Source organism: Humulus lupulus, chromosome 4 (genome assembly GCF_963169125.1).
Source record: "Humulus lupulus chromosome 4, drHumLupu1.1, whole genome shotgun sequence".
Classification (NCBI taxonomy): Eukaryota; Viridiplantae; Streptophyta; class Magnoliopsida; order Rosales; family Cannabaceae; genus Humulus; species Humulus lupulus.
Window position 1 is genome coordinate 186,556,088 of NC_084796.1, and position 72,089 is coordinate 186,628,176.

Below are 72,089 nucleotides of genomic sequence, written 5' to 3' on the forward strand. Positions count from 1 at the left end.
TCAAATCCTGTGACTGGCAGTGCTAATGTGGCTATAACAAGGCCTGCTGGTTTCTCAGGAGGAAGAGGCAATCAAACCAGTTAATATGGTGGTGGAAATCGTGGAGGAAGCTCAGGACAGTTCAGAGGAGGAAGAGGCTCAAATGGATCCGGTAGATCTCGAGGTCGAGGTGGTGGAAAACATGGCAACAATTCGAAACCAACATGCCAAGTTTGTGGCCGTTATGGACACTCAGCAGCTTATTACTATAATCGCTATGATGAAGCCTACATGGGAAAAGATCCAAATGGGACTAACAGCTCCAACAAAGGTGGTCAAGGAGGTCAAGGTGCTGCTGCTTTCATAACTACTCCTGAAATGGTGGATGACACAACTTGGTATGCTGATAGTGGAGCAAATAATCACATCACTGCTGATGCAAACCAGATGACACAAAAGAATGAATACAATGGTAAGGAAACTCTCACAGTGGGTAATGGTTCTAAACTCCATATTAATCACGTTGGCTCTCTCTTTTTGCCTTCCTATACCTCAAACCCCTTATTGCTCAAAGATATTCTCCATGTTCAAGAAATTACCGAAAACTTGATTAGTATATCTAAACTCACTTGTGATAATAATGTTTCTGTGGAATTCTTTCCTTATTCTTTTGTTGTAAAGGACATGGTAACAAAGAAGGTGCTCCTCCAAGGGAAGCTTAAAGAGGGCTTGTATCAGTTTGTGGAGCTACAAAGAAGTTCAAGTCTACCACCTACAAGAGCTTCTCCAGAAAAGAAAATATCATCTTTTACGAATTCTGCCTTAATTTCCACTGTCAAGTCTGTTTCAATTAAGGATAAGTGGCATAAGAGACTTGGCCACCCATCCAATCATGTCTTAAATGTTGTTTTAAACCATGTTAATGTTAAATCTGCCATTAATGAAAAGCATAGCTTCTGTGAAGCATGCCAATTTGGCAAATATCATGCTATCCCTTTTACTGTTAACAATGATCGAGCAAAGTTTCCCTTATATTTGATACACATAGATCTTTGGGGACCCGCACCAGTTTTATCCAATACAAATTTTTAGTTCTATATACACTTTGTAGATGATAATAACAGATTTACTTGGATCTACCCACTCAAGCATAAATCTGAAGCTGTTTCAGCCTTCATTCAATTTAAGGCACTAGTTGAAAATCAGTTTGAAAGAAGAATTAAAGCTTTAAAAACTGATTGGGGAAGGGAATTCCAAGCTTTCACTCAAATTGTCACTGAAAATGGAATTGAATTCCAACATTCATGCCCACACACCTCAGCTCAAAATGGAGGAGTTGAGAGAAAACATAGGCATATTGTAGAAATGGGGTTGACACTCTTAGCTCAAGCACACATGCCACTCAAATATTGGTGGGATGCTTTCCAAACAGCTGTATATCTCATCAATAGATTGCCAACACCTATTCCAAATGACCAGTCCCCTTTCCAAGTTGTCTACTCCAAACAACCTGATTATAAATTTCTCAAGGTTTTTGGAACAGCCTGCTACCCTTGCATTAGACCTTACCAAACCCACAAATTTCAGTTTCACTCAATTAAGTGTGTGAATCTTGGTTATAGTGATGCACACAAAGGGTACAAATGTTTGAGCACCACTAGAAGATTATATATCTCTCGAAATGTAATCTTTAATGAAAATGAATTTCCATTCAAAGGTGGCTTCTTAAACACACACCAACAAGAACAGCAGGTACATGTTCATGTTCCCTCATGGTCAGCTTCCTTCAACTTTGCTGCAGTTACACCAGATACTTCAGAGCTTGCTCAAACTGATACAAGACCAGCAAAAGGCTCTCTTGGAGATGCATCAAGTCCTTTGTCCACCTCTCATAGTGAAAGCCAGGTAAGAGAACCATCTTCATCCTCTCTCTTAAACCTTGAATCACCTATTATTCAACCTGTCCCAAACACCAATACAGATTCCATAGAAGAGATGGTTTCATCACCCCCTAACATTAATAAAATAACTTCTTTGGCTCCAACTCATACCATGATTACACAGGCGAAGGCAGGAATTTTTAAGCCAAAAACTTATATTGGACAGTCGGCTTGGTCTGAGGGAGATGAAGAACCTGCCACAGTAGAAGAAGCTCTCCAACACCCTAGTTGGAATAATGTAATGAGTGAAGAAATGGCTGCTCTAAGGAAAAAAAAAACCTTGGATTCTTGTGTGTAGAATTCAAGGAATGAATGTGGTTGGTAACAAGTGGGTCTACAGAGTCAAAAGAAATCCTGATGGTACAATTCAAAGGCTTTAAGCCAGACTAGTGGCAAAGGGGTTCCACCAAAGCCCAGGAATTGACTTTGGGGAAACATTTAGTCTAGTTGTGAAGGCATCCACCATTCGAATTGTCTTAGCCATTGCAGTTGCAAAATCATGGGATATTAGGCAACTAGACATTAATAATGCCTTTTTGAATGGAAAACTTGAAGAGGATGTGTACATGGAGCAACCACAGGGGTTTATTGATCAAGACAAAGCTGATTTTGTGTGCAAACTTTCTAAGTCTTTGTATGGCCTGAAACAGGCCCCTAGGGCCTGGTTTGACAGCTTAAAAACTACTCTTCTAAGGTGGAAATTCCAAAATTCCAAGGCAGACTCCTCATTATTATTCTACAAAACATCTCAAGTCATACTTCTGGTGCTTATCTACGTGGATGACCTTATTGTCACAGGAAACAATGATGCTGAACTTAAGATGTTTATTACTAAATTAAATGATAACTTTGCTCTAAAAGACCTTGGATCTCTCAACTTTTTCTTGGGCATTAAGGTTCACAGAGATGAGACTGGAATCTATCTTAATCAAGCTAAATACATAAAGGAGCTACTGCACAAGATAGGTATGCAACACCTCAAGCCATGTTCAACCCCTATGACAGTTGGTAAAACTTTGTCAAAGTCAGATAGAGAGCCACTTGATAATCCAACTACTTACCGAAGTATAATCGGGGGCCTGCAGTACCTGACACATACTCGGCCTGACTTGTCTTTTGCCATAAACAAGCTCAGTCAATTCTTTCAAGCCCCCACTACAACTCACTAGAGTGCAGTGAAACGTGTGCTTAGATATCTAAAGGGAACTGTCCATCACGGATTACACATCAAGTACTCTAAACAACTTCTCTTAACAGGTTACTCAGATGTGGATTGGGCATGTTGTCTCGATGATAGAAGAAGTGTTGCAGGGTATTGTGTATACTTAGGAGATACTCTGGTGTCTTGGTCATCAAAGAAATAGACAGTCGTATCTCGCTCAAGTATAGAATAAGAATACAGAGCCTTGGCACATGTGGCTGCAGAAATCTCATGGATCCAAGGTCTGCTGAATGAATTCGGGTTTCCTCTTTCTCAAACTCCTGTGACTTGGTGTGATAACATAGGAGCCAGTGCTCTTGCAGCAAACCCCGTTTATCATGCCAGGACAAAGCACATCGAATTAGATGTCCATTTTGTAAGAGATAAAGTGTTGAACAAGAGTCTTGACATCAGGTACATACCTTCACATGATCAAACCGCAGACTGCCTAACAAAGAGCCTCACTCATCATCAATTTCATTTTCTGATTGACAAGCTTGGTGTGGTTGAAACCCCTTCCAACTTAAGAGGGGTTGTTAGAAAATGAAAATGAGTCGCCAATGCTTATCCACACCAACGGTTTCAGTGCCTTGTCAGCAAATGATTGCTGTGTGATTTTGTGGTCCCCAAATCATAACAAATTGTCTGTTTTGTATCGTTAGAATATTCTTGGAATTACCAATTGTAAATGATTTGTATGAGCTATCCTTATCTAGAATATTCCTTTGTAATTGACACTCTATAAATACAAAGTTAGCCAACCTCAAAAACTTGACCTGGGCATTTTTCTTTATTGAGCATTCTTTCTTGATCATTTTTTTTTTGTTTTTTAAACTTGGTATATTACAAAAATGAGCTTTTACTATTATTTATTGACATTGTTCTTTCTTTTGTGGTATTTTGTAGATAAAGGACCAAGAATTAGTCTGAGATTTGAGAAGAAATGAGAGAGAATGAGTGGAGGTGAAGATGAGAGAGATGGAGAGATGCAAATTTTTCTAGGTAAGGGCAAGAAAGACCAGGAGAGGGAAGAGAATAGAGAGGAGAGAGAAAGAAAAGAAAAAGAAAATTAAATAAATGTTTTTTATCATTTTTCATTTTAATATCTATTTTTAATTATTTAATGAATTCATTAATTCAAAAATCTGAGGCATTTTGGTCATATTTGAAAATAGTTTGACCAAAATCGGGCGCAATGTATTAAATTGTCCCATTTTGCAAAATACAGGGTATGTTTTGTCATTTAACAAAACATAGGGGTTGATCGAGCATTCAAGCAAAACACAGGAGCCAAATTTGTATTTTTCCTATTATTAATATTATTATTTATAGTGTTATCATGACTATTTTTGGATTTATTTCTTTGCATGAAGCTTGAGTGTGTGTAAAATAAGGGAAGATAAGCTGATGGGCCATTATTTTGATCCAAAATGATCAGAAATTACAATCCCTAGGCGCAGCCAATCAAGAGGCACCACGCAGGCAGCCTTGCAGGCTGCTGAAAGCAAGCCAAGTGGGCTGGTGGAGTGGGCTAGACGGAGTGGGCCAGGTGGAGTGGGCTAGGGGAACCAAGCGGGCTGGGCAGCTAGGCACGCTGGTCTGGGGCACCTGCGTAGATCGGGTTGCGGGTCGAGGCGGGTCAAGCACAGGTCGGATTGGGTGGCTTGGGGTGATGTGTGACGTGTGGCATGTGGTGGCTTCGCCACGTGGCAGCGCTGGAGAGAGGAAGAGGAAGCGGGCTGGACTTCTTCTCTGGGCTTTTCTACTTCAAAAGTACCAAATTTTTTTATTCTTTTTTCAGCTTTACATAATTCTTTCTCCGTTCTTTTTTTATTGATGCCCAAATGCAATTTATTTCAGAAATTTAAACACACAATGATTTAAAATTAATGTTTTTAATAATAAAATAAATCATATTTAAAAGAAAAAAAAAGAACCTTTCATTTTTTTAGTTAAATTATTTATAGAAAAGAAAGTTAGAGGGCACAATATTAATTGATTACTTAGCTTCTTGAAAAATCATAATTAATTAAGGGTAAATACTCATTTGGTACCCTGTGTTTTATCAAAATACATACTTGGTACCAATGTTTTCAATAATGTTCTTCTAGTACCCTGTAATATGAAATCGTACGTACATATTTGGTACCTTGAATTCAAATTTTAACAATAAAATTTTATCAATATTTCCAAACTACACTCAATTATATGTAATTAAATAATTAAATTTGAATTTAAAACTCATATAATTGAGGGTAGTTTGATCATATTGATAATATTTTATTGTTCAAATTTGAGTCACCAAATATATACGATTTCAAATTATAGGGTACGAGATGAGAATTATTGAAAGCATAGGTTATCAAGTCTGTATTTCGATAAAACACAGATTATTAAATGATTATTATGTACTCATTAATTAATGGGAATATACCATTTTGGTCCCTTGAGTTTGTACAAAATACCAGATATGCCTCCTAGTCTTCATAAATACCAAAATGACACTCTCTGTTTTGTTGTTCCAACTAAAATGTTACCTTGAACCTATTTTTGGTCAATTTTTTTTTCAAAGACTCTTTTAAACCTACTTATATATTTTGTCTATAATTAAAATTATTTTGATAAATTAATAATACTTAAATTGTATTTTTCAAATATATAAACTTAAAAGAAATAATAAAAAATGAGAATAAAATAAATAAATAATAGGAAATAATTTATTATTATTTAATATTTAATTTTAACTTAAATAAATTTAAAGCTATAACTTTAAGTTTATTTAAGTTAAAATCAAATAATAAATTACTTCTCATTATTTATTTTATTTTATTCTCATTTTTCATTTGATTATTATTTCTTTTAAGTTTATAGGTTTTTTTAAATAATTTTAATTTTAGACTAAATATATAAGTAGGGGTAAAATTCTCATTGAACAAATAATTTTGACCAAAAATAGGTTTAGGGTAACATTTTGGTAGGAACAACATAATAGAGAGTTGTTAGAATATTTATTTATATGGTATACAAAATCAATTATGTTACAACTAATAAATTTAAATTCATTTAATATATCAAATTTAATATTTATTTATTGGAAAATATTTTAATTAATGGTCAACATTATTTGTTACCCAATTTTATTTGTTACCCGATTTTGTATATCCCAACTGATTGAGATAATATATAAATATGTGGCAGAGATTCTGATGGAATGTCTCACTCTATAAATATAGAGTACCAGTCCCCAATCTCACTACTCATTTTGACTTTCAGTAATTCCATCTAAAGAGTTAGTGAGAGCTTGGAAGCTCATGTACTCATTCTAATTTCTCTTCTTTTCTTTTGTAGATCTAAAGCTTATAGATCGAGATTATCAATAGCAATGACTGGAGGTACATATATTCGATCCTATTAATTTATATATAACAATATGTTTATTCTGCATTAGGATTGTTATGCATCTAGATTAACAATTAATCTAACATTTGGTATCAAGAGCCATGTTTATCTCTGCCTTGTTATTTTTGTATGCATATATACATATATATATTTATGATTTATATATGCATATGTCTTTATATATATATATATATGATTTTTAGATTTTATATTGACCGTATATCTCAAAATTTTCTTTGTAATTTGGTTGTGTTTGTATTGCTTTTGTGTTTAAGTATATGTTACTTTGTTCATGTTATCCCTCAAAATTCAAGAGATGACGTGGCGAATGAGAAAACGGCACATGACATCACAAGTCATGGAAAAAACGACAAAGTATTGAAAAACACCGATGAACAAAGATGGATAGGTCAAGGAACTAAAGGGAAGTCGACCAGGCCTAAACTCCCTTGGGGTGGTCGGCCTAGCATGCTTAAGAACTACATGGGGTGGTCGACCCACCCTATTCTTCATAGGGTAGTTGGCCTAATACTCCCAAATACACTTCATTGTATAAAATTATCGCTTATTCAAGCTGAAATCAATAGGCCTAGCACCCAGAAGATCAACAGGCCTAGCACCCAAGCTCTAAAGGGTCATCAGGCCTAGCACCTAAGTCTCATAGACCAACCAAGACTTAGCGTTTTCCCGAAGGTTTCAATCGTGCATCGTCAACCATGATCCAGAGAAATGACGAGAAGACCCACGATCTCATAATCATGGGGAGGTGGACACGTATCTCCACTCCCAATGATCGTGTACCAAACCACAATTCCCAATCTTGCTAATCATGTAATAGCCCCTGAGTACTATAAATAAAGGACCCAGGGCTTCATTTAAGGAGGATGGTTTTTAAAGGGAAAAATGAGAGACTTTGGGATCGATCATTTGATTAACTTTTGGGAAAATATGTGGTGAGTGAACTCTTCAGTTCATCTTTGTAATTGTCAATTGAGTGATTCAATACTAAATACTAAGTGAATTAGGTTATTACTCTTCATCAGAACAGGGATGAACCACTATAAATTTCTGTGGGTTTTTGTTTAGATATTTGTAAATTATCGTATATTTACATTTATATCGTTCAAAGGGTATCGTATATCGTACATACAACCATTGACCAATTTCATAGGTCAACATTTTGGTGCTTTCATTGAGAGTACAAAATCAAAAAACACACTTTAATCAATTTTACGATTCCTCCAAAACCCAGCTAGATGAAGAAGACGACACCCAGGGATTCCACCACTCAGGATCCTGTCGATCCCGTTAACAAACCTCAGGTAGAAATTGGAGATCAATCTGATGCGGATGATCCACATGACGCTCACCACGAGGAGATGGCACAATTTCTGGCGAGGCAGGAGGCCTTTGCTGCAGAAATCGCCCTCCAGAGGGCGACTATGGAATGAAACCGGTGGGAGATAGATGAGCAGGTCCAGAGGATGATCCAGAGGGAGCAAGAAGCTGACCAGAGGAACCAGGAGGCTACATTGGCCTTGGAGGTGGCTACCCAGTTAGCCCGAACTAACACTGAAGCTACTGCTCAGGCAATGAGGGAGGCTTAGGACAAAGCAGCAGGTATGCATGACAACAGTAACAGGGAGTCCCAAGGGAGGAGTCGAACCCCAAGGATGCTCTCAGAGCCAATTTCCCAGAGATAGGATGAAGAGGTGCAGTCCAAGACTGTATCCTCCATGACTAAGAAGAATAACACTTTCTCTCACAGTAAGAGTGTTACCAACCTGAAGGCCCTCTCCCAGGAGGACTGGCGAAATGACATAGGAGAGGAAGGTTAGACATCTGAGAGGTGTGACATGAATGAAAATGGTCGCTCAAAGTCTTAGTCATGTAGGAGGAAAGGCTCGAGGGGCAGGATCGCACCGGCAAGAGCAAGGCGGACTTACCACCCCTACACCCTTAGTCTCACAAGGGAAAGGAACCGATAAACAACACCAATACCATGTTCGATAGGCTTGGGAAAGATGCAAAACCTCAGGATTTGAGGGAAGTCATCAAGAGGAGAACTAGTGCTCATGAGGGGGTATTGGGGACGTCAACCCCACCGGAGCAGCGATCCCACCAGCAGTGCAGGCTCAAATTGATGCACTCACCACGGTTGTTCATGGCCTGACAAAGAAACCTTCTGATATCGAGCTGACTGATAGAAATAGGAGTCCCTTCAGTGCCAAGATCCAATCTGCTCAACCACCACTGAAGTATAAGACCCCAAAACTTCCAACATACACTAGGAAGGAGGACCCAGTGCGACACATTGGAAAGTTCGAGGATCAGATAGAGTTACTCGGTGTGGAGCATGATTATAGGTGCAGGGGATTCCCTACCACTCTCTCTGAATCAGCTCAGGAATGGTATTGGAAATTCAAACCTGGATCCATCAATTCCTGGGAACAATTCAGGATGGAATTTTGCAAGGTCTTTAATGCCGGACGGATTCAACCAGTTTATGCCAATCAACTAGCTGACATCAAGCAAGGGAAGGATGAATCCCTGAAGGACTACATCCAAGATTCATGAGAGAAGCAAACCGAGCATCCATGGTAGTAGATGAAGGGAAGTTCATTGCCATCTCAGTAGGAATCATTTATCGTAGTCCCTTGTGGGATAGCATCCATAGGAACCCCATCAACACCTTGCAGGAGTTCCTGTACCGATCAGACAAATACATGAAACTAGATGACGCTATCATGAAGGAAGGAAAAGGCATAAACCATCCAATCAGTATCAAGGCAAGCAAGAATGCAAACCCTCAGGGCAACAATGGGGGCAACAGTAAGAAGAGGAGTACCTCAGGGGCCGAGTAGAGTGGAGAAACGAAGGCTAAGTCATCACAAACTGACAAACAACCTAAGCATCATCCCTACTAGTCCAAGTTCACCAACTATACTATCCTAACTGCAACAAGGGATAAGATTTTCTTGGCAACATACCAGGAGGTACCATATCGAAAGTCACCACCCTTGCGCTTAGAAGGAAAAAGGAACAAGAACAAGTTTTGTCGATTCCATAATGATTATGGGCACGACACAAACTAGTGCAAATAGCTGAATGATAAGATAGAGTTTCTCCTCCGATCAAGAAAACTCTTGAGGTACCGAGTCAAGACGAAAACCCCAAGCAGGAATCCAGAGTTCTGAAGGCAAATGAGTCCACCACTGGAGCCAACTGTCGTGGACTTCACATTGGACACCATATGTGGGGGCCCCACATAGCAGGCAATAGTAACGACACTCGTGAGCGATATGCAAGGATCCTAAGGCATGAGGTAGGGGAATCTTCCCAGTGCATGGCAGTCGAGGAGCGATCTCCAAAAAATCTGAAGTATGAAAGTGAAATTCTCACTTTTACGGAGGATGACACCAGGCACATGAGGTACCCCCACAATGAACCTCTTGTCTTTTCCATTCAAATCGCCAATACCTGAGTGAAGTTATGCTTGGTGGATATGAGAAGCTCAGTAGATATCATCTACAAATCATCCCTCGAGAAGATGAAGCTCACGGTCAAGGATCTGACACCTTGTTCCCAAGTGATATATGGGTTCAAAGGTGAATGCCTAGCTCCAGTAGGAACTATCAAACTACCGGTCATGGTGGTGGATGCCCATATGCACGAGACTATGATGACAGAGTTCTTGGTGGTAGATTGCTCATCGGCTTATAGCATAGTGCTCGAGAGACCCCTCCTGATGGAATTACACGTAGCAGTGTCTATCTGGCATCTGTCTTTGAAGTTCCCCACAAGCGCAGGTCAAGGATGTGTATATGGTAATCAAAGGGAGGAACGGGAATGCTATAACGTTTTGTTGGTCAAAGCAAAGAGAGGACCATGCATAAAAAACATGGTGGTGACCTATTGCGAAGGGAATGAAGGAACCGATGAGGTTGTTAACATGGAAGTTGACGTTGAAGGAAACACTCTATTGGAGCTGGGTGCTCCTTTTAACGAAGATTTGTTATTGTAACAGGATTTCCAAAGCAAGGGAAATGACATCGATCCTTGCTTTGGGGATGACATCATGGGGGTAGGACCAGTTGAAGATCTTGAAAAAGTCCTTCTAGATGAGGAGGACCCGAATAGAGTAATCAAAGTCGGGAATGAACTAAAGGTGGAAATTAAGGCATGGTTGGTAGAATTTTTGAAGAAGAACCAGGACGTCTTAGCCTGGTCACATAAGGACATGGTTGGAATTTCTCCGTTTGTGATAAGCCATGTCCTCAATATGGACAAAATCTACCCACCAATGCAACAAAAAAGAAGACTGCTTGACAAAGACCGATCTTAAGCCTTGAAAAAGGAGGTCGAGCAGCACAAGGAAAACAATTTTATAAGGGAGGCTTACTGTCCAGTCTGGGTATCAAACCTCGTGTTTGTCCCAAAAAAAAACGGGAATTGGAGGACATGCGTGGACTTCACAGACCTGAACAAGGCCTGCCTCAAAGATTGCTTCCCACTACCCAGAATAGACCAACTGGTTGATGGCAACTGTAGGTCACAAAAAACTCTAATTCATGGATGCATATTCTGGATATAATCAGATAAGTATGCACCCTCCCGACGAGGAACATACCAGCTTCTGGACAGACAAGGGATTGTACTGTTATAAGGTAATGCCATTCGGATTGAAGAATGCAGGAGCCACCTACCAGCGTTTAGTGAATGGCATGTTCCGAGACTTGATGGGCAAAAATATGGAGGTATATGTCGATGACATGTTAGTCAAGTCCAAATAAGCTAGAGGGCATGTTCAAGACTTAGAGAAATGATTTGTAATACTTAGAAAGTATCGCATGATGTTAAATCCTCTCAAGTGCTCATTTGGAGTTGGTTTTGGTAAGTTTTTCGGATACATAGTCAATTCATGTGGAATCGAGGCTAACCCCGAGAAGATTAAAGCATTGATCGACATGAAGTCACTTTCCACAATCAAAGAAGTGCAAAGCTTAATAGGGAGAGTAGCTGCCCTCAGTAGGTTCATATCAAAGTCTACAGACAAGTGTGTCCCCTTCTTTAACTTACTAAGGGGTGGCAAGAAGATCCAATAGACCGAGGAATGCAAGAAAGCTTTCTAAGCTGTTGACCCTTGATTTTCCCAACGACATGGAGTCAAAATAACAACAGGAAATGAGATGAAAACAAAAAGAAAATCAAATGAAAAGTAAATAACACAAACGATATATAGTGGTTCGGCCCCAATAAGATGGTAATGACCTATGTCCACTTAGTGTTCTTATTGATATTGAATCCCAATAATGTGATCAAAGAACTAGGGTTCTTGAGTTTCACAAGCCTTGGGAGAATTACAATTTTGGTGGATAATCACACTATGCTTTTCTCTCTGAATACAAAGATCAAAAGTTCTCCCATCCAAAGTCCCTTCCTTGAGCCCTCTTCTTCTTATTTAATGGCCCAGGAGGGTTACATGGGCCGATGGGCCTTAATTACAATTAAGATCAGCATATCAAGATAATAAAAGGAAACTTTATAAATGTAATTATTACAAGATTGCGTATCCCAAAGAAAGTGAATGAGAGTATGCGACCAGACTGGTCGCACCTAATCAAGAGACTTGACGAATCAATAATTATCTGGTCGATGGTCGAACATGATCCCTTCACTCGAAACTGCCACGTGCCAATCACGTGTAAGAAATCTTGCCACGTCATCGAGAGCCATTTTTGGGTAAACATTTGATTAGTGGTGAAAAATGCATATTTATTGATTTTTAATGGCCAAAATAAATTAAGTTTAATTAATATTTTCATTGAATTAATATAATTTATTTTATAAATGAAAATGTTTGATTATGATTTAATTCATTATAATTTTGTAAGAATTAAAGATGCATTTTGTCATAAATAAAAGAAAGAAGAAATAAATAAATAAAGTTGAAGAAAGGAGGAAAAGTTGGCATTTTTGCAAAAATTGAAGCCCAAAAATTCAGCCCAAACCACCCTAGGTCCGCAGCTTTCCTTTCTCTCCAGCACGCCACTTGTCGCGCTCCTCGCCTGCCACGCGTCCCAGCAGCTCACGCCAATCGTTTCTTCAAGTATCCAACGAAGGCCCAACCAGCCATTCAAGGCCCAGCCTGAGTCAACCTCTCTTCCCTCCAGCCAAACTCTTACCCAGAGCCCAACATAATCTCCAGCCTTGCCTCTGCTCCCTTCACCATAGCAGCAGCCCAATCCAAATGACCCAGCCTTCTCCATCCCACGCAAGCCCAGCAACCTCACTCCCTCTCTTCCCTTCAGCCGAGCTCACCATCTACGGGGCACCTCCCCATTGGCTGCAGATTGGGTCAATGGACCAGGGGCACCAGCCACCTTCTAGCCTAACTTTTGATGCACTTTGGGCCATGGACCTTCTATTTTGAGCTTTAAAGCTCATCTTTTTGGTATTTTTGAAAAAGATCATTTTGACCATGCACCAAAATAACTAGGTTAATATTTATAATAAGATTTGATTTTTCAAAATTATATTTTATTATTAATATTTCAGATTTATTTTGTAAACCCCAAATTGTTGTTTAATTTCTTTTTAGTCCTTTTCTCCCTCTATAAATAGGGACTCTTCTTTCACATTTACCATGTAATTTTTAGGTAGCAAAACTCTACCAAATTTTAGTCTCATTTCTCATATTTTCTCTCTAGAATTTCATGAGAATGTCTAGCATAATAGGCTAACCTTCTTAGGAAGGTTAGGATGATCCTATATGCACTATGACTTTGTTTGGTATTTTTGATTCACCATGTGCTTAAAGTTTATATATTTTAGTGATTTATTTTCTTTCATCTCTACTTCTTCATCTTGTTATCTATATTTATGTTTGCTAATAGTATATAGATTTTTTTATGCACTTTCTATGTATTATTAAATTAGTGAAAATAATATAGATAATATATTTATCATTTTCTCCATCTCATTCATATATATTTACTTTTGCTAAATCTATATAGAATTAGTCATGCTCTTTCTATGTATTTTATAAATAGTAAAGGTAATATTTGTGTTAGGTTTTATGTCCAATCTCTTATTGCATTATTGCCAATGGTATAATTTCATTTTTAGATTTATCATAAGATTTATCTAATCTTTCCATGGTAAAGAATAATAATCACTTGAATACATTTGTGTAAAACATATTTGTGCTTCAATGTTAAATCTTCCAAATGAATAGTTAGGATGTGGACTTCTCATTTGTGTAACTTTTGTGAATCAAAGATCCAAATAAATAAGTATGCATATTGGTGACTCTTGATCCTTCCTACTTGTTACCTATTGTTACTTCACACTTTATTCTATCTTTATTTCTAATATTTAAATTTCAAAAACAACAAAAATATCACTTGTTCTATTTTCCTCACATTATTTATCTCTAACATTTATTTATTGATTAACTTGTTTCTTTACCTCCTTGTGGAATCGACCGCCCATCTATACTACAACCACCACTTAGTGGATGCACGTTTTGGGCGTTAAACAACATTTGCCCCCCCCCCCCAAGTTTATTTTACTGCGACCAGCATAAAGTAAACTTAGGTGACCGCCCTTTCACATGCCCTATCAAATCTGTCAGAGCCGTCCATGCCTTCTCGAAAAAGGCAAATAATCATGTCTTTTCGGTTTCCCAAAAGTGGTCTGACATTAATTGCACTTACCCATGCCTCGGAAAATTACCATTTATGATTGCCTAGGTAACTGCCCCTTGCTCAATATAAGTATCCCCTCAAAATTACTTTTTACCTTTTACTCTTTCCTCAAGAACTTTGAAGAACAAGACACGATAGTTCAGGAATTCGGACAATCCTTCATGATCTGTGGAACTTTTAGTGGAGACTTGCCTTAACGTTTTCAGACATTCATTTCTACATTTGTCCAAGTAAGTTCCCCAAACCTTTCATTCTTTAAGATGACGTGCAATATTTGTCTTCCCTTCATTTTAGATTATGAGTTCTTGAAAAAAATTCTTTGGGTTAATTGGGTATGTTGATTTGCGTTTAATATGGTAGGAAAATAACACTTTGCTGGGGTTAGGAATCAATTTAGTAGTCAGGATTATTAATTTAGGGCGTAAAATCAAAGTAAAAATTCGATTTTTAAGCCTGTAGAAAAACTGGGTTTTTCCCTCCCTTCCAGAGTCGAAAAGTTTTTCTAGAAAAACTTTTCACTTCTGCTTTCTTAATTCATTTTCCACACTGTTCACATAGGATTTAATGTTTTTGTCAGAATGCTGCTGGTCGTATAAAAGCTTAACTTTTATACAAAAGCAACGTTATTCTAACTTTATACACCTCTTGGTATTTTGGCCGTAAATTCTCATCTCCCCTTCTCTGTTCACAGATTTTCATGCACGATCCGTGGGGAGGTGAGAGGCCAATCGATGACGACCTGCTCGCTCAGCTGCTTGAAGATGAAGAACAACCATCATTGCTACTCCAAGAAATTCCTTTCTCTTGCAACCCTTCAAATAATCCCTCGACCATACCGAAAAATATGGGCTGAGTAAAATCGACTGCCTAGAAAAAGAAATCAACCAACCCTTTCGCAAATCAGCCTGCTCTTCAGGCTGAAATTCCTTCGACCAGCGGTCGAGCCGAAAACACCCCTGAGTCAGGAATCCAAACACAAGCTCAACCCCGGGACGTCCTTCGACCAGACATCGAACGGTATGTTGCTCCTCCTAGCCAAATCACTGCTAGACTGCTAACCAATTACCTCAGGAAGTACGGACTTCCTAGGGTAACTTTATTCAAACCCATCAATGACCAACGGGCAAACCTGCGTGGTGGCGCCTTCAGTGCCTGGTCAAGATACCATATTGAGGTAGGAGCAATCTTGCCTCTTCATCCTTTTTTCCAAGGAGTGGCCAATTATTTCGGGGTCACTCCCTTCCAAATAACTCCAAATGGGTATAGAATGCTCTCTGGTCTCTATATCCTTTATAGCCATAAAAAGTGGCCTGTTCCTACGCCACATGAGATCAACTACTTGTTCAATCTCAAATCCAACCTTAACCAAGACAACATGGGGTTTTTTCATTTCTATCACTAGGAATCGACTCGCCTCTTCCTGAGTGAGACTACCTATAAGTCCAATGTAGGAAAGTACTTCCAGGAGTACTTTTTAACCACTGATCTGGTTGGCAACAACCTAGCCTTCGCCGAAGGAGGTAATTTCTTTATTCTCTGGTCGTTTATTTCTTTTTATTTTATCTGCATCCTCCTTAGAAAATTAGAACTCTATAAGTCCATGGCAATGACCAGCTCCTACTCCAGAAATGGAGATTCGAGCAACATCCCTGGCCAGCATGACCGACGAAGAGAAAAGTGTCAAAGAGCTGGTCACTGTGGCCAACCTAAGGCTGGTCGGTCTTCTGGCACCTCACCAGGATGTAAGGGAATCAACGGCGGGGAGTGCTACTGGTGGAGAAGTTCCCAAGCAGCACCAAGACGTGTCACAACCTCTGAGGAGGAGGACAATTGGGGTGACAATCAGGGAACCCTCAAGCACCCTGCGAGCAGACGCTCCCCCTGCTCCATTGGGAAAGGGAAAAAAAAAAGGTTTCGAACACCATGCGCCCATTAATGAATCTTCAGATGAGAACGGTACTGACCTCTCACTCCTATACAGTTTGCCCATTCCCTGTCATCTATTTGACGGGGACGGTAACTTTAGATACATACCCCATTTAAATTCAGATTTCTTCCAGGCAGTGAGTGAGTGTAGCGGTAGTTCAGTAAGTAATGTAGCGACCAATAGTTATAGCTCGGGTATTTTACTTACAATTTCATTATTCTCATTTCAAATCCATCTATACTTATTGTCTAGCTGCTCGTAATGTTTCCATACTTGCAGATATGTCATCTGGAGATGTGTTTGACCTTTACAATGCACATGCTGCTCCTTCGAGAAAGAAGAAGTAGAGCAAGCGACACCGTTGAGAGAGCAGCAAGGCTCCTTCAACTAAAAAGGCCCCTCAAGAGAAACAACGCCCCCTCCGTCTCCACTCGATCAGATGTCTCCCCCCGCACCAGCCGACCAGAATCCTACTCCACCAGCACCCGCCGACCAGACACATCACGATCAACCTGGAGATTTCTTGACAAGCGCTGTGGTCAGCTCGACCAAAGAGAGAATATACAAACTCTCATAGCACAAACGCAGCCGAGAGTCCATCGTCGGCATAGACTCCATGGAGGCTGATCAGATAATAAACCAAGCACTGAACGAGATAGCCAGTGTAAGCTACTTTCTATTGCTGAGCTTTATTTATTTTACCTTGTCATTTTCTTTTTATTAACAGCTTTATCTTTTCTGATCGCAGGGAATGCTGACTATGACTGTCGGCTGGCACCGCATGGGGGCTTTGATTACTCAGTCCAAAGAATCTGACACCAAGCATGCTGAGGAGGTCAAGGTGCTCAAGGGGAAAAACCCAGAACCGCTCGAGCAGAACTCCAAGCTAGCCTAAGAGCTTCAACAGTTTCAGACTGCCCTGGCCAAAGCCAATGAAGACAAAGAGAAGTTTAGGGAGTGTGCTAAACTTAACTTTCAGGAGGCCAAACAGCTTGAGGCTGAGCTGATCGCAAGCAAAAAGGAGACTGAGGAGCTGGAGGGGCGTGTCAAGGAGCTTGAGGAGACCAATGCCAGCAACTTGGAGGGGTATATGGGAGCCACCCTCCAATGCATTTATGAGTTTTGGAAGCACAACTGTGAGGCCAACTTCAATTATCTTTACAAGCGCTTGAGGAGAACTGAAATAGCCCGGTGCACTGCTCACCTAGAGAAAGAGGAGAGAGCCAACATCCTACCTCCCCAGAAATCTCCCTAGCCACAGGAATTGAAGGCGCGAAAAATGAAGTTGGAACCACCGTCGACCAGGAAAATCCTCAAGATCCTCCTGCTTCGTAGTTATTTTTGTTTTTCTTTAATTTTATCATGTAGTCAAGACAATATATATTTTTATTACTCCACGGGCAGCTTTCCTTTTAATAGACAATTACATCCAAGTAGTAACTGCTCGCGGTGTAAAGGAATTCAATTTTGATATTATAATATTTGCATTTTATTATAACATCTGTTCACATGATCGAACTTAGCATAGTACTTTGGTTTGATTTCACAAAATAACAAAATTTTGAAAAATACTCTAAGTACCGTAGCATGTTTTCACTTATTTTGCTCGTGTGTTTACATACCTTTTGATATGCTTTGCTTACCAAATACCTTATATGTCCCCCAAGTGATTGAAGAGCTTTAGGTCCTCGGTCACTTGCCTTGACTAGGACCTGTTCGAACATTTCTGCTCGTAATAGAAACTCGTAAAAATGATAATATAGCAAAACAACACACGTAATGAGCAAATACTTGTAATAAATACAATAGTTGGCAACATTGACTGGCTGCGCACAGTCCCTTTTATTTCTCGTAATAAATGGACAAATTGTGTCTGTACGAGTGATCAATAAATGATCTTACACTTATAAGCTATCAATCACAAAAAATGACTAACCCTTGTTCATAAACTTGTAAAAAGTAAAATTAATACAAGCCAATTATTTAAGAAGAATTTTTTATTGATAGTACTTGCGCAGGTGTTCTCCATTCCAATAATGAGGAATGAGATCTCCATTTAAGCGAACAAGTTTGTAAGTGCCTGGATAGAGGACTTCTTCGATTTGGTAGGGTCCTTGCCAGTTAGGTCCGAGTACTCTAGCAGCTTGGTCGTGGGTGTTAAGGAAAAATCTTCTAAGTACCAGATCTCCCACATTAAATTTCCTTTCACGTACTTTAGATTTGAAATATCGGGCAACCTTTTGCTGGTAAGCTGCTACTCGGAGTTGGGCTTATTCACCCTTCTCATCGATCGAGTCCAGCAATTCGATCAATAACCAACTATTAGCGTCTTGATCGTACACTATCGGTCGATGTGATGGCGAATCTAATTCAACAGGCAACATATCCTCATATCCATAAGCTAAGGAAAATGGAGTATGGCCTGTTGCTGTTCGATGGGATGTTCTGTACGACCAGAGGACTTTAGGCAACTGCTCTAGCCATGCCTCTTTTGCTTCCTCAAGCCTTTTCTTCAAAGTATCCTTCAGTGTTTTATTGACAGCCTTGACTTTCCCGTTTGCCTGTAGGTGAGCAACTAAAGAAAAGCTTTTGATAATTCCATGTCTCTCACAAAAATTCGTGAACAGATCACTATCAAACTGCGTGCCATTGTCTGAGAGAATTTTTCTTGGTAATCCATAGAGACACATTATGTTTTTGACAACAAAGTCCAGTACTTTCTTGGTCATTATGGTTGCAAGTGGCTCAGCTTCGGCCCACTTTGTGAAATAATCGACAGCCACTACGGCGTATTTGACGCCGCCTTTTCCTGTAGGAAAAGATCCAATTAGGTCTATACCCCATATTGTGAATGGCCATGGACTTTACATCTGCTTTAGCTCATTAGGGGCTGCTCGCGAAATCTTGGAGAATCTCTAGCACTTGTCGCATTTTCGAACAAATTCCATCGAGTCTTCATTCATTGTTGGCCAGAAGTATCCTTGCCTTAGGATCTTTTTTTATAGACTCTGCCCCCCAGCGTGATCTTTGCAGAAACCCTCATGGACCTCTCTCATTAATTCTTTGGCCTTTTCTTTTGAAATACACTTGAGGAGTGGCATAGAGTATCCTCTTCGGTACAGAATTTCGTCGACTAGGATGAACCTAGCAGCCTGCCACCGAATAGTCCTGGCTTTGTTTCTGTCCGTCGGTAACACACCATGCATCAAGTACTCAATGAAACGTGCCATCCATGTATCCGTGCCTGAATCACCAGAGAGGTTTCTTCTACTTGGATGCTTGGTGCAGACAGTCATTCAATAGGTACTATATTCACTGTGTCAGCATCCTTGGCACTTGTTAACTTGGCCAAAGCATCAACGTTCGAGTTTTGATCGCGAGGTACTTACTGGATAGTATACTTTTCAAATTGTGCCAACATATCTTTTGCTTTATTCAAGTAGGCAACCATCTTTAGACCTCGAGCCTGATATTCTCCAATGATCTGATTAACCACCAATTGAGAGTCACTGTGGATTTCAAGTGATTTTATGTTCATGTCTCTGGCTAATCGTAACCCTGCAAGTAGTGCTTCATACTCTGCTTTGTTGTTGGACGCCGTGAAGTCGAATCTGATTACGCAGTGGAATCAATGCCCTTCATGCGTCACCAAAATCACTTCGGCTCCAGCGTGGTGCTCATTAAAAGAGCTGTATGTAAACAACTTCCAAGAGGGAGTTTGGCTTTAAGGTTCAGGCTTTTCTGTCTACTCGCTGTCTAGAAGCCCAGTGAGCTCTACGACGAAGTCAACTAGAGCTTGTCCTTTTATTGCTGCTCGTGGTAAGTAAGAGATTTCAAACTGCCCAAGCTCCACTGCCCACTTTAATAATTGGCCTGCGGCTTCCGGCTTCTGCTGAACTTGCCGTAGAGGCTGGTCGGTCAAAACAGTGACTGGATGAGCTTCGAATTACGACCGCAGCTTCCTCGAGGCTAAAATCAAGCTGTAGGCTAATTTTTCAATAGGCGGATATCGCACTTCTTCTCCTACTAGCCTTTTTCTTACATAATATATGACCTTCTGCACATTTTCTTCTTCCCTTACCAAGACAGCACTTGCAACATATTCTGTGATTGCCAAATATATGAACAAAGTTTATTTTTCAATCAGCTTAGATAGGATCGGCAGCTGCGACATATGAATCTTTAAAGCTTGAAAAGCCCGCTTGCACTCCTCTGTCCATTCAAATTTCTTGTTGCCTCTAAGTAGATTAAAGAACGGGACGCACTTGTCTGTCGATTTGGAGATAAATCTACTTAGAGCAACAATCCTTCCAGTCAAACTTTGAACATCTTTAATCTTCGTTGGTGATTTCATATCGATCAGGGCCTTGATCTTCTCGGGATTAGCTTCAATTCCTCGTGAGTTTACTATAAATCTCAAGAATTTCCCTGATCTAACTCCGAAGGAACACTTGAGGGGATTTAGTTTCATCTGATATTTATTCAAGACGTTGAAGCATTCTTGCAAGTCTCCTATGTGTCCTTCTGCCTTCTTTGACTTAACCAGCAAGTCATCCACATATACTTCCATGTTTGTACCGATCAGCTCCTTGAACATATGATTGACTAGTCGCTGGTAAGTCACACCAGCGTTTTTCAAATTGAAGGGCATTACTTTGTAACAGTAAAGCCCTGTATCGATCTGAAAGCTAGTGTGATCCTCATTAGGTGGGTGCATACTAATTTGGTTGTACCCAGAGTATGCATCTGTAGAGTCCAAGAACTTTACTTAGCTAATTGTTTAGTAGTATTATAGTATGTATAGTATTATCTTTGTTACTGTGGATTTTTGGTTCAGACCGGGAATTATTTGGACACTCATAGTAGTACTTATAGATTTTCTAAGTTTAATCTATAGTTTAAGAATATTAAGTATAACCTAAGGTTTGATTAATGTGACTGATATTAAGGATTATATTTATTATATTATAAGGTTTAGACATCAACCAATAGGATTTTAAGCACATGTTATGAATGGTGATTAAGGATTAAGTATTTTTGAGGATTAAATTTAATAAGGAGTAAAGTTTGAATGTTATAGGGTCAGTCAGCAGCTTTGAGTACGTTGAGGGCTTAGTCAAGGCTGTTTACTCCATTCAAACTTAGCTAAAAATTTGTAATTTCGTGTTTAAATATTCAGCGTGTGCCGATATATCGCAGCTATAGGGGGCGATATATCGCAGCACGTAGATACGGAAAACACGAAACGATGCACGATCGCCTCGGGCATACTGGCCTAGGCGATATATCGCCTACAAGGGGCGATATATCGCCTCCTCCAGCATAAATTCAAACTCTTTTGAATTCATTTCCTTTCAGCCATTCAAACTCCTTCAACAGTCCAGCATCTTTTGAACGAGTCTTCAGCCTCTGCTGAACGATTATTCAAATGATTTTCACCTAAAAAGTCATTATTTTTATTCAAGTAAAATCAAGATACTTTCATTCCCAAACTCTATAAATAGGACCTAGTACCCAGCCATTTCTTCACCTTTTACTCTAAGTTCAGAAGCTGCTAGTGCTAAGAGAGTGTGAGAGTGTAAACACCTGGTTTGGGAAAATCATAAGCTTAAACATCATAAGCTTATCAAACACTTTGGGAAGTGAGGTTCGTTAGTATTTCAGTTGTGGTTAGATTGATCTTGCAAGTCTTTGAGGTAAACCCGAAACTCTAGTTCATTTGATTTATGTTATGTTTCCCTTCTCTTAGTCTTCTACTCAGTTTCCTAACCTCATTCTTATTTTGGTTAGGGAATCCAAGTTCTTAAGCACATAAGTTGTGGTAAGCATAATTCTCAATGGTTTAGTCTTCCTATTTATTTTCATTTCTTCTTCTTCTTAAGACTCACTCTTTCTCATATGGTTTTAGGAGTGTTCCAAAAGTCCCAACTCAGTCCATTATATCCCGGTAACTTTGGTATGGAAAATAGGCTAGAATCTATAAGTTTATGTTTATGTTATCTTATGTGTTATGTTATGATATGTTATGAATATGTTATGAATGTGTTTGTTTGTAGGCTTGGGCTTATGCCCTATTTGACTAACAAGACCCCAAAAAGATTGTGGGCATATGCCTATTTAGCTGGTAGGACCCCACTAATCTCATGGGCATAAGCTTGTTTAGTCTATGGGACCCCAAGTAATAATGGCCATTATAATAAGTGTATTATGTGTTATGATATGTCTTTATGTTTCTTATGAAATTATGTTTATGACTATGTGTTAGATTTTTCCTTGCTAGGCATTAGGCTCATTCCTTTCTGTTTATGTGCAGGAAATAAGCTTTAGAGGCGGAAAGATTCGTGACGCTTAGAGGATGTGTATCGATGGTGAATGGAGTCAAGGGGCCGAGCGTTATTCGATTCGAGGATGTAGTCTCATTTTAATTTTTATGGTTTTATATGTATTTTCTGCATTTTCTTATGTAATTCTTTTCATTTAAATCATGTTTTGTTTTTAAAGACAATGGGATCCCAAATCCTTCTTAGTATTCTATTTATTTGTAAGTAACTCTTATTTTTACAAGTTACTCAATAAAATTATGGTATTTTCGTAAAAATGTAAGTTTTATGTATAGTTTCGTTAATGGTCCAAATAGTCTAGATTAGTGGGTCATTACAGCATCCATAAATGACAGGATCTCGTGCCCTGAGGAGGCATCGACCAGCTGGTCGTTTCTAGGGAGTGGGAAACAATCTTTTAGGCACAATTTATTAAGGTCTGTGAAATCTACACATGTTCTCCATTTTCCATTCGGCTTGGGTACTAGTACGGGATTAGAGACCCACGATGGATAAAATGCTACCCTGATGAATCTGTTCTCCTTTAGCTTCTCGACTTCTTCCTTCAAGGCTATTGGTCTATCTTTGTCGAGCAGGCTTCCTTTTTGTTGTACTAGTGGAAAACGTTTGTCCATGTTCAGGACATGGCTGATAACTGCTGGGTCTATTCCAACCATGTCTTTATGTGACCAGGCAAAGACTTCCTGGTTCTTCTTCAAAAATTCCACCAGTTTTTGTTTGGTTGTTGTCTCTAAGTTTTTACCGACTTTCACAACCCTGGTCGAATCTGCTTCATCGAGTTGGACCTCTTCAAGGTCCTCGATGGGTCCCACTTCTTCATGAAAATCCCCAAAGCGAGGATCTAAATCTCTATCCTCACTTTGGGAAACACCCTATTTGGTGACTCAATCACCTGATTGGGCTTGTACTTCATTGGCCGTCTGCAACTCTTTTCCGGCGGCTTCCCTCGATCCACCTTTCTTCGCCTTAGATATCGAGGAGTTGTAGCACTCCCTCGCTTATCCTTGGTTTCCCAATACGCATCCTACCCCTGCATCGGTTGGGAATTTCATGGCAAGGTGCCAGACCGAGGTCACAGTTCGCAGGTCGACCAGACACTACAAGAAAAAATGCTTTTAATAAGACCAAAAATGTGTTATCAAAACATACAATAATACTTTTTGACGTGTTAAGACCGACTATGTTATCGTAGGTCAGGGTACTTTACATAACACTTTATCATTGTTATACAGATGTGTTATTATACTGTCAACGATAACACACTTTCTGTGTTATTTTAATAAATAGATAAGTGTTTAATTATATTATTTATAGTCGATTACATAACACATTTCAATACTAATAAATTTGTGTTGTACTACACTTTAGTATAACACATTTTTGGTGTTATACTACACTTTAGTATAACACATTTTTTGTGTTATATAATGAAGTTTGCATAACAAAATTCTTTACTTATAAAAAATGTTATTGTAATAGATATTATAACACATTTTTCATATCATTTTAATATTTAGATAAGATTAAATTCTCATTATATATTCATTTATATAACACTAATTTAAAGGAGAGGTGTAATAGAATATGGAGCTCAAATAGGTACTAAACTCTAGACCTTAAGTTATTTGGGCACTAACAAGTAATTACAAAACAGTGATACATATTCACAGTCAATTACGCTGATATAGTACTGTGTAGTGTTTACAAATGTACAGAAATTATTGTAGAATCCTCAACCCAATGCAATGAAATATGAAAAGACTTTCAGTTACTACAAACTCTGGCAGATTATGAATAGACTACACGTATTATTTTCACACCAGATAAACTAAATTTTTAACTTTCAAAATGCAACTAAAGAAAAGCACCTACAGACCCTAAACTTCACTTTAGGCATGCAACAGAAGGCAATCAGAGTCTGATAACTCACATCTTTCTCGTAGATAGTTAAGACAATTATTAAAGATTTCAATGCAGCAAGCTTTGAATTTCTAAGCAACACCATAGAGTTTGCCTCCATCATATGAGATAGCATTCTTTTTTTGATCTCTTTAGATGTTTTCCACTTTAGCTAGTCCCAAAGATCAGATCCCAAATCAGCCCGTACACGCCTAGGATCAAACATGTACACATATTTGCAAGTTACAAGAAAGTCATTGTCATACTTATGTTGGTAATTGTGCATAACTTTTGAATCAACCAGGTATTCAGAAAGTTCTTTAAATGGTCCAGTGCTTATTTTACGACCTTCAAGCTCTCCTTCTAGATGATAATAAATATCACTTAGTATCAAATTATTTAGTTCCTTCCCTTCACTGATACAAGGAAATGATTAAGCATATAAGCATCTTATATATAAAAGCAAATTAAATGCACAAAAATAACGAACATGTATATGCAAGCTATACTCAACAAATTGCAAGACAGTGACAATGCTTAGAGAAATATACAGGGGTTAGAAGCAAGACAAGGTATGAAAACAGCTTTCACTGGCAATAAATATATGAATTACATGTTAAAAAAATTGCAGGGAGAAGAAAGACTACATGTCTTCTCGTAAAATAGATGAATACCATACCATACATAAAGTAGATCTGGGTCCACTCATTCTCTCTTATGGTGCTGATCCAACTTGGGCCAAGTGGCACTGCTCCAACCACATCCAAGACCTTTGTAAGGGAGTTTTCACAAAATTACTTGTATAATTGCAACTATTAGAATCCTAGTAAATGAATGCACTGAACTTATCACCGACTCATTATAAAACACAGTTTGAACACTTCAGAGAAAGCAGGATGACTTCTAAGATGCAAATGGAATTAAAAAAAACAGAGATATTATGCTACCTAAAATTTATGAAAAACTGAAAGAAAGTGAACAAGTTCCACTTAAGATTTTAGTTAAAATGAGCCCTCAAAGAGCTTAATACTTCACAATTAATTTAGGACAGCATGCCTGAACTATTTATCTAAACTAACTATACCAATCTTAAAAGGGAAGCAGCAAACCTTTTTAGACATGGTGCTCATCTTCTGAAGTATTGATACAGATAAACTTCCAGTATCACCAGCAGCTAATTTCTCAATCAAATGCACCGTGACTAAACTGGCAGAAACCTACATATATTTACAATATAAATTAACTTAAAATGCCAATAATCAGTAATCACATCAAAGAAGCCATCTAAAACTATATGATCTGCAAACATTTTGTTAGGCATCAGATATCGAATAGAGCTATATAGGATTATTGTGTTGACTTGTAAATTTACTTAAATTCTATTGGTTGGCTAGTAGGTGTTATTGTTAGTATATAAATAGTATAAGAGAATACTTAGAAGGGATATATAGAAGAATTTGGTTACTGTTTAAAGTTTAGAATTTCTACTCTGGGAGTTTTTGCTAGTTTTTCTCGAATTAACCTAGACTTTGTACAAGATTTGGTTCTTTTCAGTACAATTCATTTATTCTTTTGTGCTCTCAATTTTGGGAAGAACTTTAGTTTCTATCACATTTAGTACCACAAGAGGTCTTCAATGTAGATATTTAGAATATACCATCAACTAAAAAGCAAAAGAGATTAAAATCGTACCTCTGCATGATAAAATGATTTGTTATCATATTCATAAGTAGTAAGTGACTTGATCAGATTGACCAAAATAAAGCCCCGACACCACGTTGATAAAACATCTCTACGATCATATAGATTTGCAGCTTTTGGTTTATCAGTGCCTCCTGAATTTTCCACCCTTCCCTTTGACTCGGGTGCTGGTTTTTCTAGTGACTCCACCAGTGACAATTTCTTTTGCAGAAACATGTCATATGCCATTATTTCCATTATGGAAGATTGACACAGATATTTGTATGCCTGATTTAGAGCTCCCATCTCAATCAGGCTATCAGGCAAAGAATCCAGAGAAGTTAGTGAAATGAATTTTGACAATTGCTTCCAAAAATTCTCAGAGTTTTTCAACCTAGCCAATATATTGATATATTGACCCGCCCTTTGCCACAATGCCTTTAAAAAGTTGAGTACATTAAGAAGCACAAAGGATTTGCTGGAATAAAGAAATTAACAGATCAAAATATGTAACAAATTAGTTTAAAGAGCAACCGAAAAAAAATTGAGGGATAAACCAGGCTAAGGATGTCTCTGGGAGAACTTAATTATTGATATGACTGTTAGAATTTACAACATAACAAAGTACTGCATCTACAAGGCTTGAACTTTTAAACTCTACTGGCCCAGAGGAAACCTCAATTGCTGGCAGCTTCCCATCACCAACATTACCTGGTTGGACGTCCATAAACTCTTTGGTGGCAAATACAGCAATAAAAAAAGCAGGTTGTATAGAACACAAAGTTCAATATAAACAGTTAATGAGAAATCCCAAAATGAAACAACAGAAAATTACCTAAGAGTGATTCACTTATTGACACCAAAAAACATATACAAATGTCAAAAAGTAGCACACCTGCTAACGAGCAGTAGAAGTGAAAAGATTGATGGTAGCAACAAATAAGTCTTCATTTTCTTCAGATTGCTCTAGTAGAATAAAGCTTACAGAATCTTTCAAATCAGCAACCTAGACAATGTATTAATTAAAATATATTAAATGAGAAACAATGGGTCAGTTGTTCAAATAAAAAAATTAATGATCAGGAAAGAAAATGTATTAACTCGAACACGCTAAACCTGTTTATCATCTAGATCAAAGCTGCTTGCAGAAAAATATGGTGGCAAGAAATCTGCTGTCATCAACAGCATTGAAAGTACTTTAGTGGCGCCAATCTGTATGGCCTGCATGGATAAGTTAAAACTCCTTAGTAAACTGTAGTAAAGATTGCCAACAATATAGGAATAGCCAATCTACATACAACCATTAAACCATAAAAGGGGCCCAAAGCATATAAAGGATATAGACAAGTTTGTCCCAGGCTGTGTGCTCAGCACAAATTCTCATTAATAATGATGGAAACCTTGCACTTAATGCCATAGTCAATCTATAATTAGATCCATTTTACATTAATAGACTTTAACGTTTTAGCATGGGGATACACCAATTGAAGTCAAGCATGACGAAACAAATGCAAGTAAAACTATGTCGTATCCATCCCGTCAATATCAAACAAGGTTTATGATCACAAAATATCTTTTAAGAAATAAACTACTTTCTGCAGTTTTGTGTACTTTCTGTGTAGTGACTAAACATCAGCAACCCTCGACAGAGGAGACAAAAGAATATACTACTATAAGATCTTTACCCAAATAGACAACACACACACATTGTAAGTCTTCCTCCATCAACAGCAAATTGCTAGAGATTTTCACTGAATCAATGAAGTTTACTTATGATATGAAACTATGAGTTTCATTCATATTAAAAGCCATGATTGATACCAAAAAAATAGATACACACTAAAAATATGCCACACAATTATACAATTTTTTATTTTACTTTTCAAGTCAGCATACAAATTGATGGCACACGCATCCAGTTCAGAGAAGAATACAAAATCAAAACCATCAAACTAAAGGCCTTACCTCAAGGAACCATTAGAGCCAGTATCAAGAATATTTGTATTTAAAGCCACATCAAATAAATTTGCCTTAACAGCTGCTGCAGAAACGTATGAAGGGCAACTGGCCAAAAAAAAACAATGTAAAAGTCATCATAATTAGAAGCAAGGCTTCAGGCAAGCAAACAATTTAAGTATATGCCAAGAGGCCCACAAAACATTTTAACACTGTGAAGTTCTGGGGTTTGTAGCATTCAAGCACTTAAATGCCTTATTGAAACAATTGCATCAGTAAATCTTCTCATAAGAAACGTGCTGGTGGAAAAGTATAACAATATCTTTATACACAAATTTTTTTAGTCAAAAGCAAATGACATAACTATGATGCTCTTGGTGACCTTAACTACTAGCCTTCCACAGAGAACATTATGTTTTAATTTTCCATACAGCTACATAGGTAAAACAACAAACGTATGGCGTTGACTTTAAAATGACTAACTAAAATTCACCCCAAACTTCATGCAAGAAAGAGCCATATATAAGTTTATACCCAAAAGTAGAAAAAAAATACAATATGGATTAGCTTACCATTTCAACATCTTTTCCAAGATGTTAACACCCATGGCCATTATAGCAGCACTATTAGGATTAGTAGATAATTTCCTGACCAAAGTCCAGATGATCTCAACAAACCTGGGCAAAAGATAAGAGGCCCCACTAAAAATAAAATGAAAAACCTAAAGCATTTATGACACATCTCTTGCAAAGTACTGATTTAAAGAAAGGAGAACCAACCAATCTGTAGAAGTTGATTCAAGATAAGAGGCCCCACAAATTGAGAAAGATCATTGCCAATCTACAAGTTATAAAGTTAACAAAAAAATAGAATATTAGAAAACATGATGCTTAAACTTTAGCAACACAGACACCATTACAAAGTACTGAATCTTCAAGACGCAAAAAAAAAAAAAAAAGAAACAAAAACAAATGGTCTCATCGTACCATTTTTTATTTATTAAAAGAAAAACACCCTCTCAATAATGAATGAGCTTAAACCGGTAAATCACCTGAATGTTTACACTACTTCTTGTATGCATGCTTCAAAACATGGAACTACATACTTAAAAAGGCAATGAACACAAACACAACAATAATAATAATAACAATAAAACAAAAAAAAATTAAATTCAGAACTAGGAATTTGAGCTTCTCAGTTTCCACACTAAATGGAATTTAAAGAGATGGTGTATAACTAAAGATAAATTTATCAAACAATCCAATTTAGGAATAAGATTGTCCTTATTTGGTCCATTCTAGAAATCCAAAACTCCATAGGGTCTATCTAAGGGAAGGACTGAAGTGGTATCATTGCACAACTCATTTAAGTTTCTAAAATGCAGTCATCTTTTAGTCTGAACTCATTTACTCTATGAAAGATGTAAAATCCCCCAATTCTTTCAAATATATTATGCATCATACATTAATAGGGAGGCACATCCATCATCGTTGTTAAAAATAATAGGCTAAGAGAATAGAATGTATGCACTAATAAACTAAGCTCTTGAAATTCTATGCCATTAAGAGATATTAGAAACCCAAATAAATACTGTATCGTCACAGTAGACAGAAAATGAGAAAATGTACACATTGATACTAATTAATGGTTAACAAAAGAAACCAAATATAACCCAAAGACAACAACCAATGAATACAAAGAACAAATAAATAAATACAATCAACTTAACAGTAGAATACTTCCACTGGTGGATACATGTCTTTTTAATATTCTTGTTCTTTTCCTTACATTTCCATTTTATTTAATGAGCTTAGGAGAGCATGCATTGAGTTGATTATTCTCAACTACAAAAAGATAGACTTGTGCCAAGTTACATATATAATATATATTTATACATGAGTATGGTATGGTTGTGTTACATATGAAATAGAGAAAACAGAGCACTATACTTCTTTCCGGAAAGAAAAAAAGATCTATTTAAAAACTTAGCCTCAGAAGAAAATATTTATCAAGTAACAGAGAAAACAGAGCATTATACTTCAAAAGAACAAATGGGAACAAGTAAAAAAATGAAAAGTAATCTAGTTTGATAAAATCTGATGGAGTTCATTTCATAGGTAACTATTCAGAAAGTAACAACTTTTTTTATTTATCTGTTTCATGTCTGACTTTGTATATGTGGTGCTGCACTTGTAGGGGTGTTATCAGACTTGCAAATATGCTGCTGGAATGGGCAAAGAACATTGAACAAAACACTAATTCTTTTATGTTCTTTTTGTAAATTTGACTGAAACCATACAAGTTACAAAGGTTATGAATTGTGTTGATAGTTTTCTCCATTTGAATATATTACTTGGATTAAGCCACATCAAACCTTTGTAACTTGAACTACTACAAAGTACTAACACTTTTTTTTCCTCTAAAATTTTAGACTTTAAAAAAGAAATAAGAAAGCTTGAAAGAAACACAAGTATTTATGGTTCTCTCTTTCAGTTGATCTTGAACAACCAACAGAAAAAACAAACAGTATCTACAAAGTCTTGATCACATCGCACTCCCAAACCAATTTGACAACGAAAGGGGTTAAAGAAAAGGAAAAAAGGTTGAAATGTAGCATAGGGATATTCTATCCTATCTCTTTATCTATTACTGAGTTGCTAGTACTATATGATAAAAATCTGAAAGTTACACATTGTATTAATTAACGTACGGTTTCAATCTCTCGATATATAATACAGTCATAGTAAATCCTTCTCTTCTTATCACTCCACCACGACTATGGATGGTTACCAATTATGATCAGTTAATTATATTTATATGTATGTCAGTGAAAATAAAGCAAGCACAACCAAAACTAAATCTCATAACAAAGAATTTTTTAAATATACCAGGCACCTTTTGAGAATATCAAATTAGGAAAATAAAACACCAACACTTGTGAAAAACTCTGAAAATAACTAACAGTACATGAGAAATACAACTGATAACAAATTATCCAATAATATTAACTATATCATAATCCAAAACATCTATATATTGATAAAATTTATCAGCACCTAGGATAAAATCAACAATATAAAATAAACCCTAACATTTATATGCTAATCTAATAGAATACTTGCACCCCAAACTGATATGATATGTCAAAATTGATTGAAATGATATGATATGTCAAAATGTATTCACAAAATTTATAATCAATTGAAAACAAATTAAGATGAAGAAGAAGGGAAAAAAAGTCTTGCATTTTCAAGAAAAATCCAGAACAGGCATTCCGACAAATACAATATGAGCATTGGAAAATAACAAATTTAATAATGTAATTCAGCTTGAATCCATTAAGGCAGTATACAATCCCTTCTCAAACCAAACACGTAACTAGCAGATCTATGTATATGAAGCCAAACCAGATCTCAATATCTCCTTACTCCATTTTTTCTTTTTCTTTTTTCAAAGATGATCTTTCCTCAAAAAGGAAAAATGAAAAATGGCAAACATACATGATCTAGAGACCCACATTACTCAAAACTAACATAAAACAAATAATTACCCAATAAAACAAAAGTACACAATCACAAATGATTCACACTCAAACAAAATGCAATCTTGTACAAATTGAAGATTTGTGCCCAAAGCATGTCCAAGATTAGTACAATGATTCTGCATTCAATTTAATTCCTATAATTATATATATATATATATAGAAATACTTACAGGGAGAATCAGAAACGGAAGTTGAGCCCAGATTTGAGTAGGAGAAAATGTACCACCCCATATCTCTGGTAACGTAGAAACCCCTCTGGTAACAACTGAAGCTTCGCTAGATCTGAACCGAAGAAGAAGAAAGGTGTGGTTGAATGGTGATCTAAACCAGAGGTGAGCAATGAGCTCGATCTACGGAGGTGCTCTTCGATCTACGCTTCGATCTATATGAGGAAGCTATTCTCCGATCTGCAAAACACGAATAAGGAGAAGAAGAAGGAGGAGGGGCCTGGGCCGGATATATCTTGAGATTTTAATTTTACATAAAAATCTAAATTTAAACAAGGTGTAGAGAAGAGTTATGATTACACATGTGCTCTTACCTTTGTTCTTGTAGATGCTTCATTGCCAAGAGAAAGCATGGGAGAGGGCATCCCCAAGGAAGAGAGCAGTAGAGAGGGCTTCCAATGGGGAGAAAAATTGAAGGAGGGGGGTTCCCTGGGAAGAGAAAACAATTTAGTGGAATTTACAAAGGAGAGAGTGACGAAGAGAGTACTTCATGAGAGCAATCGAGAGGAACCAAGGAGAGAGTGTTTTAGAGAGAGAAAGAGAGTGAGTGAGGAAAATAACATAGCGTTGGAAAGCCTTTGGAAAAATAGATGTTTAACCTTTCACATAAAAAGAATATATAACATTGCCGCTAAAAAATTTTGATGCTCGCCATTTCTTTCAACTTTTTTTTTTACTTTGGCACTTTCCCATATCTTAATTATAATACTTTTTAAATAGTATTATAATGATGTGTTGTGGAAAGTGGTGTTTGGTGTAGTGAGAATAGGCCTCCTAATTACAGCATTGTACCCTAAAGGACAATCAACTACTATGAAACTAGTGAGTAGTGTCCTGTTCGTGGGCGCAGTTCCTGCTGTAACCGGTAGCCTAATCGACCCTGTTGGCGCGAGCCCTTCGCTGGAAAAACCATATATGGTTTGGTTACATGGCTTCAGGTCCTTGACGAACAACTTCATCCTCTCCAGTTAAGACTTATACAAGATGTTGACTGAGCTCCCTGTGTCAACCAACACCCGCTTAACCATCATATTGGCAATCTGGACGTCAACAACCAATGAATCTGAATGTGAGAATCGTACGTGCTGAGCGTCGTCTTTGAAGGAGGTTATCAAATCCTCCTCTGTTCGAGCTTTTTTAGGTGCTCGATCCTCCACACTCATCATCTCGATGTCTTGGTCGTGGTGTAAGGTCCAAGCGTACCGCTCCCTTGCCTTCCCACTATCTTTTGCAAGGTGTGGGCTGCCACAAATGGTGAGTAACGTACTTGCCATAGGAGCTAGCTGTAAAGGTGGCAAGCGTTGGCGTCCAAGCGCCTGCTCGTTGCCTCCTTGAGCCTCTCGCTGAGAACTTCCTGTGGCTCGCACGTATCTCCTTAGGTGTCCTTGTCTGATAAGGAACTCAATATCATCCTTCAACTGGTTACACTCATTAGTGTCATGACCATAGTCGTTGTGAAAACCATAGAATTTTGTTGTATCTCGCTTGGAGATATCTTTCCTTATAGGTGTTGGTCGCTTATAAGGGATGCTACAGTTGGTCGCCTGGTAGACCTCTGCTTTACTCTCGACAAGGGTCGTATTGTTGGTGAACCTTGGCTCATACCTATTGCCTTTGGGGCACTTGTTTTCAGACGTTGTTGGCTCATTGTTCGCCCTTTTCCCACCATTTTTACCATTCCTGTTCCCGTTGCCTTTGCCGTTGCCATTGGGTTTATTTGACCCATTGGCAGCTTTGGCAAGATCTTCCTTTGGTCCCTTGTCTTTCCCAGGCGATTTCCCCTCGTTGTCAATCGCATCCTCGAGCTGGATGTATCGATCAGCTCGATCAAGAAAATCCTGGGTACTCTTTACACCATTCTTCCTTAGGTTGTTCCAGAGTGGAGAATAACGCCTTACCCCAGCAGTTAGGGCCATCATTTTTCCCTTGTCGCCCACTGTTTTTGCTCCAGCAGCTACTCGCATGAAACACTGGACGTATTCCTTTAAGGGATCTCCCTCCTTTTGTCGTATCTCGACCAGCTGGTTGGCCTCAGTGGGGTGTACACGACTATCATAGAATTTTCTGTAAAATTCCTTCACGAACATTTCCCATGATACTATACTAGCCGGAGGAAATTTACATAACAACTCCTTCGCGGTGTCAGATAGGGTGGTGGGGAAGATCCTGTAGCGGACATTGTCCGACACCTTATGGATATCCATCTGTATCTCAAACTTATTAACATGAGATACTGGGTCCCCATACCCATCGAAGTTTGGTAGTACCGGCATCTTGAATTTGCTGGGGGTCTCGGCCACAGTGATCCTCTTTACAAATGGAGTGCCTCTCCTCCGATTGTACTCAATGTGGGATGTCCGGCTCTCTACCAGCTGTTGTACTACCTGATTCAAAGCATCAATTTGGGCCTGTATAGCGTCTGGGATTGCTGGGGCGACTGGTGCCAGAGGAGCGTACTCATCGTGCCTCTCGCACCTGTCGTTGAGCACGTCCCTCAAGTCATCATCTCTGTGCCTCTGTTTGCTAGCACCTAGCCAGCCAAAGATGTTATGATGTCTGGGCTACCCCCCAGCATTTTGGCTCCTAGGCCTATTTTCTCTTGGTGGGGGTTTTCTATCTCCACCTCTTTCCTCATGCCTTCGACCAGCATTCCTCCTGCCGGAATCGGCCTCATAATAGTCATGGTCATCCCTAAACTGCGACCGAATATAGCACAACCGGCTGATCAAGTTGTTTCCTCCTCTAGCTGGCATCTCTCGAGCATCAGGGGGAGGCCTACATTGGTTAGTGGGTCCCCGTGCATTATTATGCCGTGGGGGTCCCCTGACTACAGAGCTTGACTCGTCGTGCCTTCTATTAGTAGAAAGACGTTGCCCCCTGCTCGGTGGATTTGGCTCATTAGCCCCTGGGCGTCTAGGGCTTCGGGGAGGCTGCCCAGCTCTATTCTGCCTTTGGCGCTGGGGATTGCCTCGACCAGCTTAAGAAGGTGGCTGCTGCTTAAGATCCTGAATTGGGATGTCCTGTTGAGCAGCAGGCGGTTGCTCCGCCCTTTGAGGGCTTGATGCCTGAAGCGGAGGACTCAGATTTGGGGCCCATTGCGGTGGTGCATTTGGTGGCTAATCCGGCTGAGAAGCCAGCGCAGCCTGTCCCCTAACCAACTGAATGGCTACTTCTAAAGCGGCTATGGTATCTCTCTGCCAGCGGTCCATGTCTGCCTGCCGCTCATTCAGCTCCTGACGCTGATGCTCGATTTCCCTTTGTTGTTGCGCCAAGGCCTCCACTGCATTCTCTTGATTGGCCCTCAGATTGGCCAACTTGTCCTGCAACACAGTTAGTGTTGTCCTCAATGTTTCAGAGTCCATTTCTTCCTCCTCAAAATCCAACTGTGGCTCATTTTCAGCCACATTTGGAGGAAAGAGGCTGAGTGGATGCAGCGCTAGAAGTCTGTCCAGCTCTCTTGGATGTCTTCGCCATCTGATCTTCTTAAGGTTCTTGATTAATCTCTCAATGAAAGCACCAGAATGTTGAGCCTTGATTTGGCCAACGACACTGAGTAAAAATAATGATAGGAAATGAGATGAAAACAAAAAGAAAATCAAATGAAAAGTAAATAACACAAATGATTTATAGTGGTTCGGCCCCAATAAGATGGTACTGACCTACGTCTACTTAGTGCTCTTATTGATATTGAATCCCAATAATGTGATCTAAGAACTAGGGTTTTTGAGTTTCACAAGCCTTGGGAGAAATACAATTTCGGTGGATAATCACACTATGCTTTTCTCTCTGAATACAAATATCAAAAGTTCCCCCATCCAAAGTCCCTTCCTTGATCCTTATTCTTCTTATTTATAGGCTCAAGAGGGTTACATGGGCTGATGGGCCTTAATTACAATTAAGATCAGCATATCAAGGTAATAAAAGGAAACATTATAAATGTAATTATTACAAGATTGTGTATCCCAAAGGAAGTGAATAAGAGTATGCGACCAGACTGGTCGCACCTAATCAAAAGACTTGACGAATCAATAATTATCTGGTCGATGGTTGAACATGATCCCTTCACTCGAAACTGCCACGTGCCAACCACATTTAAGAAATCTTTCCACGTCATCGGGAGCAATTTTTGGGTAAACACAAGCCTTGAAGGAGCATCTCGCTCAACCTCTCGTTCTAGCGAAGCCAATAGATGGTGAAGTCCCAAATAATGAGAGATATGTAGAAAGTAGGTTCGATTACTCCTATTCCTATGGTCGTGCCTAAGGGCATATCGGTTGAAGTAGCTATTCATCTATTTGGCAATCACCGAGCATGCAATCAGCGCTGCTTTGGTGAAAGAAGAGAACATGGTACATCGCCCTGTGTACTATATTAGTAAAAGGCTAGTACGTGTTGTTAGGAAAATATGTATTGCCTCAATGGAAATGGTAAGATAATACAACTCTATGCAATAATATTACAAATAAATATTGATTGATTAAATAAAGTTACAACTCTATAACTGAAAATTACAAATAAACAAAGAAAAGGAAGAATATGATGAAGAATAAGAGAATAGTGAGAATACAACTCTAAGCAAAAGATTACAAGTAAAGTAAAGGTGTTTGAAACAAAATAGAAGATTACAACTCTTAAACAAAATATACAAGTAAATAGAACAAGACAATAAAAAGAAAAGTAATAGAATAAAATGAATAACATAAACACATGTAAACTCTCACTTACACAACCTAAGTGAAGAGGGTTGGGGATCACCAACTTGAACAAGGTTTAAAACCTTTGTCCAAAAGCTTATTTTCCCCTAACTAAAGCACTAAGGGATCTCTCTCAGTAATTGGAAATGCTTTATGGAATTATCAAGCCTCAAGGTGTTTCTAGCCAAGTGCTCTAATGGATAGAAAAATGTTGTTTCTTTCAAGTGAGTTATAGGCTCATATTTATAGAGTTTAGAGACACCCTTTGAGTTTCAAATTCCACCAACCCCCATGGCTATTACCAATGTTTAATTGGATTAATATGGAATTAAAAATGAGATTTGGGAGTTATTTGGGTTTTCTGAGCCGTTCAACAAAAATTGAAAAAATTGAAAAAATGGTTAGTTTTGGCCTATGGCCGCGGCCAGAGACATTAGTGGCCGCGGCCACTACTCTCTGTCCCATAGGCCACATCCACCAACATTCAGTGGCCACAGCCACTGACCATTTTCAGCACTTAAAAATGTGCTGTTTTTCCGAACGGTTCCAAACCCTCCCAAATGATTTTGTAACCCCCAAAACACATTATTGGGGTTAAAATCATATCTCTAATAGCCATTTCACATGTGGCTTTATGAAATTCATCTCAATATTGTGTCACACCAAATTTACACAATAAAGGGTAATATTTGGAAGTTACAAATTTGTAACACCAAATATGTTACATTATTTGGATATATCTCATATATCTAAATAATGTAACGCTCTATTATATGTTACAATATGTGACACTCTTTGTCACATTTATTTAATCTAAAACATTTTATTATAATATAATATAATATTACATTATATTATAAAATAATATAACATTCCCCCACTAGATTAAATAGTTATCTATTGTAACACTTATTTAATCAATCATTATATTTTGAAATATAACATATCCCCCACTTGATTAAACAAGAACTCTCTCTTATAGGAGTCATTGCATTAGTGCATAAAGCAAAGTGTTTTTCAACTTGAACTTTACTATAGTGTAATTATCACAAAATTTGTCGAAAATTTAGTTGCACTAGGCATTGAACCATCTTTTCATGATAACAAATCGGTGATAACACATACACCTTTGTGATTTTCACTTGAGCCCTCTATGTCTCGCTTTGCACCGTTAATGGCCATGTGCACTTTCCATTCATGGACGTTCTTGAGAATACTCCCAATTCTCATGTGAGGCGGCACCACACCTAGGTCCATATAGGTAGAATTCTTACAGTATTTTGTTACCAAAAATACTTGTCTTCACAAGACTGAATTCTATTAAAAAACTTTTCAGTTTTAACCCTCAACTTGGTAACACATAAGTTGTAACGCCCTGGCTACCCCAGAACAGTTACGGTGAACAGTGAGCCAGAAATTTGACTCGATACCCGAGTCCTTTTGTTAAAAACTTGCTTCTAAGTGTTATTAACAGGCTGAGGTGGAAAACCAGTAAAAAGGAAATGATGTATTTTATTAAGTATATAAACTGTTCATGCGCTCATCAAAACATTTACAAGTTATTTATAACACAAAATGGTCACTACTATTTCAAATTTACAACCCTGCCGACCTAAGCAGCAAAAATAGGGTAAACCCCCCATTTCCTCTGAGAACTCCTTGGCCTTGGTGGTTAAGCGGCCGCATATGTACACATCACCACCTAAGCTCTCCACTCAAGGCTAGGTGAGCTTTTTTGTCCCTTTACCTGCACTACATAGCACCCATCACTACAAGAAAAAATGCTTTTAATAACACCAAAAATGTGTTATTAAAACATACCATAGCACTTTTTGATGTGTTAAGACCGACTATGTTATCGTAGGTCAGGGTACTTTACATAACGTTTTATTATTGTTATACAGATGTGTTATTATACTGTCAACGATAACACACTATCTTTGTTATTTTAATAAATAGATTATATAACACATTTCAATACTTATAAATTTGTGTTATACTACACTTTAGTATAACACATTTTTGTGTTATATATTGAAGTTTGCATAACAAAATTCTTTACTTATAAAAAGTGTCATTGTAATAGATATTATAACACATTTTGTGTATTATTTTAATATTTAGATAAGTTTAAATTCTCATTATTTATTCTATTATATTTTTATTTTTTATTTATATAATTAAAATTAGCTTTCTAATATATACTAGCATCATCAAATGAACTTGATTTTCAAATAATAAAAAGTAAAAAGCATTCAACATTGTATTAAAAATTCACAAATTAGTTTAAAACATTCAACACTGTCATCAAATTATATTATAGCTCTCTGTTCGGAACGAGTTTCCTAATACGCAGCGGAAAGGTGGTGTTGTTGGCCTAGTATACAACAAAAATTTTGTAACATATTTAAACTACCTTTAAATATGCGGATCTATTAATATACATACATTAATCATAAGCAAGATAGTGATAGAAATCATACCTCTTGAAGCCTATCAAGTGTCCTTGCTATCTTCTCGTATTTAGAACGATCTTCCTATCCAAGCCGCTCCACGTACTCACACCAAGATCTTCCAAAGCGTTCTCTACACCTCAAGAAATGTGTGGGCACTTAGGGAATGAAGGATAGTTTATTTGTGATTCTTCTTGATGTACTCAACTCATGAGATCAAGAGAATAGGCCTGAGAATTGGTTCTTTATTTTCAGGGAGAGAGAAAACTATCGTTCTATTTTCACAGAGCGAATGTTCAGAGTAGTCTCACTCTTTTTTTTTTTCTTGTCTTAATAATTTTCTGATCAGCCATACTTAACAGAAAAAATTCAAAATTTAAAAATTAAATCTATAACCATTTTACAATTTAATTTTTAATTAATTAATTATTCCATTAATGAAAAAATCCAAAAACCAATTTTCGAATTATCCATTAATTAATTAATTAAATAAATAAAATTGAAAATCCCATCCCTGAAAAACACTGGTGCTACACGCCACACACAGTCCTGGACTGTGTGTGAACGTGTACCTTCCTAATTTCTAGGGATATTTGTTTTTCAATTTTTATTTAATTATTTATTCAAATTTCTTTGTCAGATAAGATCTAACAACCTGATAACTAATTCAAATTTGAATTCAAATTAATTATCTTTTTAATTAATTATCAAATATAATTAATTATTTGAATAAATATTAATCTTTTAAATTCAAATCCAATTTGAACTTATCAGATTATTTTCTCCCACTCAAATAAAGATATTTAATTAATTAAACCCAAATTTTTGAAATTAAATATTTAATTTATTATAATTTCAAAAAATTATAATTAATTAATTATTTAATTAAATTTCGAAAATTAATTTAATTATTTAATATAATTTCAAAAATTATATAATAATTAAATATTAATTAATTTGGTTAACTACAACTAATTTGTAATTAATTAATTAATCACCATTATCATATAATTGCATATTTGGCCTGAAGAACAAATTTCTTCCTAAATATGTCTTTAAACTATTTTCCCTTCATATCAACTCTTACCTTGAACAGTGTTGATAGAGCCGCTATGGGGACCTATGGACCTATAATTCCAAGCTCCAATAAATTTGAGATTATTAATTAAACTCTTTAATTAAATAATCTTAATTTATTTATCTCATGATTATTCCACTATAAATATGAGATTGAACTCTTGTAATTATAGACATTTCATTTACTGAGTACTTTATAATCATAAAGCGTCCATTGATTTAATCATTGCATACAACTTGACCCTCTAATAATGGTTCATAATTAATCGGGAATAAAATTACCGTTTTACCCTTTTAATTATGTCTTGTTTCCTTAAGTACCATTGACTCTACTAGTGAAGGTTAATTCATAACTAAATTATGAATTTGAGCTCAATAACCTTTCAGTCCCAAAAGTCAACCCTTAAGAGAACCATCATTCAATCTCTTGCGAGAAGGTATAGATTCCATATCTGTATACTATGTCCCCAGCCATCTATATTAATGAGTTCCCAAAACAAAAGTTTTTAGCCTGATCATTCTGACAGACCCTAGCAAGTGAATCAAAGAACTCATATAACATAAACAGGAGTTCATAGTAACCTCAGGATTAAGATCTATTTGTATATGATCATCAGTTGATATATTTAATTAATACTTCGAAACGGTATTTAACTAAGTATTAATAAACATATCTGGTCCAGTTCTATATATTCTCTAATATATAAAGCACCTCCACTAAAGTGTCCTACCACACTAGTGATCCAGATCTAGATCACATGTATTCATAATACTAGTGGACCGTACTTGCAGTAATTAATCTAAAGATTCCATAACTTTATTTTACTGTGAACTATTCAAGTTCATTTATCTCAAACACAATCCTCTCGTACTAATACGTGTTTGAGATTACATTCATGAACTTAGGAATTTTCCTGACATTTACATAATATTATCATAGAATAATATAGTCCATAAAATATATGCATAACAAATTCAATTTATTTATTTATTTCATAAAAACAATGTCCACTACATATGCTTTCAGGGCACATTTCCAACACTCTCAAGAGACAAAGACCCGAAAACTTAAACCAATAAATCTTAAATCACATGGTAAAAAAAATTATCGCATTATCACATATAAAGTGCATCCTAATGACCAAATAACAGCTCTCTCATCGATATCTGCATTACTTGGACAATCCCACAACTCAGGAGCTCAAAAAGGTGCTGAACAATGCTCAGATGCCCATTCCTACACAGCAAGCAATGAGTCCACCATCAATACAAGTACGAAATATTTAATGAAAGATGAAATCTATGTCCATTCCTCCATTAATTTGGCATATTCTAACAATAGGAACTTTTAAATTGTACAAATTAAAAATTCAAACATTTTGTAATTTGATAAGTTTTTTAAATGAGGCTATCCAAACAGTAACTAAAAATGCAAAAACTTGATAGAAAACCTCAAAACATGAACATATGTCAAGTCTTCACAAATATGCCATTAATTAAAAAAATTCAATATTTTGTTTATCTCTTAAGACTATGAAAAAATAAACTCGGACCTCATACAAATACCAAAGCATTGGATGAATGTCATTCATAGTAGGGTAACTGATGCATTGCATGTATGTGTGTGTTCGACTGGGGGAACAAAAAAAACACTTGCAATTGTAGTGCCTCAGAACGAGATCGAATCTGCCTCCTTGCAGGCCGAGCACTGCCAAAATCCATCAATATGGCTAGTGGTGGTTGTCCTTTCCCATGAGTTATGAGGACATTACCAGGCTTGACATCATTATGAGCATATGGTGGATCTAAATTGTGCATGTGCTCGAGTCCTACACAAAGCTGTTAAACAGAATTTCAAGTTCAACTATTTTACTATAAGTACACATCATTGTATCATATAGACGAGGAACTTAAACACAGGTGATAACATAACTCAGTTTAAAAAGTTTAAAGAAACATATCTATCTACCTGTCGAAATATATGAAGAACATCAGTGGTTGAGAATAACTCCTTTTTAGCTTTCATAGTGTTAGCATTGTCCAACAATGTTCCATCCAAATGAACTGGAAACAACAAATATGCTTCATGCTTCCAAGATCCTTCTTGTGTAGGCTGCCAACAGAGACAAGAAATCTAGGACCAGATAAGCAAAGAAGTTTTTCTAGCTCATCCTCACCAATATGTAAATCAGAATGACCAGCATAAACTACCATTAAACAATCAAAACTCCAAACTACAAACTTTGATTACTTATTTCAAATAAAAAATACTCACACAAATGATAAATTACTTATAATATAATCCACAAATCACTTTATTTTGGCCCTGGAGTCTTTTACTTTTAACTACTTAAATAGTTACAGAAATTTGAGCTTAACAATTCTGCCTTTTCTCTTTTAACTTTTAAAGTCATTCGTGACTTTGGTAGATAAATTAGGCAAGGTATCTTACAATCATAACAGTGGTCAATTACTGAATAAGGAAAAATATACAACAATGTTGATATGTACCATGCATAGCAAAATGCATGACAAAGAATAAAATAATCTCCATGAGCCAAAAGGACCCATGTGCCCATTGAGACAAAAAGATTAAGAGCCAACAAAATTTTAAGTTTCATGATCTCAGGACATTCCTAGCTTTTTTTTAGAGGCATTAACATCATGAGTTCTACGTTTTCTTAACCAATCTCAAGCTTTTGTCAAAATAGAAGAGCCACCTAACTCAAAATATTATATTGTAATTTACCATCTTGCCCCTGATCTTGGAGTGTCACCATTCACGATATGAAGGTTCCAGCTTGTTCTTTAAGTACTTTTTTTATCACTGATGAGAAGGAAAAAAGTTAGTTCATCTAATTCTCTTTAAAGACTTATTACAAACAGTTTCAGGATTTAATCTAATATTTTGTATCCATTCATGATAAGCACCAAATTAATGAATAAACTACATTTATACAAAGCAAAAAGAAAAAGGAAAAAAACTCACAAAGAATCGCATGTATTTAAATGTCATATTTGGAAAGTAAGATTGAATAAAGATTAGAGAAAAGTTTGAATCTGAAAACCTAATTAATCCAACTACAATAGGATAATTTAATCTAATGAGGAAAAAAGATATAATTTCTAATATAAACAAGAAAAAAAAATCACAAAGAAAAGCAAAACAGAAAATTGAACGAAATGATACAAAACCCCAGTACCTTAATAGAGGAAACCTGATCAATATTCGCAAGTACATCAATGGAGCATTCAAAAAGTCCATGCATCGAGTCCTGCTCAAGTTCTTTCATCTACAACAACAATTATCTAGTTTTAGTTTTGTAGTGATAACTGGATGTATAAATTTATAGCCTGCTAGTACTAGGATAGATCATCAAATACCTTAACCCAGTCATCCATAGGCATAGCCTTATTAACATCTTCAGAAGCATTGAATATGGAAAGTCCACTGTAGCATTTTAGAAAAGGGGCACAACCAGCCGAAAGAGCATAAACAGCTCCAGGCAATAGCACAACCATGTGCTCATTTAAAATGGAAGACTCCTACAAGTAAACAAACCAGTTAATATAACAATGAAGTTAATATAAAACAGTCAATCTTAAGGTTTGTAACAACAAAATCTATCAGGATATAGATGCGTAAGGTGTAGTGAAACATAACAAAAAGATTGAATTACATGCCTGTAAAGGAAGCCTAATTTTTTTTTTTGAACAAAAGAAGATATCTTTATTCAAAACCAACAGATACAAAGCAGTACAAAACAAAGCTGCTGAAACAAAGAGCACAGAAGCTAACAAACAGCCACTGAACTCACAGAACAACAGCTACCATCCTTCTACAATATTGATCAAGTAACTGTCCATTTTGCTAGCTCTAAGAAGACCCAAACCCGATATTCTACATTTAACAACATTCCTAATTTCAGAGCTAACACTACTGATGTTATAACAAGCTAATTCAAAAATGGAATTGTTTCTGTTTTTCCAAATGAAGTACAAAGAAGCTGCATAAACATCATTGAGAATCTGGTGCTGCAAATCTCTTGTAGCAGAAAGGCACCATTCCTGGAGCTCCACCTGAGAAGTCGGCCACCTAACGATCCCAAGCCAACTGCTAATTTCCCCAAACAGCCTTCGGGCAAAGTGACAGTCCAAAAACATGTGAAATTATCAGGAAATCCATTGAAAACAACTCTGAAATGATATGAATGTTTTTACTATAGATCTCTACGTAAAAACAATATTCGAACTTTCAGCTTCATCAAGTAAAGACCAAAAGAGCATATAGATCTAGGAATTGAGATAGCTCTTTCTAAAAAAGTAGTGTGCAATATTTTTTTAGAGTATTGAGTTCTATCTTAAAAAACAAAAAATTATTTATTGAATACAAGAACAAGTGTTTTGCAATTTTTTAAAAGAACAGATTTTGAAAACAATTTTTTTATTAAAAAAAACATAAATTTAAAAAAACAAATATCAATATTTCTCATCACTTTGTTTACATCATCATTTTGCAATCACTTTCTCTCATCATTTTACATCATCAATATCTACTCCTCGTTAGTCTATTATTATCTACTCAATCAACCAGTAAAGCCACAATAGATGAGTGATAAAAGAGTATTAATACCATTCTTTTTTTTAAATTGATAGAAGAGTTGTTCAATGTTCCACTTTTCTTTTTTACCCATTTTAAAGAAGAAAAAATGCAATTAATTATGAGACAAAATCATAAAGGAAGAGGAGAACCAAAATTCCTCCCAAGAAACAATCACGAACTATAAATAAAGAAAAGCATTCCCTCAATATCATTCACCCATAAAACCAATCGAAAACTTCAAAGAATCTTTTGGAAAAAAAGCCCCAATTAAACAGCCAAAACTGAAACATTCCCTAGCAATCTACCATTATCATTAACAACACTCAGCAAATAATTAGCCCCAAGCAACGCCAACACTTCAGAATGACAAAGTCTGTGCTAAAGCTTTAATTTCATCGGCTGTTCCGCATTGTTAAACAAATCTGGAAGGCCAGGATCGCATCAAATATCACATCCACATAATCACACATATCAATAATTTCCAAATAAATAATATATAATACATTAAAAAAACAATTAGAATGTATTCAAAACTATAGTGATCCGAACAATACTTTTCTCATAGTAAAAGAAAATAGACCAGAATTTTGAGTTAGGCTGACACCAAGAGATGCGCACAATTTGGGACACAAATCTGGCCTTGTGCCAGGTACTTAACAATATGATAAGTTGGCATCAAAAAAATGTCTTTGAAGATAGCTTTGGACAGAAATTGAGCTTTGTCAATTTCTTTATTAATGGAACTCAGTGTTTCATCTAATCTTTACATTGCTGGATTTAAGAGACTTATAATAGTATTTTTATTTTCTTTTGGAAAGGACTGCTTGTCATATATTTCTCTAGTTATGTATAAAAAAAATTATTGTGTGTGTGTCTCAACCCCTTCAAAACCATCCCGGGCATAACAAAACAAGAAACAGACATGCCATTCAAGATGACCCAAAACTGCTTTCAGGAGGCCTTTTCTAAGATGCAAAATGTCTCGAGAATCCCCCTGCATCAACATGAAGGAAGTTGATTTAACACATTATACATACAGCCTCTGTTGCTTGTATCAAGCTTTATATGACCTGTAACTACATTATTAGCATGTAATGGTATTGATATCATAATTTGTGTTTTATTTGATACTTTTCAAAATTAAATTGATATTTTTGACATTTCATCAATGTTTCCACAATATTTATGCTATATTTTGACAGATAAAGTTTTACACTCAGAAAAATATCAGAACCTTGGAAAATTCAGATATTTCGACAGAAATATCGCCGATAATATCGATTTTTTCATCCTTGATACTAACTAATTATTTTTTTTAAATCACCACTTTCCTCACATAGTCTAGCTGCTGAACTCTGTTTTTTAAAAAAAAAATCTCCATACTAGTATGTCCAGAAATGTTACTCCATCCCCTACTTACATCCGTACATTACCAAGTTTTTCATGAACTTCTTTCTACCTTTTCCACACATCAAAAACCCTGCTAATACATTAATTCCTGCAGTCCACTCTAAACATATGAAGCAAAAATACTTCCAAACCTATAAAGAGTAGAGCCTCGTTTCAGTAGATGAGCATCAATATAGACAAGACAATGATAATTGTTCTAACCAAAGCGTCATGCGTCACACTAAGAAGCCTAACCTCCTAATCCAAAGTTAACAAAAAAAATTTACAGCTCATCTAAAACCGGTAACCAGGGTGGTTATTTATATATTTAGTTTCCCTTAATATATTTTACAATGTTCACATCACACAACTTATAAACTATTAGACTCCTAAATTAAGGAAGGGGAGAATTGTTGCATTTTCTTTATAAAAAGTAATAACAATTACAAAAAAGGAAACTTGATATTGGCAAATCAATCAGTTTATGATTTACCATAGCCACTTTCCTTTTTTGAGCTCTTCTCTTAAACGTGTATCAGCATGCTCTCTCTTCACCCGCTTCTCAGATGATGATGGCTTATCTCTGTTAACACAAGCCTAAGAAGCAAAATCACATTAGATACCTCTTACCTGAATCTTTATCTCAAGAAATCTGACATAAATCACAACTTTTATAACATGAATAGAAATAACTACCCGATAGAATAAAGCAGCTGCAAGGTCAACAAGACCATACCGTGACCTACTTAAAGCTCCATATCTATCATCTTTAGTTGCCTCAGCCCTGAATAAGTATAGATTTAATATTATTTTTCTATTGATAAAGCAAGTTGTATAAATAAAAAGATGACATTCATCATCTGTATTACAACCTAGGCAGTAGCAAAAATGCTCCTTCTAAAACGTAGTGAAAGACAAAAACAAAAACAGAAACACCTTCCCATAGACATCTTAGATTACAACCACAAATACCAATAACAAATAAGAGTGGAGGATGAGAAGAATGCCTTAAACTCCTTATTATTGAAGATTCATATAGGTATAGATTCAATATTATTAGTATCAGCACCAAAATCAACAGTATAAACTGAGAGAAAAAAGGGAGAAAAACAAAACACTAACCCGGGTACACTGCAACTAGATAAGAAGCTCTGATCTAGTTCCTTACAAACTATATCGAGAAGTTGTTCTACCAGAAGACTACTATCAGCAACATCTCTAGTAAAATTTAGCTGTAACCTTGCATATAATATAAGTGCATCCTGCAAAACAAAAAACAAAGTAAGAAGGTATTAATATATGTACTTTAAGAATATGTAAAATAAAAATAAAAAATTGCTTTGAATGCTTCACTTGGAAACCTTAAGAGCTCGGTCACTAGAGTTTCTTTCAAAAGAGCAATCGTCACAGTAATAAGTAAGTTGGCAAATGGAAAATCATTGAAAAGAAAAAAAGAAAGAACATTGAAATATGAATAGATAAAAAGCTGCAGCAGTGGCTCAGATAGAAACAAATTCAGTCATCAAGTAACAAATATATACATGACAACACAATTTCCCAACATTTTCTACCTGATTAACTGCAGAATAAGCAAAGGGAAAGTATAGATACTGTTTGCCTTCAGGATCCCATATACATGATCCCTTTGCTTGAGAGAACACAACTGGTATTGGGTGATAGCTGCATTTCAACAGCTAAAAACTCTTAGACAAGTACTGTATTAGCATTTAGAAACAGCTGCTCATTAGGTTGCTCTAGCATAAGAAAATCAATACAAGGAAAACTATACACAAGATAATGTAAGTGAAAACTTCAGAACATCAAAATAATTATCTAACTATAGTTGTTCAAGTTGAAGCTAGATTTAGCACTTCCTGACAGGAATTACAAGACATTTTGCTGAGTTTTGATAGCAAACTCGAGCGACTACAAGCCATAATTGCAGCAAACAAAGTTGTAGCACCACCACCAAGTCCAACAACAAACATAGCCACAAAATATCCCAGCTATGGGCGGAGGTCAGAGTTATGGTGAGCAACAAAATAGCAACAGATATGACAACAATGGAGGAAATAGAGGTGGAGGAAATCGTGCTAGAGGAAGAGGAAGGTTTGGTCGTTTAAGACCCACTTGTCAGATCTGTGGAAAGTTTGGACACTCTGCTGTAGCATATTACAATAGGTTTGATGAATCCTATACTGGGAATGAAACAAATGGAGCTCAAAATCAACACAAAGGAAATCACTCAACTTTTACGGCATCACCAAAAGTAATCGACAATGATGCATGGTTTATGGATAGTGGAGCAAGCAATCATACAACCTTGAATGTGGGTAATTTGTCTAAAAAATCAGAATATGATGGTAAGAAAATGCTAACTATAGGTAATGGAAATAAAATTCCCATATCACATTCTGGTAGTATCTCATCCTCATATTTAAGCAAAAATGCACACCTCACAAGTAGTAGGAAGATTGCGATTATATATATATACATATTCAAAACAATATGATAAACATCATTCAAGATAAAAGATTGCGATTATTTAAAACTCTGTAGTAGCTGTGCTGATTGTGATTATAGAAGCCTTCTACATTTTGAGCTCCAAAATCAAATCCCTATAGAAAAGTATGATCACATATTTGAAACAACAAAAATGAAATCATAACTATCAGAGCTTTTAAGTTGAACTTTTGCAATATCTTAGGGCAATACAAGCTATATATGGCAGAATAAACCTTACACAACTCAAATGCAACACAACAACTAATTGGGCATCATAGTCACAAAAATACAAAAAATTTCAATAAAATAACTCTACAATAGTCAATACAATACTTCAAAATTTAGCAGTGATTCGAGAAAGTGATATAACATATATACCAAGAATCAAATTGCAAGTTAGAGCGTTACCAAACTTAGGCACATCAACTTTTTAAAATCTCCACAAAGTGAATGACTTCCAATCTGTTAGAAACCCTATAATCACATTCATAAAAGAAAACCATTTTCATTTTCAGATTTTCTTACCCAAGTTCCAACTACAAAATAATGCCAATAAGCAAAACAAAGTAAAAAAATCAAAACAAAAGTCACAGAATCATAACTTTACTAGTTCCACTATACATATATATATATATGATTTTGAATTGTAAACTGCTAATATACATAAAAAATAAAGGTCTCTTTGACCTCCATATTATCAGAACTCCACGGACAAGAAAACATGAGATTTATATATATAGTTAATTAACCTATGAAAAAGAGGGAGAACGGTGAGGTGGGAAGCTAGGGACTACCATGAACCAATCAACAACAACAACAAATAAGAAAAAAAAATCCAAGAGGAAACATACAAGATCTTGCTTCCACCATGCGTCGAGGTGATGAAGACACACACAGCATCGTCGTCCTCCTCCTGGGCAGATTGTATAAGTGGCGGGCAAGCTTAATCATCCTCCTCCTGGGCAAATTGGTTGAGAAACAAAGAGAGAGAGAGGGTAAACGAAGAGAGAGAGAGGGGGTAAACACAGAGAAACAAGAGAGAGAGAGGGGAATCGGGGACCGACTGGTGGGTTTTTTTCTTTTTTTTTTGGTCAATTGGACCGTGTGAAAAAATTTGGGGGGCTGGGGAAAATTAGGCGCCAAATTGAAATTAAGTCCAACCTATATACATATACACTTATATATATTATAATACAATTTTGAAAGTGTTAAATTTTTGTGTTATGGAAATGGGTTTTTGTTGTAGTGCGTGAGCCAAGGCTCAGCAAGAAAACACAATATAACATGATATAATATCAACAATGATCATAATAATCATTCAAGACTATCAGTCCAAAACAGATAAGTGACAGTCACAAAAGTCACTAAATTGGGTATAGCTCCCTTTAGCCTTCTGACGATAGGGTCACCGGGGCTTAACAGATAAGTGAACATTTCACTAGCTTAAACAGAATAGGTGCATGGTAACTGGTCACCAACATAACCTTCCTCATTATCATAGAGTCATAACCCTGGAACATCGTTCCCTAGCCATGTGACGAATGGTCACCTAGGCCTCTGGCCCTGGCTCTCAGTAACTAGTCTTAGACTAGCCAAGCACTTATAAGTTTCATCGACCTTAGGGTCAGTCCAGCATTAATGCCTTAGAGCCATTCAACACTGATATCGATTAGATATAATCTTCATTCGGCCCTGCGTTCAGGACGCTTATGCCGTATCTGACTCTTAGGTCAGTGTCCCTGACTAGTCAGTGCCATATACAAGTAAACAACATTCACTAGCATTTAATATGCAATACATGTCCACATTTATCAATCAACATGCCTCAATAACAATCATGCATGTCACATACACAGGGTGTAGTTTTCTTACCTCTAATTCGAGCTAGAACGAATAAAAGAATGACCCTTGAGAACGATCTGACTTTTAGTCCTTTAGCGGTCACCTACTCATAACCAAATAAGGAACACCATAAAAAAAAAGATAATCAAGGGTTCCCAAACCAAGATCTAGCCTCCAGGACATCAATCCCCACTAATCCGGGTAGTAGGAACGATCCCGAGGCCTAAAACCATGTTCCCGGGGCCAAAACACTCAAACGAGCTTAACCCTGCTCAAGGGCTGCGGCCCTAACACCTTGGGCCACGACCCCTAGCCATAACTGAAGCAAGGGCTGCGGCGCCCAACAAGCACAAATTCTCCCACCTGCTTCTTCGAGCTAGGGACGCGGCACCCCAAGAATAGGGTCGCGGCCCCCAACCCAGAACCTGCCCAAACACAATTTCCAACATCCTAAAGCCTCCAAAATCATGCCTAAAACTTTCAAATCATCAAATAAAAGTTCCCAAGCTTCCCAATGATCCAAAACCATCAAATCCCAAGGCTTGAACGAACCAAAAACTCAACGATTCACAAAAGCCAATTCTAAGCTTAGAAACTCTAAAAACTCAAAACTGTAAACTTAGATTACCTTTGATTAGGTTGTTTCTCGTCAAATCCTTCGGTAAAGAAGCTTCTAATCTTTCCTAGGATCGCTATGCCTTGATTCTTGCTTGATTCCGACTCCTAGAACTCGAGATTTCTTCGAATATGCTTCGAACGGTAAAAATGAGCTAACGGGAAAGAACGAGAGGTTTTCTAACGTACGTTCTATCTGACAAGCTACTTCAAGCTTAAGTAACCTCAAATAAAACCTAGTGCTCGGGGTCTCAAAAACACCCCCGGGGACATTGTAGTCAAAACTTCCAGAATTTCCTCATGATCTTAATAACTCTCAATTTATCATCAAATAACATTCCCATAACTCAATATCCCAATAAAAGACCCCCGTTATGACAAAACTGCTAATCCATAATATAAGATTGTCTCATGCCGAATAACTCGAATATATCTCCATAATAATGGAATCTCATTCACAAATCACAATATTCACCCAAATACACAAATATACCCTTAACGGGCCAAATTATCAAAACACCCTGATATTCAAATGTGGACCCACATGCATGCATATAACATCATATTATAACATAATTCACATAAACATGCATATATTCATTTAATGGCATAATTAAACAGTTATGGCCCTCCCGGCCTACTAATCCAGCCATTAAACCGCATTAAGGATTTCGGGGCATTACATAAGTACTCAATATCTCAGATGGGATTTGTTTTTAGTACAACTAATATTCACTTGATTGACTTGTTGTTACCTATTGAACCTAACACTAGTTGAATAACTAGTGTTAAGATAGGTTACCATCAATCGTGAATCTCTTTAGGGAGTTTAAGTCCCATCCCTCGAGATGATGCAGCCACTAAATCCCTCGTTAGTGGCTTAGTGAAAGGATCCACTAGATTTTTGCTTCTTCTCATATAGGATATTGAGATGACTCCTATTTGAATCAATTATCTTACATATCCATGTCTTAGACTAATATGTCTAGACTTCCCATTATATACTCCGATGTATGCTCCAGCCAATGTCGCTTGGCTATCACAATGTATCGATATAGTATATACATTCTCTTTGATTATGGGAATCTCCATCAACAGACCCCTTAACCATTCGGCCTCTTCGCCGGTAGCAGCTAGAGCTATAACCTCTACTTCCATAGTGGAATGAGATATACAGGTTTGTTTCTTGGAACCCCAAGAAATTGCACCTCCACCAAGTGTAAATACCCAACCAGTTGTGGAAAAGTTGTCCCCAAGATTGGATATCCAACTTGCATCTGTATATCCTTCTAAAATTGAAGGAAATTTCGAGTAGTGAAGGCTTAGTCCTTTAGTTTTCTTGAGATAACCTAGGACTCTTCCAATTGCCTTCCAGTGATCCACACTTAGATTACTTGTATACCTACTAAGTTTACTTATCGCAAATGCTATATCAGGTCTAGTACATTGGGTAGCGTACATTAGACTCCCTATAGCACTAGCGTACTCCAATTGAGCCACCGCTCTGTAATGCCTCGAATTCTCCGATGCAGTTTAATGGCTAGATTAGTAGGCTGGGAGGGCCATAACTGTTTAATTATGCCATTAAATGATAATATGCATGTTTATCAGAATTATATTATATTATGATGTTATATGCATGCATGTGGGTCCATATTCTAATTACAGGGGTGTGATGGTAATTTGGCCCATTGAGGGCATAATTGTATATTTCTATGCACATCGATGATAAATTGTTGAGACCACATTATAATGTGGGTTTGTTCGAGCTATTCAGCATGAGATGATCTTGGATTATTGATTAGCGGTCTAGTCATAACAGGTTTAAGTTTGGGGCTCGGGATGAGTCTCGGGGTGATTTTAATGATTAGAGCGTTACCGGGTATTAAAGGGTAAAGGGATATAAATTATTGGTGTTTGAGATTATCGAGAATAGCGGGAATTGGAGAGCGTTAATTATGATTAACGAGATAGGTGGGGAATACCAATTTTGCCCTTGGGAGCCTTTGGAAACCTTTAATTAACCTAGGGGTATAATGGTCTTTTTACCCCTAGGGTAAGCCATTTTAGGCTGTGAAAGAAGAGGAAAAATAGAGTAACTTGAAGTGCTTCTCCCGTACCTTCTTTTTCCTTCAGTTTCCTTTGAGATTTTTGAGCTATTCTTGAGGATTCAAGCTTAGGAAGTAAGCCTTGGGAGTTTGGGAAAGTGTTCCTCCATTGAAGAGCATCACAAGCTGATCTTTGGGTAAGTTTCTAGCCATTGAATTCTCTGGTTTCCCTGTTTTAGTTCTAGTTTTCTGTTGTGATTTCTAAGTTGAATCCTCGGTTTTGTTGGGAGTTTTGACTAGGGTTCTTATGGTTGTGATGTTTTGGGTATGTGAGGATGGTTTTTGGGTTCATTTGGCACCAAAAATGGGATTTGGAAGCATTGGAAACAAGTTGGAATCGAAGGAGTCGAAGAAGAAGGTTTCAGGGGAGTGTTGATCTGGAGGTAGTGCTACAGCGCCCACCCTAGGGCGCTATAGCGCTACACAGGATGCATTTGGGTATTTTGGGGGATTTGAGAATAGCGCTGGGGCGCTAGGGAGCAGCGCTATAGCGCTACTCTGTTCCTTCAAAGTCCCGTTTTGAGTATTTTTAAGGGATTTTGCTTTGGGTTTCAATCCTTAAGGCCCGTGATCGAATCTACCCACCGTGTGGGTATGTTTCGAGGTCCCGGGAGTGGGGTTTAGGTTAAGACCCTTTCATTGTTGAATTTCATTAATGGAGGTTAAAATTGGTTATGATTAGGTAACCGCTAAGGAATCAAAGGTCGATCGTTCTCAGGAGTCGTTCTTATTATACTTCCCGCTCAAACCAGAGGTAAGAAAACTTCACCCCATATGTGACATGCATGGTTGTTCATGAGGCATGTTGATTGTGTAAATGTGGACATGGATTGATTATTGAATGCTTAGCAAATCTTGCTCACTTATGCATGGTACTGACTAATTAGTTAGATTTGGCAAAGGTGTCAATATCAACTGTGAAGCTGGTACTTATTAGTCAAGTTCGGCAATGGTATTGGGCACTGGTCACACAGTGATGACTTATAAGTCAAGACGACCTTAGCGTGTTCAACGCAAGGCAATAAAGATTAGATCTAATCAACATTTGCATTAAATGACTCAGAAGAGTCACTCATCTGTTAAGTTAGAGACTTACCCATTAGTCTCTCATCTGTTCAAGGCTAGTGACTTACCCAGCAGTCACTCATCTGTTTAAATTAGTGACTTGCTTGTTAATCACTCAGTATGGTTTACTAGAACCTCAAGTGATATTCACTCATCTGTTTAAGAGCTATAAGCTCTATGTGATTATAATAATAATCATTTGATAATGTTTATATGCAATACTGTGTTTTCTTGCTGGGCTTTGGCTCATGGGTGCTATGTGGTGCAGGTAAAGGGAAAGAAAAGCTCACTCAGCCTTGAGTGGAGAGCTTAGGTGGTGATGTGTACATATGCGGCCGCTTGACCACCACAGCCAAGGAGTTCTCAGAGGAACTAGGGGTTTACCCTATTTTTTTCGCTTAGGTCGGCGGGTTTGTAAATTTGAAACAATAATGACCATTTTGAGTTGTAAATAGCTTGTAAATGTTTTTATGGGCCCATGGACAGTTTTATGTATTTAATAAAATATATCCTTTTCTTTTTATTGTATTCCACCTTAGCCAGTTAATAACACTAGAAGCACGTTTTTAACCAAAGGACTCGGGTAGCGAGTCAAATTTCCGGTTCACCGTAACTGTTCTGGGGTAACCAGGGCGTTACACGCTCTTCCTTCATTCTTCTCTAGTTTTACACTATGATCGAATGGAGTATTGACATCTGTAACCTTCAGATGGTTAAATTTGTTCAATACTTTCTCAACATAGTGGGCTTGCCCTAATGCAAAACCCCAACTATGTTTCTTTACTTTGATGCCAAGTATGGTGTCAACTTCTCCAAGATCTTTCATCTTGAAGGTTGATGATAGAAACCTCTTCGTTTTTTCTATCCCTTTCATGCTATTACTTAGAATAAGCATGTGATCCACATATAAGCAAACAATGATCACATATCCCTTACAAGTTTTGGAATACAAACACTTGTTTCCATTATTATGTCTAAACCCATTAGACATGATGGCTAGATCAAATTTCTCATGCCATTGCTTAGGAGCTTGTTTCAATCCATATAAGGATTTTACAAGTCTACATACTTTATGTTCATATTTTGTTAGGAAAAACCCTTCGGGTTGTTCCATATAGACCTCCTCATTGAGGTCACCATTAAGGAATGTCGTTTTGACATCCATTTGATGAACATACAAGTTATGTATAGAAGTTAAAGCGAACAAAATTCTTATAGAAGTTGTTCTTACAACAGGCGCATAGGTATCGAAATAATCGATACCCTCTTTTTGCCTAAACCCTTTAGCTACTAATCTAGCTTTAAAGGTTTGGATAGTGTCGTCAGTGTGGTATTTTCTTCTAAATACCCACTTACACCCAATTAGCTTAGACCCCGGTGGGAGGTCTACCATTTCCCAAGTGTTATTGGAAAGAATGGAATCCATCTCATCATTGATGGCTTCTTTCCAAAATGCACTATCTCTCGATTGCATAGCTTCTCTATAAGTCTTAGGATCATCCTCAACGAGAAGTACAATAGGAATTTTCCTAATAACTTCCTCTCTATTTACTTCTCCCATGTAGAATGAAATTCATTGAGAATCTATCTCATCCACTACTAGACTTTTATGATTTTTAAGCCTTTGACTTCTTCTAGGTTCAAAGGGTTGCTTTACATCCTTTTGAGAATTCTCCTCTTGAGAATCAATTTTGGATGAAGAAGCTTGAGAATTGTTCTCATATAACAAATTCTCCTTTAGAGATGTTGAAGCTTGAGAATTGTTGTCAGATAACATATTCTCAAAAATTCAACTTCTCTAGATTCAATCACAATATTTGACTCTAAGTCTAATAGCCTATAAGCTTTACTATTGTTGGCATAACCAACAAAAGCACACTTTATGGCTCTTAAACCTAACTTTGTTCTATTAGGTTTGTTTTTCTTGCAATATGCAAGACACCCCCACACTTTTAAGTACCCTATGTTGGGTTTTCTTCCTTTCCATAACTCATACGGAGATATCTCATTTTTCTTCATCGGTATTCGATTAAGAATGTGACAAGCGGTTAAAAGCACTTCACCCCATAAGTTGAAGTTCAACTTAGAAAACACCAACATAGAATTTATCATATCTAGATAAGTCGTATTTTTCCTTTCGGCAACACCATTGTGTTGTGGTGTATAAGGTGTAGTGCACTCATGAATTATACCATTTTCTTCACAAAATGTATTGAATTCATTAGAGAAGTTCTCTCCTCCTCTATCACTTCTTAGCACCTTAATCTTTTTATTTAGTTGATTTTCAACTTTTAATTTATACAATTTGAAAGTATCAAAAGTTTCATCTTTATGCTTTAAAAGAAACATATAGGTATATCTACTAAAATCATCTATAAAAGTAAGAAAATAACTTTTACCACCTCTAGTTAAAACACCATTTAATTCACAAAGATCACTGTGGATTAAATCTAGTAAATTAGATGATCTTTCTACACTAGGAAATGGTTTCTTAATCATTTTTTCCTTAACACATGTTACACATTTACCATAGTTTTTAATATTGCATGCAATCATACCACATTTAACTACTCTTTTCATGGTTGAAAAACCTATATGCGATAGCCTATGATGCCACAAAAATAAAGAACCATACTCGACAATATATGCGGAATTAGCATTTTTATTGATAACATTGAAAGTTACATCATTGGTGCACAATTTAACCATACCCTCACAAGAGTACCGTTTTCCCAAAAATACATTAGATTTGGTAAGTATAAGTTTACCAGACTCAAAAACGGCTTTAATGTCGGGCTTTCCAAGCAAATCACCATTTACCAAGTTTCTACTCATTTCAGGAACATAAAGTACATTCACTAATGTAACTTTCTTGCTGGAGGTGAAAAAGACTTCAATGGTACCTTTGCCAAGTACCTTGGATTTTCCCTCATTGCCCATTTGAATCTCATGGTTGCCCTTTGACTCTTCAAAGGTCTTGAACAATGATTTGTCATAGGTGACATGGATGGTGGCACATGTATCATACCACCACCATTTCACCTTGCCTTGGATTGCATTCACCTCACTAAGGGTAGCAACTGTGTTTTCCTCTTGAGTTGCGTTCACCTTAGGTCCTTGTTGGTCTTTTTTATGCCGACACTCTATAGCATAGTGACCCTTTTTCCCACACACAAAGCAAGGACCTTTCTCGCCCTTAAACTTGTTTGGGTTGGTTTTTGGACCCAAAGGTTTCTCGTTACCCTTTTTCCCTTTGTTTTTGGGATGTTTTGGTTGTGACAACGCATTTTCTTTGGAAGTCTCTCCATTAGACCCCTCCACAAGGCTAGTAGGTGCTGTTAGAAAATATGTATTGCCTCGATGGAAATGGTAAGATAATACAACTCTATGCAATAATATTACAAATAAATATTGATTGATTAAATAAAGTTACAACTCTATAACTGAAAATTACAAATAAACAAAGAAAAGGAAGAAGATGATGAAGAATAAGAGAATAGTGATAATACAACTCTAAGCAAAAGATTACAAGTAAAGTAAAGGTGTTTGAAACAAAATAGAAGATTACAACTCTTAAAAAAAATATACAAGTAAATAGAACAAGAGAATAAAAAGAAAAGTAATAGAATAAAATGAATAACAGAAACACAAGTAAACTCTCACTTACACAACCTAAGTGAAGAGGGTTGGGGATCACCAACTTGAACAAGGTTTAAAACCTTTGTCCAAAAGCTTATTTCCCCCTAACTCAAGCACTAAGGGATCTCTCTCAGATATTGGAAATGCTTTATGGAATTATCCAGCCTCAAGGTGTTTCTAGCCAAGTGCTCTAATGGATAGAAAAATGTTATGTCTTTCAAGTGAGCAATAGGCTCCTATTTATAGAGTTTAGAGACACCCTTTGAATTTCAAATTCCACCAACCCCCATGGCTATTACCAATGTTTAATTGGATTAATATGGAATTAAAAATGAGATTTGGGAGTTATTTGGGTTTTTTGAGCAGTTCAACAAATATTGAAAAAACTGAAAAATGGTCAGTTTTGGCCTGTGGCCACGGCCAGAGACATTAGTGACCGCGGCCACTACTCTCTGTCGTACAGGTCGCATCCACCAACATTCAGTGGCTGCGGCCACTGACCATTTTCAACACTTAAAAATGTGTTGTTTTTCCAAACGGTTCCCACCGGGGACATACAAGATAGCTTGACTAAATGGCAAACTAATAAAAAACTACTGGAATGGCGAACATCTTTGCCAGTTCTATCAGTGAAGTTGTTGAGCGGCGACACAAATTTTAAGTTGTAAATGTATTATTTTTTAGTTATCTATGTAACAACCATTGTGCTTATGATGAATGAATGAATTTAATTTTTTAAGTTTCACTTAATTCTTTAAATTTCTTTCAACGATGGACTGGTCACTTTAGACCTGTCAACCCCATCGGATCATGTTCAATTTTGGTCCTTGAGGGACGTATCGACCCATAAGATTCAAACAAGAGACTAATCTGAGGAATTGTCGCCATTATGGATCATGTTCGATCCTGGTCTTTAGGGGACCCATCGACCCATAATGTAACGTCCCAAATTTCTTAATAAGGCTTAGGGCCTTGATTAGGGGGCCAGGGTGAAAAATTATGGAAATTATGTGATTATGTGATATATTTATGTATCAATATGTGATTATGTGAGTTATATTATAATATGATTTGATATGCATGTTTTGGTGTATTAAATATGCATGTGGGGCCATTTATGATTAATTGGGTAATTTTTGTAATTTGGCCCATTATGGGTATATTTGGAATATATGTGGTATGTGTGGGGTACTACATAACTATGTGGATATGTTTGGGTTACTCAACATGAGCCGATCCTAGGGAATAAGGTTATGGGAAAGTCACAACGGGACTCATACTTGACTTGGAGTGAGTCAAGGGGTATATTGGGTATTTAGCACAATACCGGGATATTGTGTAATGGGAATGATTATTTGATGATATTTTGGGAGTTAGTGAGATAAGGAGGGAATTCTGGGAATTTTGACTATTTTACCCCGGGGGCATTTTTGGGACCCCAAGCATTAGGATTTGCTTGAGGTTACTAAAGCTCGAAGTAACCAATTAGAAACATAAAAGAACATTAAGTATGTTCTCTCTCTCTCTCATTATCCCTTTTTGACACCGTTCGCATTTTCGAAGGAAACTCGAGTTTTATGACTCGGATTAAGGCAAGGATCGAGTCGTAGCAGGTCTAGGGAAGATTATAAGCTTATTAGCCAGAGGATTTAATTGGGAAATGACTCAATCAAAGGTAATCCAAGCTTTATGTTTTAAGTTTTCAAGTTTTTAAGCTTTGATTGGATTTTGTGTTTTGATGAGTTTTTGAATGGTTTAAGATTTGGGTTTTGATGGTTTTGGGCCATTAGGATGTTTTGGAACTTTGTTTTTGAGATTTGGATATGTTTGAATAGGTTTTTGGAGGATTTTAAATGGGAGAAAACGTAGAAAATGGTCGGGTTCGAGGTTGGGTCACGACCTTGTTCTAGCAAGTTGCGACCTGTGTGAACCCAGAACCAAAATGGTTATACCTTGGGGGCGCGCTGTGACTCTAGAGAGCCAAATCGCAGCCTGCACCCTAAAGCCCAAGTATAGAGCTCTCTATCAGGGAGGCGCGCTGCAACCCCTAGGGCCAAGTCGCGGCCCGCCTGTGCGGTTTTATTTACTCTTTTTTTTTATGAAACTCTATATTATGGTTGTGACTAGGTTATCGCCAGGGGTTTGGAATCAGGATCGTGCTCGAGGGTCGTTTATTGGAAACTTGTGCTTGGACCGAAGGTAAGAAAACTGCATGCAGTATGTGAAGCATGTGATTATGGCATGGAATGAATGTTGAATATGGAATTGATCAGAGCTTGAGTCTATGTAAATGTGCATGATCATAATTATGCTAGTGATTGTTGATGAAGCATGCGAGTGCTTTATATTTGGATATCTGTTGCATTGTGAATGCCGGAATACATTGTTTATCTGAGCTATGCACTGACTTATTTGTCAGAAATGACAATGGTGTTTAGTATTGGTCGTGAAGCTCTGACTTATCAGTCGTGATTGACAATAGTACTAAGCATTGGTCGTGTGGAATTGACTTATGAGTCAAGAGCGGCAATAGCGCATTGAACGTTGGTTGATATGATTAGATCTAATCAACAAGAGCATTATATGCTTATTCGACCTATTGGTCAAAGAAAACTAAAGTGCTTGGCTAGTCTAAGACTAGTTACTCAGAGCCAAGGCTAAAAGGCTCAAGTGACTGGAACGTCACATGGCTTAGGGCGCAGGACCCCAGAGTGACTTATTAGTCATCTATTCAGGGTGCAGGACCCCAAAGTCACTTAATATTCATCTATTCAGGGTGCAGGATTACAGATTGACTTAATATTCATCTATTCAGGGCGCAGGACCCCAGATTGACATAACATTCATCTACTCAGGGGCGCAGGACACAATAATCATTTATTTGTACTTGCCTACATGCATGAATAGGGTAATTACTGCTAGGCATGCTTATTATGATTTGATGACATGTTATTAACTGCTTATGAGCATGTTTGAGTTTTCTTGTTGAACCTCGACTCACGGGTGCTATGTGGTGCAGGTAAAGGTAAAAGAAAGTTGGACCATCCTTGAGTTGGAGAGTTTAGGTGACGATGTGTACATTTGCGGCAGTTCGACCACCATGGTCAAGGGTTTAAAGAGGAACAAGGCTTAAACCCTATTTTGCCGCTTAGGTCGGCTGGTTGTAAATCTTTTATTGTAATTAGCCTTTTAAATGTATTTTGGGATCCCAATGTATATAGTAAACATTTTAGTGAAACATTTGTATCCTTGACCAAAAGTTTTAACCCTAAACCGTTAATCACATTTAGTTACACAATTATGGCCAAATGATTCGCTTAACGAGTTTAGCACTATTTAAAATACACAGTGTAATGGACCCTGGGTAGTAGGGCGTTACACATAAGATCCAAACAAGAGACTGGTCTGAGGACCTGTCACCATTATGGATCATGTTTGGTCTTGGTTCTAGAGGAACCTATCGACTCATACAATCCAAGCAAAGAGACTGGTTGTAGGACCTTGTCGCCAAATTATTTGATCATGTTCGATCCTGGTTCTTGAAGAACCTATCAACCCATACAATCAACAATAGAGACCGCTCCTGGACCTTGTCGCCAAATTATTTGATCATGTTCGATCCTTATTCTTGAGGAACCTATTGACCCATACGATAAAAAAAAGAGACTGGTCCGAGGACCAGTGGCCATTATTTGATCATGTTCGATCATGGTTCTTGAGGAACCTATTTATAGGCTCAAGAATCTACTTATGGGCCAATGGGGCCCAATACACCTTGATTTACACATATTTGAATGGTAATAGAAAACGTAATCTTTACATAAAAATAGGGTTAAATATCTTAAAAATATCTAACTTATAAATGTATTTGGAATATGGCTTCATATCCACGACTAGTCCTGGTCGCACCTTCAACAAATTTTTCGTACAGTTATCATCCTTAACTCCATTGAGCAACTCTTTTCCTTGTCGTTGGTCGACCTGAATGTAGCCACTAAGTAGTCACGTGCAACCCACGTGTACACGAATCTTGCCACGTCAGCTAGTAGTATTTTTTAGGGTAAACACTTTCCCCCCAAGTTTATTTTGCTACGATCAGCATCTAATAAACTTACTCGACCAGCAACCCGTCTGACCTGTCACAACTGTCAGTACATTTTCGAAAGAACAAGAAATTATGACCTTTACAGTTTCCCATAAATATTTTGACGGTTATTGCAATTCCCCACACATTGAAATCCTATTCCCATCATTACTCTTTACTAACTCCCCGAGTAGTATAAATATAATACTCTTAAGCTTTTTCATTTTTTACCAAAAACCTTCTCTCCTCAAGAACTTAGAAAAAACCTTCCAGAAAATAAAAAAACTTCAGTGCAATCCGAGACATCTTCGACCAACTCCGAGCATAATCTTCTTGATTTCTCCTTTAACTCATACTCCAAGTAATTTTTCGAATCCACTTTCTCATTTATGTAGATTTTTTCATGTAATCTAGTCTTGATTTCACGAATTTTTGTAACTGTGTCTCTGCTGTTCTTGAGACAATTTCTGGGTAATCGGGTTAAGGCAAAGATACATAGAAAAAGTATGCTAGAATAGGGAGTTTAGGTAGTACAAAATACTAGACGATGTTTAAAAAAGCAATGTGGGGTAGAGGAATACTGATTTCGAGTCCAAAATCGAAGTGAAAATTCGATTTTAAGCTTTACGGAAAAACTGGGTTTTTCGCACTTGTTTTTGGAGTTGAAAATTTTTTCTGAAAAAACTTTTCACTTTCACTTTTTGATCTGTTTTTTCAAACTGCTCGCATGTTTATAGCATTTTTATCAGGATGTTGCTACTCGTATAAAAGATTAACTTTTATACACGAGCAACATTATCCTTGTATTTCTTTTTCTTCTGTCTATTGGTCGTAGATTCTCACTTCCCATTTGCTCTTCTCAGATATTCATGCATGATCCCTGAGGAGGTGAGAGACCAATAGACGACTATCTTCTCGCTTTGCTGTTCGATGATCAAGAACAACCTTCTTTGCCCTTTCCTGAGCCTTCATCTTCACAATCAAACCCTACGACCAGTCCTCTAGTTAGCCAACAAAACATGGGTCGTGTCAAATACACTGCTCATAAGAAAAGGAAAACAATAGATTCACCTTCTAACCAACCTGCAACCAATTCCTAGGGTCCTTCAAATGACCCTTAACCTTTAGATTTTTCACCACTAGATATTCAGCCCAAAGCCCGTCTTCGCGATGGCCCTCGAGCAGAAGTAGACTGGTACATCACCCCTCCTAGTGTCATATCGTCCAGGATGGTGGCAAAATATTCCAAGAATTATGGGCTTCCTGGGATTACCCTATATAAACCCACACCCAACCAAAGGGCAAACGTGCCTGGAGGCGCTTACAGCGCCTGGTTGAGGTATCATTTAGAGGTACGGGCAATCTTGCCCTTGCATGACTTTTTCCAAAGGGTGGCCAATTACTTCAAGGTCGCCCCTTTCCAAATAACACCCAACGAATATAGAGTACTTTCAACACTCTATATCCTATACAACCATAAAAAATGGCCTGTGCCTACCCCACACGAGATCAACTATCTGTTCGATCTTAAATCCAACCCCAACCAAAACAACACGAGGTTTTTCCACTTCTGTCACTAGGAATCTGCTCGCATACTCCTGAGTGATGTTACCCACAAGTCCAATGTAGGAAAGTACTTCCAAGAATACTTCCTCACTACCGACTTGGTTGCCAACAATTTGGCCTTCACACGAGGAGGTAAACTTTTAAATCTCTGGTCAGAACTTCTAGTCGTTCATTCATATTTTTTTTCTTATCCTTAGCTATTTTGCATTTAAGTCCATGGCACCGACCAGACCCCACTCTAGAAATGGAGATAAGGGCCACAGCCCTAGCTAGCATGATGAATATAGAAAAAAGCATCAAGGAGCTGGTTACGGAGAGCAATCTAAGGTTGGTCGGCCTTTCGGAAGCTCATCAAGAAGTGAGGGAATCCACTGCAAGGAGTGCCACTGGAGAGGGCACCAAAGGACAGGAAATCCCCGAGCAGCAGCAGGATGCGTCACAACCCCGGAGGAGACGACCAACGGGATTGACCATTCGAGAGCCATCCAGGAACCCTCGAACTGCCACTACCCTTGCCCATCAAGGGAGGGGAAAATGAAAACTACCAGAATATACCGGTCCTATACTCAAATCCTCAGATGAGAACGGTATAGATTTCTCCCTTCTAGATACTTTGCCCACCCCTTATCATTTATTTGATAGGGATGGAAATTTTAAATTTACGACCAATAATTTTAGCCTGGACTTCTTCGAGACAGATAGTGAGTGTAGTTGTAGTTCTTTAGATAATATAATGACTAGTAATAATAGTTCGGGTATACTGCTTAAAATTTCTCTTTACATTATTCCATTATTGCTCCAAACTAATTCTTAACATATCTGCTTGTTTGTTTTTGTTTTGTAGTCATGCCATCTAAAGATGCTTTTGATATGTATGCCTCCACTGAAGCTCCTTCGAGCAAGAAGAAGTTGAGCAGAAAACATCCTAGGGAGAGAGTAGTGAGCCTTCCAAAAAAGGGCTCGACCAGAAGACCCTCCGGCTCCCACTCTGTCTAGAACTACAACACCTCCTCCTCCTCCTCGTAGTGTCCCTTCCTCCGAGCAGGCAGGGAGATCCTCAGTCGCTAACTTGTTGAACAATGCTTTTAATTCTACTTACGAAAAACTGTAAAAATTGTCCAAGCACCATCGCAACCAGGAAGCCTTCGCCAACCTTCCCCCACTGAAGCACAGCCAGGTCCTTAGTTGCAAGATTACAGAAGTCCTCAGTGTAAGTTTTTTTCTACATTGTGTTTTAGTCGAGCAACATTTTCTCTAATTGCCTCTAACAGTTTTATTTTTTCTCTGTTTGAAGGGTATCCTGATCATGAGCAATGGCTGGCATCATGTGAAGGAGATTGAGGCCATACACGCCGAGGAGATCAAGGCAGCTAAAGGAAAAATTTATAGTTTAACCGAGGAGCTGAAAAGGACCCAAGAAGAACTGGCCAAGACCATTGCTGCCAAGGTGAAATTCAAGGAAGCTTTGGAGAACAACTTCAAAGAAGCAACCAAACTTCAGGAGGATCTGGTGGTCAGTATGAAGGAGGCTACTGGGCTGGCGGAGCGGGTCAAGCTGCTCTAGGAAACTAATTCCCAAAACCTGGAGAGGTTCAAAGGAGCAACCTTCAACTGCTTCTACATATTTTGGAAGAACAACCCGAAGGCGAATTTTGATTACCTTCCTGAGCAAATGAAACAGGTCGAACTTGCCAAGTTCGTTGCTCACCAAGAAAAGGAAAGAAATCCCAAAATGCCTTGGACTCTCCTAAAATCTCTCGGGCAACAGGAATCGATGGTCCTGAAGAAGATGCTGGAACAACAGTCGACCAGCAGTCTTAGCAAGACCCTCCTCCAGCTGCACAATAATTTTTTATTTTTTGTTTATGTAACTAAAACATACAAACAACTGTTCGTAATGTTGAGACAATTTTGCTGCCTAAGGTAGCTTTTCCTTTTTAATATTCTAGTTACATCCAAGCAGTAATTGCTTGCGGTGTAAAGATATTTCGTTATGATATTATAATGTTAATTGCTATTATAACATATGTTCGTATGACTGAACTTAGCATTACACTTTACTAATATTTTACAAAAATAACTAAAAATTCTGCAAAATATTCTAAGTGTCGTAATATGTTTTCCCTTATGTTGCTCGTGTGTTTACATATGCCTGTTGATATGCGTTGCCCGATTAGTATCTTATATGCCCCCCAAGTGATCGAGGAGATTAAGGTTCTCGGTCACTTGCCATGACCAAGTCATGTTCGAACATTATTGCTCCCGTACTTATAAACAATTAATGAAAATATATCGAAACAACACACGTAATGAGCAAATACTTGTAATAAATACAATAATGGGCAAGAATAACTGGCTGTGCACAGTTCCTTTTATTTTTCGTAATAAAATGGACAAAATCATGTCTGTACGAGTGATCAAGAATTGTTCTTACACTTATAAGCGACTAGTCATTTAACTGACTAGCTTTTGTTCATAAACTTGTAAAAAGTAAAATTAATACAAGCCAATTCTTTAAAACGAATTTTTCATTGATAATACTTGCACAAGTGTTCTCCATTCCAATAGCGAGGAACGAGATCTCCATTTAAGCGAGCAAGTTTATATGTGTCTGGGTGAAAGATTTCTTCAATTTGATAGGGGCCTTCTGTTGGATTAGCTTATACAGGATCTTTATTTATTTTCATGTATATCTAATATTAAAAAAATTAATACGAGATAGCCTAAAACATGTTTTTAAAATTGAATTCAAAGAGAAACAAAGAATAGAATACTTACAGTATACGCAGCGGAATGAAACAGTCCTTCCTTCAGTTTCTCTAACTCTTGTATCCTCTCTGTCGTAGCAGAATGAAACTGAATCGGTCTTCTACTTTCCTCACAATCTTCCAATTTATCCTTAGAACCACCTAGACTAGTGTGGGAAATTCTCAACACATGAGATAGATATAGAGAGAAGAAGAGAAAATAACAAAGAGGCTTAGAAAATGACTTGTGTTTAGAGAGAATTTAAAAGTATCAGAAAACCAGTGATTAAACTTATGTTTTGACTTCTCTCTAAGCACGCCTTTTATAGACTCAATTAGGCCATTTAATTTAATTAAAAAATCAATAAAATAATAGCCATTTTGAAGCCCTAGGTCGAAATTATCATGGGCTTTAGGCCCATGAAATTTCCCATTTGATTATAAGCTCATTGGACTTAAAATCAAGGCCTGTATTATTTTGTATTGATTTAATTATTTAAATCCTTTATCAAATTAATTATTTGTAATTTGAACCTTGATTTAAACTTATTTATTAATTTAGATACCAATTTATCTTAATTAATAAATCTGCCATATTTTCTCTTTTCTTCTCAAAATTACACAACTCTATGAAACTATCCAAAATTGACCTGGTCAACTTTGATAATTCTAATTGATGATTAAATCAATTAATTGAGACTATCTAGATGATTTTATCCAAGGTACAATATGGACCATGGGCCTATGAAATCAAGCTCCAATAAGTTATCATAAATCTAACAAATAAATTTACTAACTTATTAATTCCTCGTGACTCCACTATAGAGTCGGAATTGCACTCTTGAATTCATAGAACGCTCTATAACAAATATAGATACGCTATTAATTATCCATTGTTACAACCATAATTGTCACTCAATCCTCTATAGACGGTCTACAATGAGATAGGACTAAAATACCATTTTACCCTTCATTGTATTTTATCCTTAAAACACTTAGTTCCTTGTAAATGATATTTCAGTAAACTAATTTAATTACTGAAATGAGATCTCTATCATTTAACACCTTGAACCAAACTAAAAGGAAACCATCGTTTCACTTCTTCATCAGAAGCTATAGATGTTCATATCTATGATTAACACTCCCACTCAATTATACTACCGAGTTCCCAAGATGTAAGTATGGGCTAGTCTGTAGGGTAAGCTGGTAACGAACAAGTCAAAGAACTCAAATAATACAATCAGTTAGAATATTAACCACTCAGAATTGAGATTGAATTGACCTATGGTCAACTATATGATATGACTAGAATAGATAATAACGGTATGTTTACTTATCTTATCAACTGTCAATATCGGTCCTGTCCGATGTAACAAATACATCCGATCTTATCTACTTTGCTAATGTTCTGGAAAGAACATAACACTGTAATGTGTAAGTAGATCATATCGTAGATTGGCAAGTCAGTGTAAATCCTGTGCACAGACTAATCTTAGGACTAACTTATTTTGAACATATAATCATATTTATATTCCACTGTGATTACATCACTATAAATAAGATTAGCTATATGCTCAAGATTTAATAGAAGTTTATATTAAAAAAATAATCATGAAAATAAAACATGTGAGCAAAGTGATTGACCAAGTAAAAAAAATGATTTCTATTCTTTTATTGATAATAAAATGAGATTACAAAGAATTTGGGTTTTAATTAGGGCATAAAACCCCAACACCTTCCCATTTTGGGCTGAGTACTCCAGCATTCTGGTCGCGAGTGTTGAGAAAAACTCTTCTAAGTACCAAATCTCCCACGTTAAACTTTCTTTCGCGAACTTTAGAGTTAAAATATCAAGCGACTTTCTGTTGGTATGCTGCTACTCGAAGTTGAGCTTGATCGCGCCTTTCGTTGGCCAAGTCCAAAGAATCCATTAATAACTGGTTATTTGTGCTCTGGTCGTATGTTAGCCTTCTATGCAAAGGTGGATTTAGCTCAACAGGCAACATGGCTTCATACCCATAGGCCAAAGAAAATGATGTATGGCCTGTTGCTGGAGATTTCTCTGGCCACGCCCCCTTTTCTTCTTCGAGCCTTTTCTTTAGTGTGTCCTTTAGAGTCTTGTTAACAGCTTCAACTTGTCCGTTGGCCTGTGGATGAGCAACTGACGAAAAACTCTTTATAATACCAAGCTTTTTGTAGAAATCATTGAAAAGATCGCTGACAAATTGTGTGTCATTATCTGAGACAAATTTTCTTGGTAACCCATACCGACATATGATGTTTTTAACGAAGAAATCCAATACTTTCTTGGTCATTATTGTTGCGAGTGGCTCAGCTTTGGCCCACTTAGTAAAGTAGTCAACAACAACAACTGCATACTTGACATTCCCTTTTCCTATTGATAAAGATCCAATCAAATCAATTCCCCAAACTGCGAACGGCCACAGGCTTTGCATCTATTTGAGATCATTTGGGGCTGCTCGTGGTATCTTGGAGAATCTTTGACACTTGTCACACTTTTTAACAAATTCCATAGAGTCCTTGATCATGGTAGGCCTGAAATATCCTTGTCGGAGAATGTTTTTTGACAAATTTTGCCCCCAGCGTGATCTCCACAGAAGCCTTCATGTACTTCTTGCATCAATTCCTTAGCCTTCTCCTTAGAAACACACTGTAATAAAGGCATTAAGTATCCTCATCTATACAAGATTTCGTCAACCAAAATAAATCGGGTTGATTGTCTTTAAAGTGTCCTCGCCTTGTTCCTTTCTGCTAGTAATACTCCTTGTTCGAGATATTTGATGATGGGCGTCATCCACGTGCTGACGCTTGTTTAACTAGTGAGGATTCTTCCACTTGAATGCTCGGTGCCAACAAATGTTAGATTGGTACCATGCTCAAGGCGTTAGATCTTTAGCGCTTGCCAACTTGGCTAAGGCATCTACAATTGAATTCTGATCGCTAGGCACTTGCTGGAGAGTATACTTCTCAAACTGTGCCAGCAAGTGCTTTGCTTTGTTTAAATAAGCCACCATCTCAAGACCCCTGGCCTGATATTCTCCCATAATTTTATTAACTACTAGCTGAGAATCACTATATACTTTTAGTGATCTTATATCCATATCCTTGGCTAGTCTTAATCCTACGAGCAGAGCCTCGTACTTGGCTTCATTGTTGGAAGCCATAAAGTTGAATCTGATTGCATAGTGAAACCGATGTCCCTCAGGTGTGATTAAAATCAACCCTGCCCCTGCATTGTGCTCGTTGGATGAGCCACCTACGAACAGCTTCTAGGTACGGGATTGATTTTGACCATCGGTCTCTGCCATCCGTTTTCCGACATGGAGTCCCATGAATTCTGCAATGACATCCGCTAGAGCTTGTCCCTTTATAGGTGCTCATGGAGAATAAGAAATTTTGAACTGCCCTAATTCGGCTGCCCATTTTAATAACCAACCATCGACTTCTGGTTTTTGTAAGACTTGCCGTAGTGGCTAGTCGGTGAGTACTATGATGGGGTGGGCCTGAAAGTAGGGTCGCAGCTTTCTAGATGCCAGAATCAAGCAATAAGCTAATTTCTCTATGGGCAGATACCGTAGTTCTGCTCCCACTAGCCTCTTGCTTATGTAGTATACTGCTTTTTGAATGTTGTCTTCATCTCTGATTAAAACAACACTCTATTCATCAGATCCATAAAAGCAGTAGGGGCATTATTCAATCCAAAAGACATTACTAAGAACTCATAATGCCCATACCTGGTACGAAAAGCTGTCTTCGGTATGTCTCCCTCCTTGACCCTCAACTGATGATAACCAGAACGAAGGTCAATCTTTGAGAATACCTTCTTACCTTGCAACTGATCAAACAGATCAACTATCCTTGGCAAAGGATACTTGTTCTTAATTTTCAATTTATTCAGTTCTCTGTAATCAATACACATCCTCAGAGAACCATCCTTCTTTTTCACAAACAGAACTGGCGCACCCCAAGGTGAGAAACTAGGTCTGATAAAACCCAAATCTAACAGTTCTTGCAACTGTACCTTTAATTCTTTCAACTCAGGTGGGGCCATTCTGTAAGGTGCTCTAGACAATGGCTCCGTCCCTGGTGCCAGTTCTATAACGAACTCAATTTCTCTGTGCGGTGGCAACCCTAGAAAATCTTCTGGAAACACATCCAGAAACTCGTAAACAAGTCTGGTATCTTTTGGTCTCACTGGCATGACCTGGGTGGTATCAACTACACTGGCTAAGAATCCAATACAATCTCCTTGCAATAGATCCCTAGCCCTCAATACAGAAATCAATGGTATGCGAGGTCCATGCACAGCACCAACAAACACAAAAGGATCCTCACCTTCAAGCTCAAAGGTGACCATCTTCCTTCTGCAATCAATGGTTGCCCCATACTTTGCCAACCAATCCATACCCAATATCATATCGAAGTCAGTCATAACCAACTCTATCAAATCCACTAACAACTCTCTGCCCTCTACTGTCACTGGCCAAGATCTGACCCATCTCCTGGATACCACTAACTCTCCAGTGGGTAACAAAGTTCCAAACCCCACAGCATAAAAATCACAGGGTCTACACAATCTATCAATAATACCACTAGCAACAAAAGAGTGTGTAGCACCAGAATCAATCAATACATTATAAGGGGTTCCAGTACTAAGAAGTTGACCTATAACAACTAAGGGAGAAGCCTCAGCTTCAGCTTGTGTCAATGCGAACACTCGAGCTGGGGCCGAGCTGTCCACTTTTCTGGGTTCTTCTTTTCTTGCCTTAGGGAAATCCTTCTTAAAATGACCTACTGCTCCACACAAGTAGCAGGCCTTTGCCCTACACTCTCCCAAATGACGCCTCTTGCATCTAGGGAATTCAAGACGAGTCTTCCAGGCTTCACTACCCCCTGGACGACCCATTGAAATACTACGGGGCCGCTTGTCAGGACCTGGAACTGGGAAGGTGTTAGGCACCTTCCTCTTTTGCTCACTGGGGCCTACACCCCTACCAGAACCCAAAAATGGAGGACCTTTCCTCCTAAAATCCTTTCTGGCTGCACTATTACGCCAAATCTTGTTCTCTGCACTCTCAGCTGTGAGTGCCTTCTCAACCACCTGTGCATAGGTAGTAACCCTAGCCACAGTGGTGATACGTACATCACAGGCTAATCTGGGCTGAAGCCCCTGAAGAAATCTCTCTCTCCTAGTCCCATCAGTGGGCACCAGCTCCATTGCAAACTTTGCCAAACGATCAAATTTTAAGGCATACTCAGTGACTGACATACTTCCCTGAAGTAGCCTAATGAATTCCTCAGCTTTAGCTGCCCTGATGGAATCATTGTAGTATTTCTCATTAAACAAAGTTTGAAACTCTTCCCAACTCAGGGCATTTACATTCTTGGTCTGGGTAATAACCTCCCACCAGATCCGGGCATCCTCCTGAAACATATAAGTGGAACATGCCACCCTCTCATTACCTGATACCCTCATGAAGTCAAGGATAGTGGTAATCATACTCATCCATTGCTCTACCTTGGCAGGATCTACACTGCCCTCAAATACTAGAGGTTGTTGCTTCCTGAACCTTTCATAAAGAGGTTCCCATTTATTTCCAACCTCAGGCAACTGCTCTGCTGCTGGCACCGACATAGGAGGTGCCTCTGATACACTAGCCACTGCAGGTGCTTGCTATTGTTTCAGGAGACGAAGCTCTTCTCCCTTTCTCAACACCGTTGCCTATAGATCACTGGTTATCTGCTACAAGTTTACAGGAGCTGGCTGTGGAATCTGTGACTGGTCATTTTCCTGACCCTGAATATTATTATTCTGGCTTTGATCACTTTGGCCAGCTGAAGTATTTGTCTGCCCTGGATTCATTCTTATCTATTATACC

At 37.5% G+C, this 72,089-nt stretch overlaps 2 protein-coding genes and 3 long non-coding RNA genes across 8 annotated transcripts; all 5 read right to left on the reverse strand.

The window, feature by feature from the left end:
• Positions 1-24,452: 24,452 nt before the first annotated feature.
• LOC133829324 (uncharacterized) lies at positions 24,453-26,369 on the reverse strand. Of its 3 annotated transcripts, none has more exons than XM_062259119.1 (4): positions 26,088-26,369; positions 25,505-25,612; positions 25,075-25,143; positions 24,453-24,811 (listed from the first exon to the last, which is right to left on the reverse strand). In XM_062259119.1, the coding sequence occupies exons 1-3, from the start codon at positions 26,331-26,333 to the stop codon at positions 25,111-25,113; spliced, it is 387 nt and encodes a 128-aa protein (XP_062115103.1). In that variant the 5' UTR covers positions 26,334-26,369; the 3' UTR covers positions 24,453-24,811; positions 25,075-25,110. The 3 variants fall into 3 exon arrangements, with proteins under 3 accessions (XP_062115103.1, XP_062115102.1, XP_062115104.1); XM_062259118.1 differs by having other exon boundaries at positions 25,075-25,165; XM_062259120.1 differs by lacking the exon at positions 25,075-25,143.
• Positions 26,370-26,648: 279 nt separating this feature from the next.
• On the reverse strand, positions 26,649-28,797 carry LOC133831028 (uncharacterized). The gene is made up of 3 exons (XR_009892358.1): positions 28,604-28,797; positions 28,041-28,139; positions 26,649-27,296 (listed from the first exon to the last, which is right to left on the reverse strand). It is a non-coding gene; the product is annotated as an uncharacterized LOC133831028 (long non-coding RNA).
• A 14-nt stretch (positions 28,798-28,811) lies between these two features.
• LOC133831027 (uncharacterized) lies at positions 28,812-32,379 on the reverse strand. Its single transcript, XR_009892357.1, has 3 exons — positions 32,117-32,379; positions 31,799-31,982; positions 28,812-28,871 (listed from the first exon to the last, which is right to left on the reverse strand). It is a non-coding gene; the product is annotated as an uncharacterized LOC133831027 (long non-coding RNA).
• Positions 32,380-41,095: 8,716 nt separating this feature from the next.
• LOC133829325 (uncharacterized) lies at positions 41,096-42,172 on the reverse strand. The gene is made up of 3 exons (XM_062259121.1): positions 41,996-42,172; positions 41,684-41,865; positions 41,096-41,263 (listed from the first exon to the last, which is right to left on the reverse strand). The coding sequence occupies exons 1-3, from the start codon at positions 42,050-42,052 to the stop codon at positions 41,161-41,163; spliced, it is 342 nt and encodes a 113-aa protein (XP_062115105.1). The 5' UTR covers positions 42,053-42,172; the 3' UTR covers positions 41,096-41,160.
• A 3,194-nt stretch (positions 42,173-45,366) lies between these two features.
• LOC133829326 (uncharacterized) lies at positions 45,367-46,806 on the reverse strand. Of its 2 annotated transcripts, XR_009891690.1 has the most exons (3): positions 46,715-46,806; positions 46,512-46,615; positions 45,367-45,623 (listed from the first exon to the last, which is right to left on the reverse strand). It is a non-coding gene; the product is annotated as an uncharacterized LOC133829326 (long non-coding RNA). The 2 variants fall into 2 exon arrangements; XR_009891689.1 differs by lacking the exon at positions 45,367-45,623 and having other exon boundaries at positions 46,314-46,615.
• Positions 46,807-72,089: the final 25,283 nt, after the last annotated feature.

Bases quoted from the DNA above. Each gene is read 5' to 3' on its own strand.
- LOC133829324 (XM_062259118.1), bottom strand. From the start codon at position 26,333: ATGGAAATAATGGCATATGACATGTTTCTGCAAAAGAAATTGTCACTG. The intron at 25,613-26,087 runs GTACGATTTTAA...AAATATATGTAG, and splicing joins AATCATTTTATCATGCAGAG to GTTTCTGCCAGTTTAGTCAC. The intron at 25,166-25,504 runs GTTTGCTGCTTC...TCCCTTACAAAG, and splicing joins TGAGCACCATGTCTAAAAAG to GTCTTGGATGTGGTTGGAGC.
- LOC133829325 (XM_062259121.1), bottom strand. From the start codon at position 42,052: ATGAAAGCTAAAAAGGAGTTATTCTCAACCACTGATGTTCTTCATATA. The intron at 41,866-41,995 runs GTAGATAGATAT...TCTGTTTAACAG, and splicing joins TTCTTCATATATTTCGACAG to CTTTGTGTAGGACTCGAGCA. The intron at 41,264-41,683 runs GCAAGTGTTTTT...CTTGCTGTGTAG, and splicing joins CGTTCTGAGGCACTACAATT to GAATGGGCATCTGAGCATTG.